Source organism: Heterodontus francisci, unplaced genomic scaffold, assembly GCF_036365525.1.
Source record: "Heterodontus francisci isolate sHetFra1 unplaced genomic scaffold, sHetFra1.hap1 HAP1_SCAFFOLD_62_2, whole genome shotgun sequence".
Taxonomy (NCBI): Eukaryota; Metazoa; Chordata; class Chondrichthyes; order Heterodontiformes; family Heterodontidae; genus Heterodontus; species Heterodontus francisci.
The window spans coordinates 2722966-2795054 of NW_027141112.1; the positions used below are offsets into that span (position 1 = coordinate 2722966).

The following is a 72089-nucleotide window of genomic DNA, read 5'->3' on the forward strand; positions in this document are numbered from 1 at the left end:
TTTCCTCCTCTCTCTCCCTCTGTCTCTCTGTCTCTGTCTCTCTCTCTGTCTCACTCTCTATTTCTCTGTATGTCTCTACATCTGCTTCTGCCTCATTGTAAAAACACACAAACACCAGTGACCCCATCCACTCTCCCGTAGAAGGATAGAGAGAGAAATCCACATTCCCATCCCTGAAAATCTGAATTCAAATGGCCCCCAGGTATTTCATTTCACTGTCAAATTCAGCCAACAGCCTAAAACAGCAGCAATATTCGGGAATGAGAACAAACCTTTACAAACCTTCACATTTCAGCCATTTAATTGTTCATTCACAGAAGTAGTTGACAATCAATGATTAATTTCTAAAGTGGTCATCACTGTTGCAATGTTGGAAATGCTATAGACCATTGTTGCACAGCAAGATCCCACAACCAACAATGTGATAACAGCCAGCTACCCCCTCTCCCCCTCTGATTCCCTCACTCTCCTGCATCTCTCTCCCTCCTGTTACTCTCATTCAGAGAGACAGATGGAGAGAGAGAGAGAGAGAGAGAGAGAGAAATCCACTCTCAGAACCTAACTCTGAATTCAAATGGCTGCTGCACATTTCATTACATCCGCAAATTCACGGCAGTGCCCAAAACATCAGTATTATTAGGGAATTATACCGGCTTCAAGCTCAAGACTTTAATTCCAGGCCTTCAGAAGAGCTTTACACACAATGAATTCACTTCTAAAATGCAGTCACTGTTACAATGCAGGGAATTCTGCCGACAAGCTGTGCACAGCAAGATTCCAGCAATGGTGGCACTTCAACAATCAGTTTACCAAGGTTTTGACTGTAGATTCTCTCTCTCTCTGCCTTTCTCCATCTTTCTCTGCCTTCCTTCCCTCCATCACCCACACTCGGCCTCTCTCTCTCTCTCTCTCTCTCTGTTTAACCTGCCACCTCTAGCTGTTTCTCCCTCTCCCTTTTTCCCTCCCATCTGTTGTAATGTAGGAATTGATGTCGGAAATGTCTGCACAATAGATTCCCACAATGTGATCATAGCCAGATATTCCATCACAGTCCTCAGAAAAATGCTAAACTCCATCTTTAAATTTATATAGCTTCACATTCAGCTCTTGTAATTATTGGCCCTCAGGAGTAGTTGACACTCAATGAATTAATTTTGAAAGTGGTCGTCACTCTTGCAATGCAGGAAACCTGCAGGCAGTCTGTGCACAGCAAGATCCTACAGGCAGCAATATGATAATATGCAGTTTTTTTAATGAAAGCAGTTTAGAGATCACTGAGAGAGGGACATTCCTTCAGTTTGAAAATCTCAAACACCCCTCTCCCTCTCTTTCTCCTGCTCCCTCCCCCGCACCCCATCCACATCTGTATATTTTACTCGCGATCTGGGATTTAATCTGGATTGAAACGTCCTCTGAAGTGTTTCTGTCACAGTTTAAAATAACCACACGTCATATTGTGGCTCCTATTGATTAATGGTTAAAATAAAGAAATTTTGGGGGGAGAGAAAAGCAGAGGAAGATGGAGACAAAACACAGAGAAATCCACTCTCAGACCCTCAGGAAGCTGAATTTTGATGTGTCCTCATTGTTGTCGTGCAGGAAATTCTGCAGGGCTCCAGATGCAGAGCAAAGTCCCACACGCAGCAATGTGATAACAGCCAAATTAAAATGCATTGTTGAATAATATAGCACAGCAAGAGCCCAGGAATTGCCATCGTTGCACAGGCGCTCTCTCAGCAACACCCACATACAAACAAATCATAGTTAACAAAGCAGAAGCTAAAAGTGTTCAGACAGTTCCCTCCACCAGTGTGTGTCTGTGTGTCTGTCTCTTTATCTCTCTCCCTGTCTGTGTGTGTGTGTGTCTCTCTCTCTCTCTGTTCCTATCTCAGTCACACCTCTGTCCCTCTCTCTTGCTCTCTCTCTTTGTCTTTATCGGGGATTTCCCCTCTAATTCATATCTAATCTTCATTGAAATGAGCTATGAAATATTTCTGTCTTACCATTTAAACAAAACAACAAATCATATTGCAATGTGTGGCATGTTTTTAACTATTAAAGGTTTAAATAGAGAGACAGAGGGAATGAAAGCTGGAGAGGGACAGAGAGAGAAATCGAAACTCAGAACCTCAGTAAAATGAATTGAAATGGTTTCCGTACATCTTATTTAACAGTAAAGCTTCCTAACATTGCCCGAAAGACACGGATTATTCTGGAATTATAACAAGTCTTCAGAAACTATCACATTTGTTACTTAATTCCTGGCTTTTGACACTAAATGAACTAATTTTTAAAGTGATTGTCACTGTTGCAATGTTGGAAATGCTGTCGGCCATTGGTGCACAGCAAGATGCCACAAGTAGTAATGTGATAACAGCCGGCTACCCCTCCTCTCCCGCTCTCCTTCCCTCCATGTTTCATTTACTCTCCTGCATCTCTCTCCCTCATATAGATCTCATTCTGAGAGACAGATGGAAAGAGAGAGAGACAGACAGACAGGCAGAGAAATCCACTCTCAGCACCTCAACCTCTCTATTCAAAAGGCTGCTGCACATTTAATTTCACCCTCAAATTCACACCACTGCCCAGAACACCAGCATTATTCGGGCATAATAACAAGCCTTTAGACAGCTACACCTTCCTGATGTTTAATTTAGTCTGGCGAGGTGGTCCCCAGAGAGGAAATTAAACATCGGCCTAATAAAACAGACACATCTCACGTGGGCCCTTTGGGTGCAGCCTTTGGACAAGGCCTCAGTCTGTCCCCTCGGGAGGAAGCTCCTGTCCAAGGATTCCTCGTCCCAAACTTTCCCTCTTTTACCTTCATGATGCAGTTTTCAGAATGAAAATTCCTCAGGAGAAAGAAGGAGAAAAAATTTTCATTAAAATACAAAGCGAGGACATTTTTAAACAAAATAGCACAGCAAGAGCCCAGGGTTTCCTCTTTCAGTTGCTCAGACAATCAGCAATATTCAAATACAATCAAATCACAGTTATAAGCCAGAATGAGACAGATTCAGCACACACACACACACACACACACACACACACACACACAGGCACACACGCACACACACACACACACAGACACACACACTGAACCAGACTGGGGAATGTGTCTACTCTCTCTGGAGATAGAGTGAAAGGTTGGTTTTGTGATTGGAACTGGGATCTTCCTACCCAGTTATATCCTGAGTGAGTTGTTTGCAAACTCCACCCTTTGAGCCTCTGACATGTTGGACTGTCTCTCAATCTCCTGCCTCGGGGGCCAGTCCATTGATATGTTAATCACAGGACAGCAATGCTTTCAGCCATTTCTTGGTTAATTTTAAACTTTTAATTCTTTCCCTGCAGTTTTAAATATCAAACATTGATCCAACACTCACCCCTAAAAGCTCACACTAAACCGACAATACAAGACTGGGCAGATTGAGGAGTTTTACTGACATCAGTGTGGATTGTAATGTGTCTCCCATTCCCTCACTTCTAAAGTCTCTCAGGGTTGTCGTTCGCTGACAGATTTTTCAGTGTCCAGTCCCTTTCAACCTTTAATAAAATCTGTGGAACACAAATGAATGTCAAGTTTCTCCTGCAAGCTGTTTTGTACTCCCTCTTCCACTATCTCTCTCCGTCACTCCCTATCTCTCTCTGTGTCTCTTTCAGGGCTGGGCAAACACTGGGGATTGTTACTGAGGTTCTGTTGGCCATTTCTATTGACATCAGTGTCGATTGAAAATCTGTGTTTGCGTGTGTGTGTGTGTGTAGGTCTGTGTGTGTAGGTCTGTGTGTGCGTGTGTGTGTGTGTTTGTCTGTGCGTCTGTTTGTTTCTATATCTGTGTGTTTCTGTGTCTGTGTGTGTGTCTGTTTGTCCGTGTGTTTGGCTGTGTGTGTCTGTGTCTGTGTGTTTCTGTGTCTGTGTCTGTGTGCTTCTGTGTGTGTGTCCGTCTGTGTGTGTCTGTGGCTGTGTATGCGTCTGTGTGTATCTATGTGTGTCTATGTGTGTGTGTTTGTCTCTGTCTGTGTGTGTGGGTTGGGGAGAGGGGGGTGTCTGTGTCTCTGTGTGTGTTCCTTTATGTGGATGTCTGTGTGTGTCTGCATGTTTATATGTATGAGTGAGAGAATCTCAGGGTCACCTTTCTCCATCTCTATCGCTCTTTCTCTCTCTGTTTCTCCCTCTTTCTCTGTCTGCCCCTCTCTCTGAATCGTCCTCTTTCATGGAAACATAGAAAATAGGAGAGGGAGTAGACCATTCGGCCCCTCGGGCCTGCTCTGCCGTTTAATAAAGATCACGACCGATGGTCCAATTCAGTACCTTGTTCCCACGTTTTCCCCACAGCCCTTGTTCACTTTGTCATTGAGAAATATATCTCTCTCCTCCTTGAATATATTTAATGACGGTCCCAACTGCCTTCTGTGGTAGAGACTTCCACAGGTTGACTACCCCCTTCCCCATCTCTCTCTCCCGCTCTGTCTCTCTCTCCCCCCTCTTTCCCCATCTACCCCATCTATCTCCCTCTCCCCCTCTATCTCCTTCGAATCCCTCTATCTCCCTCTCCCCCTCTATACACTCTCCCCCTCTATCTCACTCCCCTATTATCTCCCCCTCTCCCCCTCTATCTCTCTCTTCCCCTCTATCTCCGTTTCCCCCTCTATCTCCGTCTCCAGCTTTATCTATCTCCCCTCTATCTCTCTCTGCTGCTCTATATTCCCTTCCCCTATATCTCTCTCTCCCCTATATCTCTCTCTCTCCCCTCTACATATCTCTCCCCCATTTCTCTCTCTCCCCTCACTCTCCCTCTCCCCCTCTATCTCGCTCTCCCCTCGACCTCGCTCTCCCCTCTTCTTCTCTCGCGGCATCTATCTCCGTCTCCCCATCTATCGCTCTCTATCCCTCTATATCCGTCTCCCTCTCTATCTCTTCTTCCCCTCTATATCTCCCTCTCCACTCCTATCTCCTTCTCTCTCATCTCCCTTTCCCCCTCTATCGCTCTCTTCCCTCTATCTCTATTTTCCCCTCTATATTTCTCTCTCCCCCTCTTATCTTTCTCTCCCCTCTATCACTCTGTCCCCCTCTATCTCCCTCTCCCCCTGTACCTTCCACTCTCCCTGTATCTCCCTCTCCATCTCTATCTCTCACTCCCCCTCTATCCCCCTCTCCCCCTCTATCTCTCCCTCCCCCTCTATCTCTCTCTCTCCTCCTTTATCTCCTTTTCACCCTCTATCTCTCTCTCCCCCAATGTCTCTCTCTCCCCCACTATCTCCCTCTCCCCCTCTATCTCTCTCCTCCACTATCTCTATCTCCCAATCTATCTCTCTCCCCTCCCCTATCACCGACTCCCCATCTATCTATTTCTCCCCTCTATCTCCCTCTTCCCCTCTATCTCCCTCTCCCCCTCTATCTCTCTCTCACTCTCTCTCTCTCCCCCTCCAAACTCTCTCATTGTCTTTCGCTATCACTGTCTCTGTCCCTCTCTCTCTCACTCTGCCGCTCCCTCTCTCTCTGTCTTTCTCTCTACCTCTCTCTCCCTCTCTCTCTGTCACTCTATCTCTCTGTACCTCAGTCAATGACTCTGATTGTTTCTCTCTCAAACCATCTCTGCCTCTCTCTCCCATTCTCTCTCTCTCTCTATCTCCCTCTTTCATTGCCTCTGTACCTCCCTCTCTATATCTCCGTCTGCAACTCTATTTCTGCCTCTTCATCTTTGTAACTTCTTCTCCCTTTTCCTCTCTTTCTGTCTCTGTCTCCACCTCTCTCACTCGCTTTCTTTGCCTCTGTCCAGAACTCTGTCTGTTTCCCCATGACACCACTTCTCCCTGTCTCTTCCCCTCTCTCTTTTTTCATCTCTCCCTTCTACTCTCGCTCAAAGGACAGCAATGGTTTCAACCATGTCTCCTTCTATCTTTATCCCTCTCTCTCTGTACCTCTTTCTCCTTCTCTCTCTGTCTCACTCTCTGTCCCTCCATCTGTCTTTCCCTTTCTGTCACTCACTCTCTCTCCTTCTATCTCTGTCTCTCTCGCTGTCCCTCCTTCTGTCTTTCCCTCTCTGTCACTCCCTCTCTCTCTCCTATCTCTGTCTCCCTATCTGTCCCTCCATCTGTCTTTCCTTCGCTGTCATTCCCTATCTCTCCTTCCCTCCCTGTCTCTCTCTCTCTGTGCCTCCATCTGTCTTCCCCTATCTGCCACTCTCTCTCTCTCTATCTCTCTCTCCTGTCTCTGTCTCTCTCTATCTGCCCCTCCATCTGTCTTTCCCTCTCTGTCATTTCCTCATTTTCCTTCTATCTCTGTATCCCTCTCTATCCCTACATCTGTCTTTCTCTCTTTGTCACTCCCTTTCTCTCGTTGTGTGTCTCTCTCTCTCTGCGTCCCTCCATCTGTCGTTCCCTGCAAGTCACTCCCTCTCTCTTCTACTAACTCTGCCCCTCTCTCTGTCTCTCTCTCTGTCTCTCCATCTGTCTTTCCCTCTCTGTCACTCTATCCCTCTCATATCACTCTCTCCCTCTCACTCTCTGTCGCTTCATCAGTCTTTCCCTCGCTGTCACACGCTCTCTCCTTCTATCTTTGTTCCTGCCTATCTCTCTGTCCCTCCACCTGTCTTGCCCTTCCTGTCACTCCCACTCTCTCCTTTTATCTCTGTCTCTCCTTCAACCTCTGTCTCTCTCTCTCTGTCACTCCATCTGGCTTTCTCTCTCTGTCACTCGCTCTCTTTCCCTCTATTGCTGTCACGTTCTCTCTCCCACCATATGCCTTCCCCTACCTGTCACTCCCTCTCTTGCCTTCAATCTCTGCCTCTAATTCAGGCCCTCCATCTGTCTTTCCCACTCATTCGCTCCCTCCCTCTCCTCCTATATACATATATATATATGCACATAAATGATTTGGAGGAAAGTATAGGTGGTCTGATTAGCAAAATTGCAGGTGACACGAAGATTGGAGAAGTAGCAGATAGTGAAGGGGACTGTCAGAGAATGCAGCAGAATATAGATAGACTGGAGAGTTGGGCAGAGAAATGGCAGATGGAGTTCAATCAGGGCAAATGCGAGGTGATGCATTTTGGAAGATCCAATTCAAGAGTGAACTATACAGTAAATGGAAAAGTCCTGGGGAAAATTGATGGACAGAGAGATTTGGGTGTTCAGGTCCATTGTTCCCTGAAGGTGGCAACGCAGGTCAAAAGAGTGGTCAAGAAGGCATACGGCATGCTTTCCTTCATCGGAGGGGGTATTGAGTACAAGAGTTGGCAGGTCATGTCACAGTTGTATAGGACTTTGGTTCGGACACATTTGGAATACTGCGTGCAGTTCTGGTCGCCACATTACCAAAAGGATGTGGATGCTTTGGAGAGGGTGCAGAGGAGGTTCACCAGGATGTTGCCTGGTATGGAGGGCGCTAGCTATGAAGAGAGGTTGAGTAGATTAGGATTATTTTGAATAGAAAGACGGAGGTTGAGGGGGGACCTGACTGAGGTGTACAAAATCATGAGAGGTATAGACAGGGTGGATAGCAAGAAGCTTTTTCCAAGAGTGGGGGATTCAATTACAAGGGGACACGAGTTCAAAGTGAAAGGGGAAAAGTTTAGGGGGGATATGCGTGGAAAGTTCTTTACGCAGAGGGTGGTGGGTGCAAGGAACGTATTGCCAGCGGAGGTGGTAGACGCGGGCACGATAGCATCTTTTAAGATGTATCTAGACAGATACATGAATGGGCAGGAAGTAAAGAGATACAGACCCTTAGAAAATAGGCGACAGGTTTAAATAGGGTATTTGGATCGGCGAAGGCTTGGAGGGCCGAAGGGCCTGTTCCTGTGCTGTAATTTTCTTTGTTCTTTGTTCTTTGTTCTATCACTGTTTCGCTCTCTCTCTGTCCCTCCCTCTGTCTTTCCCTCTCTGTCACTCCCTCTCAATCCTTCTATCTCTGCCTCTCTCTCTGTCTCTCTCTGTCCCTCCATATGTCGTTCCCTCTCTGTCACACCCTCTCTCACCTTCTGTCTCGGTCTCACTCTCTGTCCCTCCATCTGTCTTTCCCTCTCTGTCACTCCCTCTCGCTCCTTTTATCTTTGCACCTGCCTCACTCTCTGTCCCTCCATCTGTCTTTCCCTCAATGTCACTCCGTCTCTCTCCTATCACTTTCTCTCTCACTCTGTCCCGGCACCCGTCTTTCACTCCCCGTCACTCCCAACATCTCCTTCTCGCTCTGTCTCTGCCACTTTCTCTGTCTGTCCCGCCATCTGTCTTTCCCTCGCAGTCACTCCCACTCTCTCAATCTATCTCTGTCTCTGCCCTTCTCTCTGTCTCTCTCTGTCCATCCATCTGTCATTCTATCTCTGACGCTCCTTCCCTCTCCTGATATCTCTGTCTCTTTCTCACTCTGTACCTTCATTTGACTTTCCCCCTCTGTCACTCCCTCTCCCTCCTTCTATCTCTGTATTTATCTCTATCCCTCCATCTGTCTTTCCCTCTCTGTCACTCCCTCTCGCTCCTTTTATCTTTGCCCCTGCCTCACTCTCTGTCCCTCTAACTGTCTCTCCCTCCCTGACTCCCCTCTCTCTCCTTCTCTCTCTGCTTCTCATTCTCTGTCCCTCCTTCTGTCTTTTCCTCCCTCTCTCTCCCTCTCTCTCTCTTCTTCTCTCTCTCTCTCTGTCTGTCCCTCCATCTCTCTTTCCCTCTTTGTTCCTCCCTCTCTCTCCTTCTCTCTCTGTCTCTCTCCCTCTCTGTCCCTCCATCTGTCTTTCTCTCTCTGTCAATCGCGCTCTCTCCTATCACTGTGTCTCTCTCTCTCTGTCACTCAATCTGTCTTTCCATCGCTGTCACTCCCTCTCTCTTTCACTCTCTCGCCCCCCTCTCTATCTCTCTCTCTGTCTATCTCTCTCTGTCTCTCTCTGTCGCTCCATCTGTCTTTCCCTCACTGCCACTCCCTCTCTCTCCTTCTATCTCACTCTCTCTCTCTGTGCCTGCGCCCGTCTTTCCCTCCCTATCACTCCCGCTCTCTCCTTCTATCCCTCTCTCTCTCTGTCCCTCCATCTGCCTTTCAATTCCTGTCTATCCCACTCTCTCCTTCTATCTCTGTCTCTCTCTCTCTCACTCTCTGTCCCTCCAATTCTCTTTCCATCTTTGTCACGCCCTCTCTCTCCCTCTATCTCTGTCTCAGTCTCTGTCCCTCCATCTGTATTTTCCTCTCTGTCACTCCCTCTCAATCCTTCTATCTCTGCCTCTCTCTCTGTCTCTCTCTGTCCCTCCATCTGTCGTTCCCTCTCTGTCACTGCCTCTCTCTCCTTCTATCTCAGTCTCACTCTCTGTCCCTCCATCTGTCTTTCCCTCTCTGCCACTCCCTCTCGCTCCTTTTATCTTTGCCCCTGCCTCACTCTCTGTCCCTCCATCTGTCTTTCCCTCAATGTCACTCCGTCTCTCTCCTTTCACTTTCTTCTCTCACTCTGCCCCGGCACCCGTCTTTCACTCCCTGTCACTCCCAACATCTCCTTCTATCTCTGTCTCTGCCACTTTCTCTGTCTGTCCCTCCATCTGTCTTTCCCTCGCAGTCCACTCCCACTCTCTCGTTCTATCTCTGTCTCTGCCCCTCTCCCTGTCTCTCTCTGTCCCCCCATCTGTCATTCTATCTCTGACGCTCCCTCCCTCTCCTGATATCTCTGTCTCTTTCTCGCTCTGTACCTTCATTTGTCTTTCCATCGCTGTCACTCCCTCTCTCTTTCACTCTCCCGCCCCCTCTCTATCTCTCTCTCTGTCTATCTCTCTATTTCTCTCTATGTCGCTCCATCTGTCTTTCGCTCACTGCCACTCCCTCTCTCTCTCCTTCTGTCTCTCTCTCTCTCTCTCTCTGTGCCTGCACCCGTCTTTCCATCCCTATCACTCCCGCTCTCTCCTTCTATCCCTCTCTCTCTCTGTCCCTCCATCTGCCTTTCCATTCCTGTCTATCCCACTCTCTCCTTCTATCTCTGTCTCTCTCTCACTCACTGTCACTCCAATTCTCTTTCCCTCTTTGTCACGCCCTCTCTCTCCTTCTATCTCTGTCTCAGTCTCTGTCCCTCCATCTGTCTTTCCCTCTCTGTCTCTCCCTCTCTCTCTCCCTCTCCCTCTGTCTCTCCCTCCATCTGTCTTTCCCTCATGTCACTCCCTCACTCTCCTATCTCTGTCTCTCTCTCTGTTCCTCCATCTCTCTTTCACTCTTTGTCACTCCCTCTCTCTCCTTCCATCTGTGTCTCACTATCCGTCCCTCCATCTGTCTTTCCCTCCTTGTCTCTCCCTCCCGTACTCTCTCTGTCTCTCTCCCTCTCTGTCATTCCATCTGCCTTTCCCTCTCAGTCACTCCTTCTCTCTGCTTCTATCTCTGCCTCTCTCTCTGTCCCTCCATCTGTCTTTCCCTTTCTGTCACACCCTCTCTCTCCTCTGTTCTCTGTCTCTGTCTCTCTGTCTCTCTCTGTCCCTCCATCTGTATCTCCCTCTCTGGAACTCCCTCTCTCTCTTTCTATCTGTCTATCTCTCCCTGTGTCCCTGCATCTGTCTTTGCCTCCCTGTCACTGCCTCTCTCTCCTATCGCTGTCTGTCTTTCTGTCCCTCCATCTGCCTTTCCCTCTCAGTCGCTCCCTCTCTTTCTTTGTATATCTACATCTCTCGCTCTCTGTCACTCCATCTGTCTTTCCATCCTAGTCTCCCCCACTCTCTCCTTCTATATCTGCCTCTGCCATTCTCTCTGTCTCTCTCTGTCCCTCCATCTTTCCCAACCTGTCATTCCCTCTCTCTCCTTCTATCTCTGTCTTTCTCTTTGTCCCTCCATCTGTCTTTCACTCTTTGTCACTCCCGATCTCTCCTTCTCTCTCTCTCTCTCTCTCTGTCCCTCCATCCGTCTTTCCCTCTTTGTTGCTCTCCCTCTCTCTTCTCTCTCTCTCTCTCTCTCTCTCTCTCTCTCTATCCCTCCATCTGTCCTTCCCGCTCTGTCACTCCAACTCATCCTTCTATCGTTGCCTCTCTCTCTTTCTAAATGTCTGTCCATCCATCTGTCTTTCCCTCCGTGTCACTCCATTTCTCCACTTCTATTTCTGTCTCTCTCTTTCGTTCCCTCCATTTGTCTTTGCCTCCCTGTCACTGCCTCTCTCTCCTATCGCTGTCTGTCTTTCTGTCCCTCCATCTGCCTTTCCCTCTCAGTCGCTCCCTCTCTTTCCTTGTATATCTACATCTCTCGCTCTCTGTCACTCCATCTGTCTTTCCATCCCAGTCTCCCCCACTCTCTCCTTCTATATCTGCCTCTGCCATTCTCTCTGTCTCTCTCTGTCCCTCCATCTTTCCCAACCTGTCATTCCCTCTCTCTCCTTCTATCTCTGTCTTTCTCTTTGTCCCTCCATCTGTCTTTCGCTCTTTGTCACTCCCGATCTCTCCTTCTCTCTCTCTCTCTCTCTTTGTCCCTCCATCCGTCTTTCCCTCTCTGTTGCTCTCCCTCTCTCTTCTCTCTCTCTCTCTCTCTCTCTCTCTCTCTCTATCCCTCCATCTGTCTTTCCCGCTCTGTCACTCCAACTCATCCTTCTATCTTTGCCTCTCTCTCTCTTTCTAAATGTCTGTCCATCCATCTGTCTTTCCCTCCGTGTCACTCCATTTCTCCACTTCTATTTCTGTCTCTCTCTTTCGTTCCCTCCATTTGTCTTTCCCTCCCTGTCACTGCCTCTCTCTCCTATCTCATTCACTCTCACTCTGTCCCTGCACCCGTCCTTCACCCACTGTCACTCCCTCCCTCTCCTTCTATCTCTGTATCTGCCTCTCTCTCTGTCTGTCCCTCCATTTGTCTTTCCCTCGCTGTCACTCACACTCTCTCGTTCTATCTCTGTCTCTGCCCCTCTCTATGTCTCTCTCTGTCCCTCCATTTGTCATTGCATCTCTGTCACTCCCTCTCTCTCCATATATCTCTGAACCTCCCTCTCTCTCTCCCTCCATTTATCTTTCCCTCTCTGTCACTCCCTCTCCCTCCTTCTATCTATGTCTCTCTCTCTATCCCTCCATCTGTCTTTCCCTCTCTGTCACTGCCTCTCTCTCCTTCTATCTCGGTCTCACTCTCTGTCCCTCGATCTGTCCTTCCCTCGCTGTCACTCCCGCTCTCTCCTTCTATCTATCTCTCTCTCTCTCTGTGTCCCTGCACCCGTCTTTCCCTCCCTAACATTCCTGCTCTCTCCTTCTATCTCTGTCTATGCCTCTCTCTCCCACTCTCCCTTCATTTGTCTTTCCCTCCCTGTCACTCCCCCTCTCTCCTTCTATCTCTCTCTCTCTCTCTCTCTGTCCCTCGATCTGTCTGTCCCTCTCTGTCACTGTTCACTCTCCTTCTATCTCTGCCTCTCTCTCTGTCTCTCTCTGTCCCAACATCTGTCTTTCCTTCTCTGTCACTCGCTCTCTCTCCTTTTGTCTCTACCTCGCTCTCTTCTCTGTCTCCCCCTCCATCTGTCTTTCCGCCTCTGTCACTCCCTTTCTCTTCTTTTATTTTTACCTCACTCTCTCTCTCTCTCCTTCCATCCATCTGACTTTCCCTCCCTGTCACTCCCTCTCCCTCCTTATATCTCAGCCGCACTCTCTGTCTCTCTCTGCTCCTGCAACAGTCTTTCCCTCTCTGTCACTCCCGATTTCTCCTAAACTCTCTGTCTTTCTATCAGTTCCTCCGTCCGTCTTACCCTCTCTGTCACTCTCTCTCTCTCTCCTATCTCTGTCTCTTTCTCTCTCTATCCCGCCATTTGTCTTTCCCTGTCTTTCCCTCTCTGTCACTCCCTTTCTCTTCTCTCTCTCTCCCTCTGCCTCTTCATCTGTCTTTCCCTCTCCGTCAATCCCGCTCTCTCCTTCTATCTTTGCCTCTCTCTCTTTCTCTCTCTCTGTCTATCCATCTGTCTTTCCCTCCCTGTCACACTCTCACTCCACTTCTATCTCTGTCTCTCTCTCTCCGCCCCTCCAACTGTCACTCCCTCCCTGTCACTACCTCTCTCTCCTATCTCTGCCTGTCTTTCTGTCCCTCCATCTGCCTTTCAATCTCTGTCACTCCCTCTCTCTCCTTCTATCTCTGTCTCACTATCTGTCTCTCCATCTGTCTTTCCATCTCTGTCACTCATTTTGTCTGCTTCTATCTCTGCCTCTCTCTCTGTCTCTCTCTGTCCCTCCATCTGTCTTTCCCTCTCTGTCACTCCCTCTCTCTCCTTTTCTCCCTCGCTCTCCTTCTATCTGTCTCTCCCTATCTGTCCCTCCATCCATCTTTCCCTCCCTGTCACTGCCTCTCTCTCCTATCTCTGTCTGGCTTTCTGTCCCTCCATCTGCCTTTCCCTCTCAGTCGCTCCCTCTCTCTCCTTTTATCTCTGACTCTCTCGCTCTATGTCCCTCTATCTGGCTTTCCATCCCTGTTTCCCCCAGTCTCTCCTTCTATATCTGTCTCTGCGATTCTCTCTGTCTCTTTCTGTCCCTCCATCAGTCTTTCCCTCCCTGTCACTCCCTCTGTCTCCTTCTATCTCTGACCTCCCTCTCTGTCTCTCTCTGCCCCTCGATCTCTCTTTCCCTCTCTGTCACTGCCTCACTCTCTTTCTAACTCTGTCTCTCTCTGTCCCTCCATCTCTCTTTCCCTCTCTGTCACTGCCTCTCTCTCCTTCTAACTCTATCTCTCTCCCTTTGTCCCTCCATCTGCCTTTCCTTCACTGTCACTACCTCTCTCTGCTATCTCTGTCACTGTCTCTGTCTCTCTCTCTCTCTCACTGTCCCTCCATGTTTCTTTCGGTCTTTGCCACTCCCTCTCTAGCCTTCTATCTCTGTCTCACTCTCTCTCTCTCTCTCTCTCTCTCTATCCCTCCATGTGTCTGTCCGTCTTTGTCTCTCCCTCTCTCTCCTTCCATCTTTGTCTCACTCTCTCACCCTCCATCTGTTCTCCCTTCCCTGTCACTCCCTATCTCTCCTCCTGTCTCTGTCTCTCTCTCTCTCCGTCCAACTGTCTTTCCCTCTCTGTCACTCCCCCTCTCTTCTCTCTCTGTCTCTCTGTCTCTACATCTGTCTTTCCCTCTCTGTCTCTACGTCTTACTCTTTCTTTTTTTGTCAGACTCGGAGAGCGGAGTTCCAGAGCAGGAGGTATAAAAAAACTTACCTCGGGGATTGTCGGAGCAGACATAGAGGGCAGAGTTCCGGAGCAGTAAGTATTAAAAAAACTTACCTCGGAGATTCTTGGAGCAGACTCGGAGAGCGAAGTTCCAGTGCGGCAAGTATAAAAAACATACCTCGGGGATTCTCGGAGCAGATTCGGAGGGCGGAGTTCCAGAGTAGTAAGAATAAAAAATATACCTCAGAGATTCTCGGAGCAGACTCGGAGGGCGGAGTTCCAGAGTGGTAAGTATAAAAAACATACCTCGGGGATTCTCGGAGCAGACTCGGAGGGCGGAGTTCCAGAGTGGTACGTATAAAAAAAACTTACCTCGCGGATTCTTGGAGCAGACTCAGAGGGCGGAGTTCCAGGGTAGTAAGTACAAAACACATACCTCAGAGATTCTCGGAGCAGACTCGGAGGGCGGAGTTCCAGTGCGGTAAGTACAAAAACATACCTCGGGTATTCTCAGAGCAGACTCGGAGGGCGGATTTCCAGACCAGTAAGTATAAAAAACGTACCTCGGGGATTCTTGGAGCAGACTCGGAGGGCGGAGTTCCAGACCGGTAAGTATAAAAAACGTACCTCGGGGATTCTTGGAGCAGACTCGGAGGACGGAGTTCCAGAGCGGTAAGTATAAAAAACTTACCTCGGGGATTCTCGAAGCAGACTCGGAGGATGGAGTTCCAGAGCGGTAAGTTACCTCGGGTAAAAACTGGAAAAGTGACGTCACATGAAAGCTGTGACCTGATTGGCTGGTAGGGAATTTGTACCGAATTTGAAAATAAAACTGATAAAAATTGGTTAAAACACTAATTAACTAATCAATAAGGAGAGTAACTAAACCAGAGGGAGGCGATTACTGTATTTAGACAGCATTTAATATTTAAAGTAGGAATCTAGCAGTCGGGACCATTTTGTTCAGTGTATCATAATTTAGGAAAGATTTAATAAGTATTTATTTATTTTATATTTATTTACTAATTAGTGTAGAAATTACAGTTAGAGGGGTGAAGTGCTTCACCTGTGAGATGTGGGAGATCCGTTCCGGGCGACTACATCTGCAGGAAGTGTACCCTGTTGCAGCTTCTCACAAAACGCATGGATCGGTTGGAGCGGCAACTGGATGAAGTTAGGAGTGTGCAGGTGGCAGGAGTTTTAGAGAAGTGGTTACACCCAATGTGCAGGCAGATAGATGGGTGACCGCTAGAAGGGGCAGCCAGTCAGTGCAGGAATCCCGTGTGGCTATCCCCCTCTCTAACAAGTACACCGTTTTGGATACTGTTGGGGAGAATGGCTTTATCAGGGGAAAACAGCAGCAGCCAGAGCAGTGGCACCACGGCTTTCACTGCTGTTCAGCAGGGAGGGACAAAGCGCAGAAGAGCAATAGTTCTAGGGGACTCTATAGTCAGGGGCACAGATAGGTGCCTCTGTGGACATGAACAGATTCCAGGATGGTATGTTGCCTCCCGAGTGCCAGGGTCAAGGATGTCCCTGAATGGACAGGGGATATTCAAAAGGGGGAGGGATGTGCAGCCAGAGGTTGTGGTACATATCGCCACCAATGACATCGGCAGTAAGAGTGATGAGGCCCTGCAGGGGGAGTTTAGGGAGTTCTGTAGAAAGTTAAAAAACAGGACCTCGAGGATTGTAATCTCGGGAGTACTCCCTGTGCCATGTGCCAGTGAGGCTACAAGTAGGAAGACAGTACAGCTAAACACGTGGCTGAGCAGCTGGTGTAGAAGGGAGTGTTTCAGATATCAGGACCATAGGGTTCTCTTCAGGGACAGATGGGACCTGTACAAAAAAGACGGGTTGCATCTAAACTGGAGGGACACTAATATCCTGGCTGCAAGGTTTGCTAGCGTCACTCGGGAGGGTTTAAACTAGTGTGGCAGGGGGGTGGGAACCAGAGCAGTAGGACAGCTAGTGAAATAAATGAGGAGGACAGAGTAAATGAGGCCAGTAGGACTAAGAGGAAGAGCAGGCAGGGGGATGTTGCTGAGCACAGCGGGACTGGTGGTCTGAGTGCATTTGTTTCAATGCCAGAAGTATAACAGGTAAGGCAGATGAGCTTGGATTAGTACTTGGAAACATGATAAAAGCAAAATACTGTGGATGCTGGAAATCTGAAATAAAAACAAGAAATGCTGGAACCACTCAGCAGGTCTGGCAGCATCTGTGGAAAGAGAAGCAGAGTTAACGTTTCGAGTCAGTTTCGAGACTGACCCGTCATGAAGGGTCACTGACTCAAAACGTTAACTCTGTTTCTCTTTCCACAGATGCTGCCAGACCTGCTGAGTGGTTCCAGCATTTCTTGTTTTTATGTTGGAAATGCGATGTTGTTGCGATTACAGTGACTTGGTTGAGGGAAGGGCAGGATTAGCAGCTAAATATTCCAGGCTTTCGAAGCTTCAGGCGGGATATAGTGGGATATAAAAGGGGTGGGGGCGTTGCATTACTGATTAAGGAGAATATCACAGAATTACTGCGGGAGGACACCTGAGAGGGGTCATGCAGCGAGGCAATGTGGGTGGAGCTCAGGAATAGGAAGGGTGCAGTCACGATATTGGGGTTGTACTACAGGCCTCCCAACAGCCAGCGGGAGGTAGAGGAGCAGATATGTCGACAGATTTTGGAAAGATGTAAAGGTAACAGGGTTGCAGTTGTGGGTGATTTTAACTTCCCCTATATTGACTGGGACTCACTTAGTGGTAGGGGCTTGGATGGGGCAGAATTTATGAGGAGCATCCAGGAGGGCTTCTTGAAACAGTATGCAGATAGTCCAACTAGCGATGGGGCCATTCTGGACCTGGTGCTGCGGAATGAGCCCGGCCATGGGGTCTAAGTTTCAGTGGGGGAGCATTTCGGGAACAGTGACCGTAATTCCATAAGTTTTAAGGTACTTGTGGATAAGGATAAGAGTAGTCCTCGGGCGAAGGTGCTAAATTGGGGGAACGATAATTATAACAATATTATGCAGGAACTGAATAATTTAGATTGGGGCGGCTGTTTAATGGCAAATCAACATCAGACATGTGGGAGCCTTTCAAACGTCAGTTGATTAGAATCCAGGACCAACATGTTCCTGTAAGAAAGACACGTTTGGCAAGTTTCAGGTAGCTTGGATAATGCGGGATATTGTGAGCTTATACAGAAAGAAAAAGGAAGCATTTTAAGGGCTGAAAGGCTCGGAACAGATGAAGCACTTGAAGAAGATAAAGACAGTAGGACAGAACTTAAGCAAGGAGTCACGAAGGCTAAAATTGGTCATGAAAAATCATTGGCAAACAGGATTAAGGAAAATCCCAAGGCTTTTTATCCGTATAAAAAGAGCAAGAGGCTAACCTGGGAAAGCGTTGGCCCACTCAAGGACAGAGATGGGAATCTATGTGTGGAGCCAGAGGAAATGGGTGAGGTGCTAAATGAGTACTTTGCATCAGTATTCACCAAATAGAAGGACTTGGTGTATGATGAGCCGAGGGAAGGGAGTGCAGATAGTCTCAGTCATCTCATTATCAAAATGGAGGAGGTGCTGGGTGTCTTGCAAAGCATTAAGGTGGATAAGTCTCCAGGGCCTGATGGGATCTACCCTAGAATGCTGAAGGAGGCAAGGGAAGAAATTGTTGGGGCCAGGACAGAAATCTTTGCATCCTCATTGGCGACAGGTGAGGTCCCAGAGGACTGGAGAATAGCCAATGTTGTTCCTTTGTTTAAGAAGTGTGGCAAGGATAATCGAGGAAATTATAGTCCGGTGAGCCTTACGTCAGTGGTAGGGAAATTATTAGAGAGGATTATTCGAGACAGGATTTACTCCCATTTGGAAACAAACTAACTTATTAGCGCGAGAGAGCATGGTTTTGTGAAGGGGAGTTCGTGTCTTCCTATGTTATCTATATGGACTTTAGTAAAGCCTTTGATAAGGACCCGCATGGGAGACTGGTTCAAAAGGTGAAGTCACACGGGATCAGAGATGAGCTGGAAAGATGTATCCAGAACTGGCTCGGTCATGGAAGACAGAGGGTATCGGTGATGGGTATTTTACTGAATGGATGGATGTGACTAGTGGTGTTCCGCAGAGATCAGTGCTGCGACCTTTGCTGTTTCTGGTTTATGTAAATGATTTTGAGGAAAATGTAGCTGGTCTGATTAGTAAGTTTGTGGACGACACAAAGGTTGGTGGAGTTGCGGATAATGATGAGGATTGTCAGAGGATACAGCAGGATACAGATCGGTTGGAGACTTGGGCGGAGAAATGGCAGATGGAGTTTAATCTGGACAAATGTGAGCGAATGCATGTTGGAAGGTCGAATGCAGGTGGGAGGTATACAGTAAATGGCAGGACCCTGAGGAGTATTGGCAGGCAGAGAGATCTGGGCGTACAGGTCCACGGGTCACTGAAAGTGGTAACGCAGGTGGAAAAGGCAGTCAAGAAGGCAGACGGCATGCTTGCCTTCATCGGTCGGGGCATAGAGTATAAAAATTGGCAAGTCATGTTGCAGCTCTGCAGGATCTTAGTTAGGCCACACTTAGAATATTGCGTGCAATTCTGTTCGCCACACTACCAAAAGGACCTGGAGGGTTTGGAGAGGGTACAGAGGAGGTTTACCAGGATGTTGCCTGGTCTGGAGGGCATTAGCTATGAGGAGAGGTTGGAAAAACTCGGATTGTTTTCACTGGAACGACGGAGGTGGAGGGGCAGCATGACAGAGGTTTACAAAGTTATGAGCGGCATGGACAGAGTGTATAGTTGGAAGGTTTTTCCCAGGGTGGAAGAGTCAGTTACTCGGGCGCATCGGCTTAAGGTGCGAGGGGCAAAGTTTAGAGGGGATGTGCGAGGCAATTCTTTTGAACAGAGGATGGTGATTGCCTGGAACTTGCTGCCAGGGGAGGTGGTGAAAGCAGATACGATAGCGACGTTTCAGAGACATCTTGACAAATACATGGATAGGAAGGGAATAGAAGGATATGGGCCCCTGAAGTGCAGAAGGTGTTAGTTTAGGCAGGCATCAAGATCGGCGCAGGTTTGGAGGGCCGAATGGCCTGTCCCTGTGCTGCACTGTTCTTTGTTCTTTGTTCTTTGACTGCTCGGCTCTCGGTCCGCTCACCAATATCAAGCTGTACCTTTTGCTCGTACCAGAAACAGATAGAGTTCTGCCCGTTGAATATCAATCCCTGTATTTATGAGGAATGAAGGACTATTTCATTCCGATGTTTTACGTATAGTAACCATGATAATTTAATTTAAATGAACTGTTGTTCTAATGTGTGAACTACATGTTTCCTCTCCAGATCTGTCCGAATGTAATTGTCCGGACAGCTGAAGCGCAGCTGGTCCAGATCACTGGGGGGATGGTGACGGACTCGTCTCGGAAATCGACAGTCTATAGTGGTTATGGATCTCACATTCGCCTCTCTGACTCGGCGAAGTCAATTTAAAATGTAAGATTCGCCCAATGACGAACCATTACTGTGAAAGGCGTTAAAGGGGATTAAATGCAGTCAATGGGTATCAGAGGGAACATTCTCCACTATTGGGGATCATACCTTGCACAAAGGAAGATGGCTGTGGGTATTGGAGGTCAATCATGTCAGCACCAGGACATCACTGCAGGCGTTCCATATGGTAGTGTTTTCGGCCCAACCATCTTCAGCTGTTTCATCAATGAGCTGCCCCCCATAAGGTCAGAAGTGGGGATGTTTGCAACAGAGGAGCAATATGTAGGTGGATTCAACGAGTGAATTTATTCAATAATCCATTCAGAAAATGAGGTGTTAAATAGCTTCGTGTTTATTATACACACCCAAAACGTGAGCACTAGATTGTAGAGTCATAGTTAACTATGAGGAGAGGTTGGAAAAACTCGGATTGTTTTCACTGGAACGACGCAGGTGGAGGGGCGACATGATAGAGGTTTACAAAGCTATGAGTGGCATGGACAGCGTGAATAGTCAGAAGCTTTTCCCAGGGTGGAAGAGTCAGTTACTAGGGGACATAGGTTTAAGGTGCGAGGGACAAAGATTAGAGGGGATGTGCGAGGCAAGGTTTTTACACAGAGGGTGGTGAATGCCTGTAACTTGCTGCCAGGGGAGGTGGTGGAAGGAGATCCGATAGCGACGTTGAAGAGACATCTTGACAAATACATGAATAGGAAGGGAAGAGAGGGACGTGGGCCCCGGAAGTGCAGAACGTGTTAGTTAAGGCAGGTATCAAGATCGGCGCATGCTTGGAGGGCCGAATGGCCCGTCCCTGTGCTGTACTGTTCTTTGTTCTTTGTTCTTTATTCTGTCAGAGAATTTTAGAAAATCATAAAAATGTTTAACCTTCAATGATAGACAATAGTAAAGAAAAGGGAGGAAAAGTAGATCAGCAACTTCTTATTTACGTAATGTCATTACGTAGTTAAACTGTCCACGTCATATTATCAAGCACAGTTTGGAAGCGAGCAGCGTTAACAGATATTATGGCAGATCAGCAAATGGTTCGTCAATGTAGTAATTTAAAGCAGCATCTTCAAGGAGGAGAGGTCTGGAGAGAGGCAGAGGTCTATAGAGGGAATTCCAGAATTTAGGATCTTGGCAGATGAAAACAAGACCACCAGTGGTAGAGCGATTACATATGGGAATGCTCAAGATTCCGGAATTATAGGAGCACAAATATCTCGTAAGGCTGAATGAGATTACAGATATATGGAGGGGAGAGGTCACAGAGAGATTAGAAAATAAGCGTGGGAATTTCAAATTAATTGCCAGTGAAAGGAAAAGAGAAACAAGAGATTCATTACAAAAGAAGAATATAATCTAAAACCTAATTGAAAACAGGATGTACATGCAGAAATAGAAAAAGAATACAAGAATACAAGAACGCCCTGCCTGCAACGAACATAACTTCTGACTTGAGCACAATAAATTACATCTACAATGGATATGCCGATGACAGCAGACTTTGTATGTCCTTCTGAAGTCTGCTATTGTCAGATTCACGATTTACTCCACAGCCATGTTTTTTACCATCCACGAATGTCAAAACTATACATTCTAAACCCAAATCTATGTCATTTGTACGTGGCAAGAAAAACAGTAGTCTTAAAATAAACTCCAGCCAACCCCCACTCTTTCCTCTTCGAAGAACATCCAGTCACAACTGCTCTCTGCCTCCGATCTCTTAGCCAATCGACGACTCAAGTTGACATCGTCCCTTCAATAATATGCATTTCTATTTTCTGAATAAGTCTGTTATGAGGGATTTCGACTGCATTGTATGTCCTCATTACAAAACAAGAATATAATCTAAAACCTAATTGAAAACTGGATGTACGTGCAGAAATAGAAAAAGCATACAAGAATACAAGAACGCCCTGCCTGCAACAGAAGTAGACTCGCCAACTTTAAGGGCATTTAAGTGGTCATTGGATAGATGTATGGATGAAAATGGAATAGTGTAGGTCAGATGGTTTCACAGGTCGGCGCAACATCGAGGGCCGAAGGGCCTGTACTGCGCTGTAATGTTCTACATTCTAAATTCTAAAGGGCAAAGAGAGAGTATAGAAAAGATAGCAGCTTAGAGAAAAGAGGATCACAAATCTTGTAAAACCTATAAAACTAAAAGAGATCGTTACAGGTGGGGTGGATTATGGAGAAACAGGTAAATATTCCTGTCGAGGCAGAGGGCCTGACTGAGGTACTGAATGAATAATTTGCAACTGCCTTCAAAAAAGAAGAGGCTGCAGTTAATGTTGCAGTCAAGGAGAGGGAAGTAGAGATCATGCATAGGTTAAGATAGATGGGATGGGTGTGCTAGAAAGTTTAGCGTCACTAATTGTCGACAGCTTCCTTGGTCCAGATGGGAAGCATCCTGGGTTGCTAAAGGAAGCTGGCTTAGAGATAGCAAAAGCTCTAACTACAATGTTCCAAATCTCCTTATAAGTTGCACTGGGGCCATAGGACTGGAATTAGCAAATGTTAGACACCTTTTCAAAACAAGGGAGGGTAAGCTTTGTGACTACAGGCTAATTTGTCCAACGACAGTGAAGGTTGAGAGAACTGTTTGAGGCCTTCATCAAGGACAACATTAATCCTCACTTGCAGAAGCATGGGTTAAGATGAGAAAACCATCTCGGATTTGTTAAAGTCCAATCGTGTGTAACTCACCTGATTCAGTTCTTTAATCACATAAGTGACTGAAGTAGGCCTTGTGTATGTGGGGATCCAATGTAGACAAAATCCCTCATAACAGACTTATTCAGAAAATAGAAATGCATATTATTAAAGCTACGATGTCAACTTGAGTCGTCGATTGGCTAAGAGATCGGAGGCAGAGGGCAGTGGTGACTGGATGTTCTTCTAAGAGGAGAGAGTGGCGGTTGGCTGGAGTTTATTTTAAGACTACTGTTTTTCTTGCCACGTACAAATGACATAGATTTGTGTGTAGAATTAGTTAGTTTTGACATTTGTGGATGGTAAAAAACATGGCTGTGGAGTAAATCGCGAATATTATAATAGCAGACTTCAGGAGGACAAACGCAGTCTGCTGTAATAGGCAGATCCATTGTAGATGTAATTTATTGTGCTCAAGTCAGAAGTTATGTTCGTTGGGAAAACATGATGTCAGTGCCATATAAATGGTACCATTTTAAGGAGATGCAAGAACAGTGGGGATCGGGGATTGCATGTCCATAAATCAGTGAGGATTGCAGGCAAGTATAGAAGCTGATTTGGAAAGTGTATGGGATAGTTGTTTTGAAAATAGAAGTATTGAATGTAAATATAAAATAAATCAAGCTAAGCCTTTACAAATCAATTGTTATGACTCAGCTGGCGTCTTGTGTACAATTCCGGGCATGAATACCTTGGAAGAATGTCAAGGCCCTGGAGAGGGTACAGAGGAGGGTGAGCAGGAAGACACCATGAATGAGGAAATACATTTACGTGGAGAGAATGGAAGCGCTCAGATTTTTCTCAGTAGATCGGAGAAGGTTCAGGGGTATCTAACCGAGTTCAAAATGATGAGGGGTTACAATACAGTAAGAATGGGGAAATTATTTCCCCTCAGGAATATGTTTGGCATCAGAGATCATGGCTGGGATTTCAGTGGCCCTTGGAAGCGTGATCGGAAGCCAGGAAGGCTGGGAGGAGGGGGGCACGGAGAAAAGCAGCATGTGCCATAGGATCTGGCAGGATGGAGATCTCATCGCCTTCCCATCGTCCAGTGATCCCCGGGTGGATGGACCAACAGCAGCTTTCTCTCCGAGATGCAGTTGAGGATCTTAAATGGCCTATTAAGGGCCAATTATGGGATCCTTGCACCGCAGCTGGGATCGTACCAGCGGCCAGGTCCTCCACCACATGGGCAGGAAACCTTCTAAAACGAAGCACTCTCCCTGTGGCCTTTTGTGTGGGCTGGGGCGTTGCCGCCCTCGTGGGTAATTTGGGGCCCACAAAGAAACCCACCAGGAACCAGTTCATTCCTCGGGACGTCCCTCCTCCTGGTCCACAAGTACACCGCCCAGACCCGCTCACCGGGCCTTTCCAACCAGCTCCGGTGACCCACCTCACTTCCCTCTTCTCAGGTGTTAAAGAGCTGGGCCTGGGTCCGAGGCCTTCTATACAACGGGCAGAATAACTAGAGGGGGAATTAGGAGACATTTATTCACTCAGAGTCTTGTTAAGGTCTGGAAAGCACGACCTGCAAGAATGATGACATCAGCTTCAAAAGGCACTTTTAAAGACAATTAAATAAGTATTTGAAGTGGAATAATTTGCAGGGTTACAAGAAAAATCTACATATGTGATAATAAATTAGACAGCTCTTTCAAAGGAACGACCCTGACTAAAGTAGCCGAATGGCCTTTCCTTTACATCTATGATTCCATGATCTAGTCGCCAGATCAGTGATTCATTTACTTTTCACATGGTGACACGTCATTGTCCTCGCAGGATAGGCTGGTGGTTGGAACCTGGGTTCATTTTATACTTCAATGATCACATTTCTTCTTATTGGTGTATTTTACCAGACTGTAATTCACAGTTCGCACAAGTCAAAATGTATTGGTTATTTGGAAGGAAACATTGGTTTCTTAGAAACTTCTGTCAAAGCATTAACGTCCACAACAGCCAGAGTTTCAGAAGCTGCTGGAAGGAGCTCTCAGTGTCTGAGGACAGCGTTCGGTCAGTGTACTGCTCACATCGATGTACCCGGTGCCAAAACGATGCTGAGGTCCTTCCTGACCCTGCTTCGACAGAAGCTTATGAACTGTGAGTTACCGATTGTTGAATGCATTATGATATTTACTGATACAGTGATTACTATTCAAAGATGATAATCATTAATCTAATTATCGTCTTTACTACAGAACACATTCAGGTGATGTAGAAAGTAAAAAATGCTATATACATTTTAATTTTTTTGTGTACAGTGTAATGAAATATCGGAAATAAAAACAAGAAATGCTGGAACCACTCAGCAGGTCTGGCAGCATCTGTGAAAAGAGAAGCAGAGTGAACGTTTCGCGTCAGTGACCCGTCTTCGGATTTCAGGTTCCAGCATCCGCAGTATTTTGCTTTTATTTTAATGAAATATCGAAACTTGTTTAATTCAATTTACTCGCTGCTCGTACAAACAGAGCAGACTGGAGTTGAAAATATAGTGGGTCGATTTACGCAGGGTCTGTTTGAAAAAGAGCCACTTCACTGTTAGAATAGAATCTGTCAGTGCCTGGGATCAATTTACAGAAAACGGATCTATTTTATGTACAGTTGTCATTCATTGGGATGGTATGAAATGGATACTGAAATGGTTTATATAATCTGTAGAAGTTTCATTTGAGACACAATTTGGATTGATTGTTTCCATTTTAAGTTCTACCAACTACAAATAGGAATAAACCTCCATCTATATAAAATGGCTTGCATTGATATAGCGCATTTCACGATGTCAGGACGTCCCAAAGAGCTTTACTGTCAATTAGGTACTGTTTTGTCGTGTTGTCCATACCATAATGTAGGAAACGCAGCAGACAATTTGCACACAGCAAGTTCTGGCAAACAGCAATGTGATAATAACCAGAGCACTTCTTTTTGTGTGTGATGTTGAAAGAGGGATCAACACAGGCCAGAGTACTGGGGATAATTCCCCTGCCCTTTCTCCAAATAGTGCACCTGAAAGGGCCGACGGGGCCTCGGTTTAACTTCTACTCCGATGGAAAGAACCTTGGACAGTGCAGCACACCCTCAGGAGTGCACTGAAGTGGCAACCCAGGTTTTGTGTTCAAGTCTCTGGAATTAGAATTGTTGGTTTCATTTTACATTCCATCACCTTTCAATAGGGAACCATTATCCATTCTGTACTGTCAGAAATTCGAAGCAAAGTAGTTAAACAAGAAATCTAGCAATAGAGCGTCATCACATTGGGAATGGAAGGTCTCGGGGTCTGGGGTCTCTGGTGACGCAGGGATTTTAGAACTACAGTCAAAGCTAAATCTACTGGCAACAGAACATACACGGGCATTTCTCTGTCCCCAGTATTTCTCAGTAGAAGTGCTGTCTAACCCTGTGTGACATATTGCATGAGATAACATATTTTAAATAGTTTGTTCAGCGTTAGAGCGTTGTACATGATCTAGCAATGTTGAATAATGTAGGAACTAGATTTGGCGCCAATAATATTACAATTAGCGTTAAGTATTACTGTAAGTGTGAAGTGACTCTTCAAAAGATGATGTTACTGAATATTGCAAAATCTCTGGAGGATTTTCTGTTTATTATTGCTTATTTAATGATGACCTTGAAAATTTAGAACTGTGTATTGTAAATTAATCACCTTATTTCACATTCAAGTAGTAATTAATGTGGCAAAGTCTCCTTCCACATGCTCCTTTTGTGTAAAGCATCGTGAAGTGTTTACTTAGATATCGTGAATAGTCTCCTTCCCTGCTCGATATTTTTGTGGAGTTTTTCCGGCGATGATCCGATTCAGTTTCTCATTGTTTCAAGTGCGGGTTTAGTTATATTTGTTAATGTTTATCAACAGCAAATGTTTGTTTACGGCAGGGAAGCCTTCCCTGAATGTTATTAGACATTTCTGTGATCAATGTTCTTTTCTTTTTTGTAAAAGGGATTTTATTCTAAAATCCTGAATTTGAAGGTAATTTAAAGAATATTTTCTGCTAGCCAGAGAACGGAGAGAAAGTATGAAATGCCTCTGACTCCCTGAATCGATTCTTTTAGCAATCGGCCACTGATCAAAATCAATTTATTGAAAATGTTCATATTTATTTAAAGTTGTCATTTATTGAGATTGTATAAAGTGAATATTGAAACAGTTTGTTTGTTTTATAAATTTATCACTTAATACGTTTTCTCCTGTTTGATTTTAACTTCATCAAATGCAAATAGGGAACTGACAGCAAAACTGTATCTAATATTTGTTATCTCATTAACATTTGATTGAATTTTCAGAGGAGTAAAATTTAGTTTTATTACCAAAATTGGACATAAATAATGCAACAGTTGGTTTTATTTTGTTTCCTGTGCCTCTCGTACAGATGCAGCAGACTGGAGTTAAAATTCTAATCAGGCGTTTAAGAAGGAGACTCCTGGAAGTAGAAAGTGCTCAGTGTTACAATCGAGTGTATGTGAGTCAGAACTGCAGAATACCAGGATCTGCATCTAGCCAACTGATCCCACATTGAGATTTCTGTCCCCAGAATTTCTCAGTGAAGCACCGTGTGTTACAAAGAATTAGATCAAATAGTTTGTACAGCATTTGGTATGTTTGGAAAGGACTATAAATATTGTGTAACCTATGGAGGTGGAACCAATATTGATTCATTTGAACTAATTATTAATGGAGTTATCAATTACAGTCTCCAAAAACGATGCTACTTATCTCAGGGGGATTGGCGACAATCTTCAAAACTGGGCATTTTTGCATTAAATCATGCTCTCCATTTCATACATTTATGTGCACGGTGTTGTGCAATAATTACTGTTTCTCAGTCTCTTGCGACGTGATTCATTAAGTTGATGTCGCATTGAATATCCGGACGTGTTTCTGAATCTCTTTCTGCATGTCCCATACTTTTTTATGTCGTTCGATGCAGTGTTTAATGAAAGGTCTGGAGTTGTTTCTGAATCTCTGGGGAAAGGCCGGGAAAGTGGATTTGGGGCATTAAATCAGCCATGCTCTTATTGAATGGCGGAGTCGTCTGGGAAGGCAGTATGGCCTGCTCCTATTCCTATTAAGTGCTTCAATGTCCTTCCACATGTCCCATACTCTGGTCACCTTGTGGAACAAATCCTGAATTCGTTTGCATATTTAAATTCAACAGACAGTGCCCGGACGATTTGTCTCAGTTATTGCATTGACTGTATTTCGTAATCTCTAAACCACCCAGTCCTTGGTTTTGTAACTCATTCAAGAGTTTAAATTCTGGGCTTTGAATACCCCACGTTTGTCTCGTGTCAGTTCACCTGCTTTGACTTTATTGCTATTTATAATTAATATTTCCATATTACTGTTTGCGGTAATACGATACAATAGCAAGTTAACTTCAGTATAAAATGTTAAAATGTTTGGCACCAAACCCATTAGGCTAAACATCAGAAAGGTAACGGTGCAGCCATTGAAATTTGAGGCGTTGGGAACCGGGAGTCGCCGCAGGTCAGTGAGAGCAGGGGAAATCGGTGAGTGGGACTGTCCGTATCAGGATAACAGCAGCAGCTGAGCTTTAGATGAGTTCATGTTTACCGAGAGTAGGAGGCCGACCAGAAACGTGTGGGTATATTCTTTGTATATATAGGCGATTCGAATAACGGTACACAAAGAAATGTATTCAAACTGTTTTGGAGAACAACAATGAGAGCAGATAGAAACTGTGAGGAAGGTTACGAGAGCAAAATGGAGGAATCGGCAGATAGAAGGAGTATTGTAGATAAATAAATGGGAAAATAGTAATGATCGAGAAAGGGGAGCGGCTGAACATTTCTCTGAGACAGTAAGAGATAAACTCGACGAACAGGCAAGTATGTGAGTCTCGGCTACAGATTCTTTAGATTCATTTTCACGATATGAGCGCGTTGGCCAGGTGGAATTTACTGAACAACCCGACTTAGCCAGAGAAGATGGCGGTTTTTTTCTTGAACCACTGTCGTCAAGTTGGCGATATTGTTCTGAACCCATGTATTGTCCATCCCTACTTTCCCTGAGAAGGTGTGAGTTGGTCTCAGTCCCACTCCAACTGTGATGAACACTGTCCTGTTTTGTCTTGGCCATTTCCTAGGTTGTGACTGTGGCTCAGTACCACAGTATCACTCCAACTGTGATTAACACAGGCGTGAATTGTACAGGACTTTTTCTGGTTTGTGAGTGGGAGTCAGTACCTCTCCGGCTGGGATTAGCACATACCTGCTTTGAAATGGTGCCTTCTTGGTTTGTGGGTGGAACGCTGTACCACTCCAGCCAGTAGTAAAGCACACCTGGTTTGAATTGCCCATTCCTGCTGTGTGAGTTGGACTCAGTACCCCTCCAACTGGGTTTTACATAGTCCTGTTTTGCATCGGCCATTTCCTGGTGTATGAGTGGGACACAGTAACACTCCATCCGGGATTAACACAGGCCTGTTTTGCATTGGACCTTTCCTGGAGTGTCAGTGGGATTCAGTATTACTCCAACTGAAATTAACATAATCTGGTTTGAATTGGTCCTTTTCTGCTGTGTGAGCTTGTCTCAGTACGACTCCAACTAGGATTAACACAGTCCTAGTTTGTATTTGCCCTTTCTTAGTTTAGTTTAGAGATACAGCACTGAAACAGGCCCTTCAGCCCACCGTGTCTGTGCCGACCATCAACCACCCATTTATGTACTAATCCTACACTAATTCCATATTCCTACCACATCCCCACCTATCCCTATATTTCCCTACCACCTACCTATACTAGGGACAATTTATAATGGCCAATTTACCTATCAACCCACAATTCTTTGGCATGTGAGAGGAAACCAGAGCACCCGGAGGAAACCCACGCAGACACAACCCACGCAGACACAGGGAGAACTTGCAAACCCCACACAGGAAGTACCCAGAATTGAACCCAGGTCGCTGGAGCTGTGAGGCTGCGGTGCTAACCACTGCGCCACTGTGCCGCCCTCTTGGGCTGAGAGTTGACTCAGTACCACTTCACCTGGGATAAGTATAGGCCTGATTGGAATTGATCCTTTTTTCTGTTGTGTGAGTGGGCCTCAGTAACACTCCGCATGTTTTCAGGCAGAGTTGAAATGAATTGGCCTTTTCATCTCGTGTGACTTGGACTCAGTAGCACTCAAACTGGGATGAAAACTGTCCTGTTTCGTCTTGGCCATTTTCTCGTTCGTGAGTCAGGCTCTGTATCACTGCAGCTGCGATGGACACAGGCCTGGTTTGAATTGGTCATTTCCTGGTGTGCGAGTGGGATTCAGTACCACTCCAACTGAGGTAAAACGAGGCCGCCATTGAATTGGCCTTTCCCCCTATGAGAGCCCGACTCAGTGCCACTCCAATTGGGATTAACAAAGGCCTCAATTGAATTGGCCCTTCCTGGTGATTGAGTGGGACTCAGTTCCCCTCCAGATGGTATTAACGCAGTCCTGGTTTGAACTGGCCCCTTCTTGGTTGCTGAGTGGTATTCTGTAGCATTGCTGCTGGTATTAACACAGACGTGGTTTGAAATTGCCTTTTCCTGGAGTATGATTTGGTCCCAGTACCACTCCAACTGGGATTAACACAATTCTTTTCGACTGGGAGATTGGGTCTCTGCAGCATTCCCTATTTGATTAACACAGGCCAGGCTTGAATTGTCCCTTTCCGACTGTGTGTTTGGGACTCAGTGCCACTCCTATCGGGATTAACACAGTCCTCGACAGAATTGGCCCTTTCCTGGAGTTAGAGTGGGATTCAGCACCACTCTGACTGGGATTAACATGGGCCTAGTTCGAATTGGCACGTTCCTGGTGTGTCTGTGGGACTCAGTACCACTCCAGATAGGATTAACACAGTCCTGGTTTGAATTGGCCCATTCTTGGTGTTTGGATGGAACTCAGTGACCCTCCAGATGGGATTGACACAGGCCTGGTATGTATTCGCCATTCTCTGGTGTCTAAGTGGGACTCAGTACCACCTCGGCTGTGATTAACACAGTGCTGATTTGAACCGGCCCCTTCCTGGTTTGAGAGTGGAACTCAGTACCACTCCAGGTGGTATTAACACAGTCCTGATTTGAATTGGCCATTTCCTGGAGTGTGAGTGTGTCTCAGTACCACTCCAACTGGGATTAACACAGTCCTGTTTGGTATTGGCCGGGCTCTTTTGTGTCAGTGGGACTCGGTACGACTCCAGATAGCATTCACACAGGTCTTGTTTGATTTGGGCCCCTCCTAGCTAGTGAGTGAAATTCAGTACTTTTACCATTGGCATTGACACAGACGTGGTTTGAATTGCATTTCCCTGCTGTGTAGAATGTTCTCAGTCCCACTCGAACTCGGATTAATACAGTCCTGGTATGTATTGGCCATTTTCGGCAATGTGAGTGGGAGTCCCTACCACACCAGATGGGATTAACATGGGCCTGGTTTGAATTGGCTCTTTCATGGTGTGTGAGAGGGACTCAGCAACAGTGCAACTAGGCTTAACATCGTTCTGGTTTGAATCAGCACTTTTCTGGTGTGCAAATAGAAGCTCTGTAACTGCGATTATCCCATGTCTCGATTGACTTGGCCTTTCCTGCTGTGACAGTGGGCCTTTGTACCACTAAAACTGAAATTAATACATGCCTTTTTTCACTGGCAATTTCCTGGTGTGTGAGTGATACAAAGTACGAATCCAGCCGTAATTAGCAACGCGTGTTGGTTGTGGTTGAGTTGGTAGTACACTCACCAATAAATCAGAAAGGCAGGGATTCCAATCCCACTCCAGGAATTGAGTATAGCAATCACGGCTGACGCTCCAGTGCAGTAGTAAGGACATATTGAAGGCTTTTTTATTGGGCGGCACAGTGGCGCAGTTCCCAGCACCGCAACCTCACAGATCCAGCGACCCGGGTTTGGTTCTGGGTACTGCCTGTGCGGAGTTTGCAGGTTGCCCCTGTGACTGCGTGGGTTTCGTCTGGGTGCTCCGGTTTCCTCTCACATGCCACAGACTTGTGGGTTGATAGGTAAATTGATCATTGTACATAAAATTGCCCCTTGTTTCGGTAGGTGGTAGGAGAATTGAGGGAAGATGGGGATGTCAGAGGGAAAACCTCGGATTAATATAGGATTAGTATAAATGGGTGGTTGATGGTCGGCACGGACTAGGTGGGTCGAAGGACCTGTTTCGGTGCTGTATCTCTCTGTGACCTGGTTTGAATTGACCTTTCCTGGAGTGTGAATGGGATGAAGTACCAGTCCGACTGGCATTAACAAAGACATGGCTTGTGTTGGCTGTTCCCTGGTGCGCGAGTGCGACTCAGCACCACTCCAGATGGGATTATCAAAGGCTTGGATTGAATTATCCCTTTCCTGCTGTACGAGTTGGGCTCAGTGCCACTCCAGCTGTGATAAGTACTGGCCTGGTTTGAAATGGCCCATTCCCGATGTGTGAGAGCTACTAAGTACCCCTCCAACTGGGATTAATACTGTGCTGGTTTGAATTGGCCCCTTCCTGAATGGTGAGTGCTTTCAGTAGCATTGAAGCTGGTATTAACACAGACGTGGTTTGAATTGGCCATTTCCTGCAGTGTAATTTGGTCTTTGTACCACTCCAACTGGGATTAACACAGTCTTGTAATGTATTGGTAATTTTCTGGTTTCTGTTTGGGAGTTTGTACCACTCCAGATGGGATTAAAATGGGCCTGGTTTGATTTGGCTCTTTCTTGGTGTGTGAGAGAGACTCGGTACCACTCCAACTGAGATTAACGCAGTTCTGGTTAGAATTGGCACTTTTATGGTATGTGAGTGGGGCCTCTAAAACTGGCATTATCCCATGCCTCGATTGAGTTCGTCATTCCTGCTGTGAGAGTGGTCCTTAGCACCACTAAAACTGAAAGCAAATACAAGCCTGTGTTGCCAGGCAATTTCCTAGCGTTTGATTGGGACTCAGTACCAATCCAGCTAAGATTAACAAGCACCTTGTTTGAACTGCACCTTTTCTGAAGTGTGAATGTGATTCAGCACCACTCCAACTTGGATTAACACAGACCTGGTTTGTAATGACTCCTTCCAGTTGTGTAACTGGGACTCAGTGTCAGTCCAGCTAGGGTTAACACCGTCAGGGTTTGTATTGGCCATTTCCTGGTGTGCGAGTGGGTCTCAGTACCACTCCAACTGGGCTTAAGACTGGCCTGTTTTTTAATTGGCACTTTCCTGGTGTGTGAACGGGACTTAATACCACTCCAGATTGTATTAACAACGTCTTGATTTGAATTGGCCCTATCCTGGTGTGTGTGTTGGGACTCAGTGCAAATCGAGCTGGGATCAACGCTGTCCTGGTTTGTCTTGGGCATGTTCTTGTTTGAGAGTGGGACTCAGCACCACTCCTGCTTGATTGACACATGCCTGGGTTGAAACTGCCCCTTCCCGGTGTGTGTGTGTGTGGAACTTAGTACCAGTCCAAGTGGGATTAACATAGGCCTGGTTTGAATTGTCCCTTTTCTGTTGTCTGAGTCAGGCTGAGTACTACTCCACCTGCTATTAATGCAGACCTGATTTTAATTGGTCCTTTCCTCCTGTGTGAGTTGGACTCTGTACCAGTCCAACTGGGGTGAACACCGTCTTGTTTTGTTTTGACCATTTCTTGGTTTGTGAGTCTAGCTCAGTACTACTCCAGCTGTGATTAACACAGGCCTGGTTTGTATAGGTATTTTTCTGCTTTGTGAGTGGGGCTTTTTACAACTGCGGCTGGGACAACCACGGGCTTGGTTTCAATTGGTCCCTTCCTGTTTTTTTTATGGTGAAAATCTGTACCATTCCAGCCGGGATAAACACAGGCCTGTTTTGACTTGGACCTTTCCTGGAGTGTCAGTGGGATTCAGTATGACCCCAGCTGAAATGAACACTGCCTGGTTTGAATTGGCCCTTTTCTGCTGAGTGTGTTTGTCTCAGTATCACTTCAACCAGGATTAACACGGTCCTGGTTTGTATTGGCCATTCCCTGGTGTGTGTACCACTCTAACTGGGCTTACCTCAGGCCTGATTTGAATCTGCATATTTCTGGCATGTGCGTGGGACTCAGTGTCACTCCACCTGGGATTAACATGGGCCCAGTTTGAATTGTTCCTTACCTGGTATGTGTGGGGCTCAGTACCATTCACTATTTGATTAACACAGGCCAGGTTTGAATTGGCACGATCCTCGCATGTGTGTGGGACTCAATACCACGCCACATGGGATGAACACAGTCCCGGTCTGAATTGGCCATTTTTTTGTGTTTAGGTGGGACGCAGTTCCTCTCCAACTGGGATTATCACCGCCTGGTTTGAAAGTGCCCTTTCCTGCGGTGTGAGTGGGATGCAGTACCACACCAACTGGGATTAACAGAGGCCTCGATTGAATAGTCCTTTCTTTCTGTGAGAGTATGACTCAGTATCACTCCAAATGGGATTAACACAGGCCTCGATTGAATTGTCCTTTCTTGCTGTGAGATTGAGACTCAGTACCACTCCCTATTTGATTATCATAGGACAGGTTTGAATTGGCCCTTTCCTACTTTGCGTTTGGCTCTCAGTGCCTCTCCTACTGGGATTATCACATACCAGGTGTGCACTGGCCATTTTCTGGTGTATGTGTTGGGACTCAGTACAACTCCAACTCGGATTCGTACAGTCTTGGTTTGTATTGGCCATTTTCTTATTTCTGAGTGGGACTCAGTACCACTCCAACTGGGAGTAACACAGAGCTGGTTTGAATTGGCATGTTCCTGTTATGTGTGTGGGACTCAGTATCAGACAGTGCTGGATTGACTTGCCCTATCCTGGAGTCTGACTTGTACTAAGTACTGCTCCAGCTGGGATTATAACAGGCCTGATTTGTAATGGCCCTTTCCTGGAGTGTACATTGTTCTCAGTGACATTCCTGATGGGTGTAAAACTGGCCTGGTTTTTATTGGCCCACTCCTGGTCTGTGAGTAGGGCTCAGTGCCACTCCAGCTGCGATTATCACTGGCCTGGTTTAAATGACGCCTTTCCTAGTGCGAGAGTGGGCCTCAGTACCACTCCAGATGGGATTAGCACAGCCCTCTTTTGAAATGGCCCTTTCCTGGTGTGTGGCTCGGCTCAGAACCACGACAGCTGGGATTAACATAGCCCTGGTTGAAATTTGCACTAAGGATATTTTCAGTGAGATGCTGTATGGCCAGTTTAGGTGACCTGCACTGCGGCCACTTTAAGTGCTATGCAGAGTGGCCATTTGAAGTGACGTGGACTGCAGCCATTTTATGTCTTATGTGCTGCAGCTATTTCAAATTATATGCAGGGAAACCATTTTTTTACTCATTCATGGGATGTGGGCGGCACAGGCAATGCCAACATTTATTGGCGATCCCTAATTTCCCTTGAGAAGGTGGTGGTGAGCTGCCTTCTTGAACAGCTGCAGTCCATGTGAGGTAGGTACACCCACAGTCCTGTTAGGTAGGAAGGGTGTTCCAGGATTTTGACCCAGCGACGATGAATGAAAGGCGATATAGTTCCAAGTCAGGTTGGTATGTGACTTGGATGGGAACTTGCAGGTGGTGATGTTCCATGCATCTGCTGCTCTTGTCCTTTGAGCTGGTCGAGATCGCGAGTTTGGAAGGTGCTGTCGAAGGAGCCTTGGTGCATTGCTGCAGTGCATCTTGTCGATGGTGCACACTGCTGCCACTGTGCGATGCACTGTGGCTATTTTAAGTGATATGTTCTACTGCCATTTTAACTGATATGTACTGCGGCTATTTCAAGTAGCAAGCACTGTGGCCATTGTAATGATATGCACTGAGGCCATTTTAACTGACATGTTGTACGCCCATTTTAAGCGATATGTACCTTGGCTATTTTATGTAACAGGCTCTGCGGCCATTTTAATGATATGCACAATGGCCTGTTTGAAATGAGAGCAATCCACGGCGATCATTTTCTGCGTTTTCTGTCAACGACAGCAAATGTATGAGATGTAACTGTGTATAAATAGGTATAAGGTCTCATAAAGGATTATAAACTGTTACTTAAGGATTATGGATGATTGGAAAGTTTTATGAAATATTATAAAGGTTACAAAGGATTAAGATGGGCTATGAGTGGTCAGGTATTATAAAGGTTATAAATGGGTGGGATGACGGGCTCCACCTCCGTTCTGTCTCCGTAGCGACAGGGCCCGATCTCCCTCAGTCTCCATCGAGAATTCCCCAACCCCACTCTGTTACCGTAGCGACATGCCCTCACCCGATAGCGACAGGCCATGCCCCGCTCTGTGACTATAGTGACAGGCCCGTCTCCCAATAAATGTAACGCCAGACCCGCCCCCGCTGTGTCACCATATTGACAGGCCTCGCCCCGCTGTGTCCCACAGTGACAGGCCCCACCCCCGCTTTGTGTCCATTGTGATTTGCGTCGCCTCCGCTCTGTCACGATAGCGACAGGCCCTTCCCCAGGGTGCTGGAAATCATCAGAGATTCGGTCCCTCTCATCATTGAATGAATTTAATAATTGGAGTAAAGGGATATTTCAGCACATACTTCAACTCCTCTCTGAACTGTGTCTGTGTCACGGCATAAATCGCAGTGTTTGTGCAACAACTCAGGAGCTGCAGCATGAAGCCTAATTCTTTTACAAAAGTATGTAAAAATACAGACTCATAATCCATCCAATACATCCGGAACCATATCGAATACACCATGAACACTGCCCATAACAGGATGAAATTCCCCGAGATAACTAACAGTAAAATAATGGATTTCTTTCGACTCTCCATCGCTGGGTCCCTGCGACTCTGCCCACTACTGTGAGTCCTGAGTCTTCTGCGTCCTCTGCTGCTCACTAAAATGTGTCTGACGGTGAGAGCGTTGAGCAGCAGAATCACCACAAATGGGACACCGGGTGTTAGAATGTTGTTGAGGAATTCGATTATTCCCCAGACCCGAGAACTCATAACATATTTTGGTACAAAACAAAACCAGGGTTGGTTCCACAGCCAATATTCATCTGTTAGCATAAAATACCAGAAGATGTTTTTTAAACAGCTCAGCACAGTCACTGTTCCCAGAACCACAGCCGCCGTTTTATCGGTACAATATTTACTTTTCAGATTCTGGCAACAAATGGCCACAAATCGATCAAAGGTGAAAGTGACGGTGAACCAGACAGAACAGTCTGTCGCTGCATAAAGCAGGACTGCGTGGATATTACACACGTGGATGTCATACAGGAATTTAAACTGTTCATCAAAAGCAATGGGAATCTGCCTTAATATCAGGTCCAGGATAATGACCAGTAGATCTGCCACTGCCATGGCCACCAGGTAACGAGTGACACATTTGGAGAGACCACACTTTCCCCGAGACAGGATCCCAATGGTTAGCAAGTTAACTGTGAGGAAGAGAAACACACAGGGAAATTATACATCAGGCTGGGAACAAAGTTACCAGTTTGATTGAGGACTTATTGAGATTTATAAACGTGTTCCTGTATCAGTGATGTATTGAAATGATTGGACCTGAAAGAACAAACGGAAAATGCTGTGATATGGTGGAAGGCAGGAGAAATTCAGTAACAATAGATTTATTCTGAAATTGTTACATTCAATGTTGATCATAATCCTCCCACTCCCTCCTTTCCCTGTCTCGTCAAAAAACTGTTCCATTTCAAATCACTCCCAGTTCTGATGAAGAGTCACCGACCTGAAACATTAACTCGGTTTCTCTCTCCACAGATTCTGCCAGACCTGCTGGATATTTCCAACATTTTCTGTTTTTATTTCAGATTTGCAGCATCTGCAGCACGTTGCTCTTGTATAGAAATTTAAATATTGGACTGACTGTAAGATTCTCTCACCTGTGACAGGCAGCTCGGAGTTCAGTTATTTCAAAGCTATAATTGGAAATGTGTCCACTGAAAGATCAATAAAACAAATAATCTCAATCGTCACTAAGTTAACTGTAAGCAAGGGAAATTGTCAAAGAATTTTACACCGGTAAAAACAACAGTTTGAGGGATTTCGTGTTAACATTTGAACATTTGTTACCACTTTCAGTATGTGTAGAATTATTGCTCCAGTGACAGGGCTTTCGGCTGGTGAATGGCCAGTCAATTTAGTGGAGCCTGCGGGCTTCCTGACGATGGATGAAAAGATGATGCAACAAAGCATCAGCAATTCGGAGCTCCCACCTGGTGCAATTCTCTGGCACCTGGAGAATTAACTGCCTGATGCCGTCGTCCATATCCCTTTAAGAATGGAGATCCCGCCTGCCAAAGCTGCTGAACAATCAGAGGGCCAGCAGCTCAGTAGTATCGGCAACGCCACCTGCAGCACTGGAACTGCCAGTACGACACCAGGCCTGGGTTCAGGGTCATCATTGGACCCCAGACCCGAGATCAGTGTGGCGAGGACATCAACACCAAAAAGCTAGTTGGTGTCATTGCTGGTGATTCACCAGGCGAAGGAGTCCTGGATTGCAGGTAAGTGTGGCGAGGACACAATGACCAGTCTTTGTATGTGTGTGTGTATGTGTGTGTATGTGTGTGTGTGTGTGTATGTTTTTGTGCTTCTCGTGTTTGTGGGTGTGTTTCTGGTTCAGTTTGCTTATGCGGGTGTGGGTTTGTGTGGGTGTGTGTGTCTGTGTGTGTGCATGTGTGTGTGTGTATATGGGTGCTTCATGGCTCAGGGCCTGGGTTCTTCTAAGCCTGTGCGTGTCTCAGTACTTATGTTACTCTGCGTGTGTGTGGCACAAAGTCTGGGTTGTGATGGGTGTTTGTTTGTGTGTGTGTGTGAATCAGGAACTGGACTGTGCCTGCGTGTGTGTGCACACAATAATGTGTGTGTGGATGTTTGTGTGTGTAGTTTCTTGTGAGTTTGTATGAAAGTGAGTGCTTGTGTATCCTTGTGGGTGCATGTGTGTGGTGTGTGTGTGTGTTTGTTGCGTGGATATGTGTACGTGTGTGCGTATTTATGTGTATCGATGTTCATGTGCGTGCGTGCGTGTGTTTGTGTGTATGTTTGTGCGTGTCTGTGTGTGTGTTTGTCTCAGGGACTGGGTTGTGCTGTCTGAGTGTGTCTCAATGTATGTATTTCAATGCTTGTGTTGTGCTGTGTGTGTGTGAATATTTCTGTGTGTTTGTGTGTGCGTGCGTGTGTGTTTGTGTGTGTGTGAGTTTTTGTGGCTGTATGTGAGTGTGTTTTTGTGTGCGTACGTGTGTTTTTCTGTGTATGTGTGTTTTTTGTGTGGGTGTGTTTGTGTTTGCTTCTGGACTTGGGTTGTGCTGTGTGTGTGCATGTGTCCGTGCGTGTGTGCATTTCTGTTTCTCAGACTTGTGCTGCTCTGTGGTGTGTTTGAATTTGTATCTTTTGAGTCTCAGGGCCTGGGTTGTGCTGTGCATCTTTGTATTTGTGCATGTGTGAGTGTGTGTGTGTGTGCAGTTTATAGCTCGGGGCTGGTTGTGCTCTGTCTGTGTGTGTCTCAGTGCTAATGTTGTTCTGTGTGCGTGTGCGTGTGTGTGTTTCAAGAACTCGGTTCTGCTTTGTGTCTTTGTGCATGTGTGCGTGAGTGTGCGTGTGTGTGCGTCTTTATGTGTATCTCAAGGTCTGGCTTGTGCTGGGCGCTGGGTGCTGATGTGTGAGTAAATGAGTCTGCGTGTGTGTGTCTGTGTATCTGTGTGTGCGTGTGTGTTTCAAGGAGTGGGTTGTGTTTTGTGTCTTTGTTTGCGTCCGTGCATGTGTGTCTGTGTGTTGTGTGTGTTTCAGGAACTGGGGTGTGTGTGTGTGTGCGTGTGTGTGTGTGTGTGTGTGTGCACGCGTGCATGTGTGTGTGTGGATGTTTGTCTGTGTAGATGTCTGTGTGTTTGTGTGCAAGTGCATGCTTGTGTATCTTTGTGGGTTCGTGTGTGTGTTTGTGTGCGTGGATATTTCTGTGTATTTGTGTGCGTGTATGTGTCTGCGTGTGCGTGTGTATGTGTGTGGGTATGCGTGTGTATGTGTGTGCACATTTGTGTGTTTGCCTCCGGACGTGGGTTATGCTGTGTGTGTGTGCGTGTGTCCATATGTATGTGCATTTCTGTTTCTCAGACTTGCGCTGTGCTGTGGTGAGTTAGTGTTTTTGTCTTTGGTGTGTCATTACCTGGGTTGTGCTGTGTGTCTTCGTATGCTTGTTTCAGTGTCTCAATGACTGGACTGCGCTTTGTGTGTGTGTGTGTGTGTATCAGTGCGTCTCTGTGTGTCTGTGTGTGTATCAGGAACTGGGTTGTGTGTGTGTGTGTGCACGCATGCATATGTGTGCGTGGATGTTTGTTTGTGCAGATGTTTGTGCGTTTATATGCAAGTGTGTGCTTGTGTTGCTTTGTGGGTGCACGTGAGTGTTTGTGTGCGTGGATATTTGTGTGTATGTGCGTCTAAGTTTGTGTGCGTGTGTGTTTGTGTGTTTGCGCGCGCCTGTGTGTCTGCTTGTCTCAGGGCCTGATTTGTGCTGTCTCAGTGTGTGTCTGTGTGTGTATATCTTAGTGCCTGTGTTGCGCTGTGTGTGTGTCTCAGGGACTGTGCTATGCGTGTTTGTCTGTATGTGTGTGCGTTCACACGCACATGTGTGTGTGTGCCGATGTTTGTGTGTGCATGCCTTTGTGTGCTTGTGTATTTTTGTGGTGCATAGGTGTGTACATCTAGGACCCTGTAGGTAGGGTCAAGGATGTCTCTGAGCTGTTGCAGGGCATTCTAATGGGGGTGGGCAAGCAGACAGTTGGTCCATATCGGTAACAATATCATAGGTAAAAAATAAAGGGGTGACGTCCTACAGGCTGAATTTAGGGAGTTAGGGTGAAAAAAGTAGAATCTCAAAGGTTCTAATCTCCGGATTACTACCAGTGCCACGTGCTTGCGAGAGCAGAAATAACAGGATCTATCAGATGAATACGTGACTACAGAAATTTTGTGGGGGGAGGGATTCAGATATCTGGGACATTGGGACCGGTTCAGGAGAAGGTGGGACCAGTACAAGATGGACGGATTGCATCTGGCCAGGACTGGGACCAATTTCCTCAGGGTGTGTGCGTGAGGTGGGGTGTTTGCTTTTGCTGTCAGGGAGGGCTTAAACTAGAATGACAGGATGTGTGGGATTCTGAGCGGGAAGATACAGGAGGGGGAAGCAATAATAGAAATAAAAATCAGAAATTGGCGGCACAGTGGCGCAATGGCGAGCACTGAAGCCTCACAGCTCCAGGGACCCGGGTTCAATTCTGGGTACTGCCTGTGCGGAGTTGGCAAGTTCTCCTTGTGACCATGTGCGTTTTCACCGCGTACTCCGGTTTACTCCCACAGCCGAAGAATTGCAGATGATAGGTAAATTGACCATCGTAAATTGCGCCTATTGTCGGTAGGTGGTAGGGAATATGGGATTACTGTGGGGTTAGTATAAATGGGTGGTTGTTGGTCGGCACAGACTCGGTGGGCCGAAGGGCCTGTTTCAGTGCTGCATCTCTAAATAAAATAAAACTTAAAGACGGAGAAAATAAGGGCGAGAAACAAATGGGGCCACAGTGCAAAATAAAGCTAAGATGACTAACAACGTTAAAAGAACGAGTCTAAAGGCATTGTGTCTTAATGTGCAGGGCATTTGCAATAATGTAGATGAATTAACAGTGCAAATAGATATAAAGTCTTATGATATAGTTGTAATTATAGAGGCATGCCTACAGTGTGCCAAAGGATAGGAAGTGAGCAAAGTGAATATGGGGAGTAATGCAGAAGGTTAAAAAGCAGGACCTCCAGGGTTATAATCTCAGGATTACTCCCTGTGTCGCGTGCTAGTGAGGGGAGAAACAGGTGGATTCGGCAAAAGAAATGCGTTGATGAAGAGCTGGTGTAGGCGGGAGGGTTTCAACTACTTAGAGCATTGGGATCTCTTCTGGGTCAGAGGTGACCTCTACAAGAAGAAAGGGTTGCATCTAAACTGGAGGGGGACCAATATCCTTGCGGGGAGGTTGGTTAGCACTACTCGGGAGGGTTTAAACTCGTCTTGCAGGGGGGTGGGACCCAAAATAGGAGAACTAACAAATTGGATACAAAATTGTCTTCGTGATAGGAGGCAGAGGGTGGTAGTGGAGGGTTGTTTTTCAGGTTGGAGGCCGGTGACCAGTGGTGTGCCACAGGGATCGGTGCTGGGGCCTCTGTTGTTTGTCATATATATTATTGACTTGGATGTGAATGTAAAGGGCATGATAAGTAAGTTTGCAGATGACACCAAAATTGGTGGTATAGTGAATAGTGAAGAAGTTCGTCTAGGGTTACAACAGGATATAGATCAACTGGGAATGTGGGCAACGGAGTGACAAATGGAATTTAACACAGACAAGTGTGAAGTGATGCATTTTGGGAAGTTAAACCAGGGCAGGGCATATACAGTGAATGGCAGGGCTCTGGGGAGTGTTGTTGAGCAGACAGACTTTGGGGTGCAAGTACATCGCTCCCTGAAAGTGGCAACACAGGTAGACAGGGTGGTGAAGAAGGTGTATGGCATGCTTGCCTTCATCGGCCGAAGCACTGACTGCAAGAGTTGGATCGTCATGTTCCAGTTGTACATAACGTTGGTTCGGCTGCATTTGGAGTACTGTGTGCAGTTCTGGTCGCCCCACTCCAGGAAAGCTGTGTTTAAGCTCCAGTGGGTGCAGAAAAGATTCACAAGGATGTGATCTGGTTTGGAGGGCTTGAGTTATAAACAGAGATTGGATAGGCTAGGTCTTTTTCCCTGGAGTGAAGGAGGCTGCGAGGGGCCATGATCGAGTTATATAAATTGATGAGAGGCATAGATAAAGTAAATAGCCGGTGTCTGTTTTCGATGGTAGGGGTGAGTAAAACTTTCCTTCTTTTGGGCCTCCTTATCTCGAGAGACAATGGATACGCGCTTGGAGGTGGTCAGTGGTTTGTGAAGCAGCGCCTGGAGTGGCTGTAAAGGCCAATTCTGGAGTGACAGGCTTTTCCACAGATGCTGCAGAGAAATTTGTTTGTCGGGGCTGTTGCACAGTTGGCTCTCCCCTTGCGCCTCTGTCTTTTTTCCTGCCAACTACTAAGTCTCGTCGACTCGCCACATTTTAGCCCCGTCTTTATGGCTGCCCGCCACCTCTGGTGAACGCTGGCAACTGACTCCCACGACTTGTGATCAATGTCACAGAATTTCATGTCGCGTTTGCAGACGTCTTTATAGCAGAGACATGGACGGCCGGTGGGTCTGATACCAGTGACAGCTCGCTGCACAATGTGTCCTTGGGGATCCTGCCATCTTCCATGCGGCTCACATGGCCAAGCCATCTCAAGCGCCGCTGACTCAGTGGTGTGTACAAGCTGGGAATGTTGGCCGCCTCGTGGACTTCGGTGTTGGAGATACGGTCCTGCCACCTGATGCCAATTATTCTCCGGAGGCAGCGAAGATGGAATGAATTGAGACGTCGCTTTTGGCTGACATACGTTGTCCAGACCTCACTGCCAGAGAGCAAGGTACTGAGGACACAGGCCTGATACATTCGGACTTTTGTGTTCCGTGTCAGTGCGCCATTTTCCCACACTCGCTTGGCCAGTCTGGACATAGCAGTGGAGGCCTTTCCCATGCGCTTGTTGACTTCTGCATCTGGAGACAGGTTACTGGTGATAGTTGAGCCTAGGTAGGTGAACTCTTGAACCACATCCAGAGCGTGGTCGCCAATATTGATGGATGGAGCATTTCTGACATCCTGCACAATGATGTTTGTTTTCTTGAGGCTGATGGTTAGGCCAAATTCATTTCAGGCAGCCGCAAACCTGTCGATGAGACTCTGCAGGCACTCTTCAGTGTGAGATGTTAAAGCAGCATCGTCAGCAAAGAGGAGTTCCCTGATGAGGACATTCTGTACTTTGGACTTCGCTCTTAGACGAGCAAGGTTGAACAACCTGCCTCCTGATCTTGTGTGGAGGAAAATTCCTTCTTCAGAGGACTTGAACACATGTGAAAGCAGCAGGGAGAAGAAAATCCCAAAAAGTGTGGGTGCGAGAACACAGCCCTGTTTCACACCACACAGGATAGGAAAGGGCTCTGAGGAGGAGCCACCATGTTGAATTGTGCCTTTCATATTGTCATGGAATGAGGTGATGATACTTAGTAGCTTTGGTGGGCAACCAATCTTTTCTAGTAGTCTGAAGAGACCACGTCGGCTGACGAGGTCAAAGGCTTTGGTGAGATCAATGAAAGCAATGTCGAGGGGCATCTGTTGTTCACGGCATTTCTCCTGTATCTGACGAAGGGAAAACAGCATGTCAACGGTCGATCTCTCTGCACGAAAGCCACACTGTGCCTCTGGGTAGACGCGCTCGGCCAGCTTCTGGAGCCTGTTCAGAGCGACTCGAGCAAAGACTTTCCCCACGATGCTGAGCAGGGAGATTCCACGGTAGTTGTTGCAGTCACTGCGGTCACCTTTGTTTTTATAGATGGTGATGATATTGGCATCGCGCATGTCCTGGGGAACTGCTCCCTCATCCCAGCACAGGCATAGCAGTTCATGTAGTGCTGAGAGTATAGCAGGCTTGGCACTCGTGATTATTTCAGGGGTAATGCTGTCCTTCCCAGGGGCTTTTCCACTGGCTAGAGAATCAATGGCATCACTGAGTTCTGATTTGGTTGGCTGATGTCCAGCTCATCCATGACTGGTAGAGGCTGGGCTGCATTGAGGGCAGTCTCAGTGACAGCATTCTCCCTGGAGTACAGTTCCAGGTGGTGCTCAACCCAGTGGTCCATTTGTTTGTGTTGGTCAGTGATTATGTCCCCTGATTTACATTTGAGGGGGGAGATCTTCTTAATGGTTGGCCCAAGAGCTCTCTTCATGCCATCATACATTCCTCTGATGTTTCCGGTGTCTGAGGCCAGCTGAATATGACTGCATAGGTGTTGCCAGTAGTCGTTTGCACAGCGCCTGGCTGTTCTTTGTGCAGTGCTTCTGGCTGCTTTCAGTGCTGCGGATGTTAAATCGCTGGGGGCTTTCTTGTAGTTCAACAGTGCAATGCGCTTAGCGGCTATGACAGGTTCCAGCTCTTCATTATGAGATTGAAACCAGTCTGCATTTCTCTTCGCACTTTTGCCGTAGGTGGTCAAAGCTGACTCATAGATGGCGTCTTTGATGTGGGCCCACTTGGTCTCAGCATGCCCTGTGGGAATGTTTTGAAGGGCTGTTACAAGTGAATTTAGAAATTTTTGCAACAGCTGTGGGTGAGAAATTCTGCTCGTGTTGATGCGCGGGTGGCCCTTCTGCTTGGAATGATGCAACTTCTTTGGTCTGAGTCTAACCTTGCTGAACACCAGGGAGTGGTCGGTGTCACAGTCTGCACTGTGGAAGCTGCGTGTGATTTGAACACTCTTTAAGGCGTCTCGCCTTGTGACATTGAGGTCTCACTGGTGCCAACGACGCGATCTTGGGTGCCTCCATGAAACCTGGTGACAGGGTTTCGTGTGAAAGAACGAGTTGGTGATGCAGAGGTTATGATAGGTACACAACTCAAGCAGTCTCTGCCCGTTCTCATTCATCCTTCCAACGGCACTTGGGACCTTATTACCTGCACCCGCTTCCCCCCTTTCCCCCCCTTTTCCCCCTTCCCCTTCCCTGCTCCACCCTCTCAGCTCACCCCCCAACAACCCCGTCCCAGCCCACCACCCCGCACCATCTTCCCCCCACACCCCCTTCCCCTGCACACCCCACCCCTTACAGCCCCCTTCCCAGCTCCCCCTAGCACCCCCCTCCCTCCACCCCTCCCCCTCGCATCTCCTCCTCCCACAGGCACCATCCTACACCTGTGTAGGGGCCCTAACAACCCCACTGCCTTGTGGGCGTCTCGGGAGAGACCAAGGCTAAGGGAGTAAACCCTAACAGATAATCCGGAGCGGAACCCCGTAGGCGGTCATGTGTCACCTTTGGCATGTTTCCGGCAGTTCCTGCAGCCATACCGGTGCCAAACGTCGTGCTCTGCACTCCTTTGGACCCCACCAGAAAGGCCGAGAGGGGGGTGTTGACGACTGGTCAACTCTCAACCTCCATAAACTTGCCCAGGCATGCGCCATGGAGAGGTCACTCCATAGTTGCCTCACAGCGACTGACACAACACGGAAGGCAGCAGTTCCGGGTTATAAGTCCAGATAAATTGGCGTAGAAACTGGGCGCCACGGGTTGCCTTTGTCGGTGGGAGAGGTCATTGCACCTCACTGGACAGCTACCGCCCACCTCAAACCGGGCAGCCCCCGGTCAACAAGGTTCTGTCCCGCCACAGTCTACCTGCTTCAATGGGTGCTTGGAGCTCAGGGTCATTGCCCGAAAGGTGGATTGATACACCGCACCAAACAACATGAAAAAAGGAAAGAAGGTACCAGCCCTTCGCTTTGCAAGCTGGAACGTCAGAACTATGTGTCCTGGCCTGTCGGAAGACCTTACACAAATCAACGATTCTCGGAAGACAGCCATCATTAACAACGAGCTCAGTAGACTCAATGTAGACATTGCAGCACTTCAGGAGACATGCCTCCCCGCGAGTGGATCTCTAACAGAGCAAGAGTGCACCTTCTTCTGGCAGGGCAGGGACCCTGAAGAACCAAGACAGCATGGAGTGGGCTTCGCCATCGGAAACTCCTTGCTCAGCATGATCGAGCCTCCCTCAAATGGCTCGGAACGCATACTGTCCATCCGACTGCTCACCACCTCTGGTCCAGTACACCTACTCAGCATCTATGCTACAACACTCTGCTCCCCTCCTGAAGCTAAAGACCAGTTCTACGAGCAACTCCATAACATCATTAGCAGCATCCCCAACACCGAACACCTATTCCTGCTGGGGGACTTTAATGCCAGGGTTGAGGCCGACCATGACTCATGGCCCTCCTGCCCGCGGCGCTATAGCGTTGGAAGTAAAACCAGAGGGCATGAATTTAAGGTGAGAGGGAGGAAGTTTCGAGGGGATCAAAGGGGTAAATCTTTCACACAAACAGAAATGAGTATCTGGAATGAGCTGCCTGAAGAGGTGGTGGAGGCAGGAACAAGAGCGACAATTAAGAGGCATCTGGACAGGTACTTGAATGAGCAGGCATAGAGGGATATGGAATTAATGCAGGAAGAGGGATGAGTATAGATCGGCATTATGGTAGGCATGAATGCGCTGGGCAGAACGGCCTGTTTCTTTGCTATACGACTCTCTGACTCTATGACTTTATGAACATCCAGGGGTATTCAATATTTAGGAAGGATAGGCAAAAAGGGAAAGGAGGTGGCATAGCGTTGTTAGTAACGGAGGAAATCAATGCAATAGTGAGGAAGGACTTTGGCGCGGAAAATCATAGTGTGGAATCTGGGTGGGGCTAAGAAACACCAATGGGGCAGAAAACGTTGATGCGGTTTGTGTATAGGCCCCCAGATAGTAGTGAAGGTGTTAGGGATGGCATTAAACATGACGTAGAGGCGTATACAATAAGGCTACAACTGTGACCATGGGTGAATTTAATCTACATATAGATTGGTCAAACCAAATTAGCAATAATACTGTGGAGGAAGATTTTTCTGGAGTGGGTTCGTGACGGTTTTTTAAACCAATACTTTGAGGCAATAACTGCAGAACAGATTCTCCTCGACTGGTTATTGGACAATGAGAAATCATTAATTAACAACCTTGCTGTGTGGGGCCCCTTGCCGAAGAGCTTCCAGAACATGATAGAATTCTTCATTAACATGGAGAGTGAAGTAGTTGAATTCGAAACCAGGGTGCTGAATATAAGTAAACCAAACTACAAATATATGACGTGCGAGTTAGCTATTGTAGAGTGGGGAACATTACTAAAAGCGTTGAGGGTTGAGAGACAATGGATAATATTTAAAGAACAACAATCATTCATTCCTGTCTGGCACAAAAATAATACCAGAAAGATGGCTCAACCGTGGCTTACAAAATAAATTAGGGATAGTATTAGATCCAAAGAGGAGGCATATAAAATTGCCAGAAAAAGCAGCAAGTCTGAGGATTGGGAACAGTTTAGAATTCAGCTAAGGAGGACGAACAGGATGATTAAGCGGTTAAAAATAGAATATGAGAGTAAACGTGCGTGGAACATCAAAACTAACATTAAAATCTTCTATTTGGGCCTCCTTATCTCGAGAGACAATGAATACGCGCCTGGAGGTGGTCAGTGGTTTTTGAAGCAGCGCCTGGAGTGGCTATAAAGTCCAATTCTCGAGTGACAGTCTCTTCCACAGGTGCTGCAGAGAAATATGTTTGTCGGGGCTGTTGCACAGTTGGCTCTCCCCTTGCGCCTCTGCCTTTTTTCGTGCCAACTACTAAGTCTCTTCGACTCGCCACATTTTAGCCCTGTCTTTATGTCTGCCCGCCAGCTCTGGCGAACGCTGGCAACTGACTATAAATAAATATGTGAAAAGTAAAAGATTACTTTAGACAACTGCAGATCCTTTACCGTCAGAAACGGAGGAAATTACAATGGAGAACAAAGAAATAGCAGAAAAATTAAAGACATACTTTTGTTCTGTCTTCACAAAGGAGGACGCGCATAACCTCACAGAAATGTTAGGGAACAAAGGGTCTGATGAAAGGGAGGAACTGGATAAAGTCAGTATTATTTAAAAAAAAGTTATAGGGAAATTAATGGGATTAAAGGCTGACAAATGCTCAGGGACTGGTAATTTAAGTCCCAGAGTAAGAAAGCAAGTGGCCCTGGAAATAATGGATCATTGGTGGTCATCTTCCAAAATGCTTTGGACTCTGGAGCAGTTCCTACAGATTGGAGGGTGGTAAATGTAGCCCACTATTTCAAAAAGCAGGGAGAGGAAAAGAAACCTGGCAATTACAGATCCAATCGCCTTACATCAGTAGTTGGGAAATGCTAGAATCTATTATAAAGGATATAATAGCAAAACACCTGGAAAGCATAAACAGGATTGTATAAAGGTAGCATGGGTTCCGAAAGGCAAATCACGCTTAATAAACCTACTGGAGTTTTTTTGAGGATGCAACTAGTAGAATAGATAAGGGAGAACCCGTGGATGTGGTGTACTTGGATTTTCAGAAGGTTTTTGATAAGGTCCCATATAAGAGGTTATTGTGCAAACTTAAAGCACATGGGATTGGGAGTAATATACTGGCATGGATTGAGAATTGATTGACTGACAGGAACCAATGAGTTGGAATAAACGGGTATTTTTTCAAGGTGGCAGGCAGCGACCAATGTGGTGCCACAGGGACCAGTGCTTGGACACCAACGATTCACAATATATACTCATGGCTTGGGTGAGGAAACTAAATCTTACATTTCAACATTTGCAGTTGACACAAAGCTGCGGAGGAAAGTGAGCTGTGAGGAGGATGTAAAGAGGCTCCAATTCGATTTGTACATTTTGGGTGAGTGGGAAAATGTGTGGCAGCTGCATTACAACGTGGATAAAAGTGAGGTCCCGGTTCTGTTCTCATATTCCTGCAAGTTTATTTCCCTCTCCTGTCCTTCCAAAATTCGTTTGAAATCGTTCATTGTCTCTGCTTCCATCACCCCTGTGGGCAGTGACTTCCAGGCCATTGCCACTGGTGCATAAAAACGTTCTTCCTCACATTCCCCTGGAATCACTTGCCCAGGCGTCATCTCTAGTCTTGTAGCATCGGCTAATCATCTACCTATCTAAACCTCTCATAATCTTGTCCACATCAATCTCCTTTCCTCCAGGCAAAACAATACCAGCTTTTTGAAGCTAACCCTGTAACTAAAATCCTTCATCCCTGGAACCATTCTGGTAAATCTCCTCTACATCCCGTCAAGGAACCTTACAACCTTCCTAAAGTGTGGTGAGCAGAACTGGATGCAGTACTCCAGTTGGAGCCTAACCAGAGCTTTATGAAGGTTCAGCATAACTTTCCTTCTTCTGTACTCACTGCCTCGATTTATGAAACCCAAGATCCCGTATGCGTTACTAATGACTCTCTCAATATGTCCTGTATCTTCAGGGATCTATGTGTATGAACACCCATGTCCCTCTGTCCCTGTACACTCTTCCACCTGTGATATTAAGTCTATATTGCCTTTCTTCATGCCTTCTGCCAAATTGCCCTGCAGAGCTCCCGACACCATCAGGAATTCGGCTATTCCGATAAAGCAACGGGACCTCTCATCCTGCGTCTCCCTACTGAGGGAGAATATGTTGACAGAGATGGCCTCCCTCACCTCCCAGAATTATCAATAGACAACACACAGGTCTAGCAACTACTGGTCAGTTACTTTAACATCAGTGGTGGGTAGTTTTTTAGAAACAATAATCAACGGGGGAATATCAAAACACACTTGCAGAGACCTGAGTTAATTTAAAATTGTCAGCATGGAATTTTACAAGGCAGATCATGCTTTACTAAACTTTTTTTGATGAAGTAACAGAGAAGGTTTCTGAAGGAAAGTGGTGGATGTTGTCGACATGGATTGCAAGAAAGCGTTTGATGAAGTACCACACAAAAGGTTAGTTAGAAAAATTGAAACTCATGGAATAGCATCAAATGGGATAAAAAATATTGTCTAAAGGACAGAAAAGAGCAAATTGTGGTAAACAGTTGTTTTTCATACTGGAGGATGATGTTCCACAAGGGTCAGTACTGGGACCACTGCTTTTTCTTTTTCTTTTGCTATATGTAAATGACTTGGATCTTGAAATACAAAGTAGAATTTTAAAATGTTCTGATGCTACCAATCTTGTAGGAGTGGGAAACCGTGAGGATGATGCAAACTGTCAGCAACAGGATATAGATAGGACTGAAAAGTGGCAGGTGGAATTTAATAGAACAGTATGACGTGAAGACTTCTGGCATAAAGGGGAGAAAGGCAATATAGAATTATAATGGTGCAGTTCTAAAGATTGTGCAGGAACAGAAGGACCTGGCCTCCATTTGCATTGATCTCTGAAGGTGGCAGAACATATTACGAGAGTGTTTGGCAAAGCATATCAGATCTTTGGCTTCATCATGAGAGGCAACGAGTATAAAAGCAGGGAGCTAATGCTGAAACTCTATAAAACTTTGCTCAGGCCCCCTGGAAGACTGTGTCCAGTTCTGCTTACCGCACTTTTGGAAGGATGTGAACGCCCTCGTGAGGGTTTCGACGAGATTTACCAGAATGGATCCAGGGTTGGGGGAGAGGTTTAGTTACAAGGTTAGTTTGTCGACTCCTGCAGTGCTCTCCCTGGAGTAAAGGAGATTGAGAAAGATTAAACAGAGGTGTACAAGATTATGATAGTCTTCGAAAAGACAAACAAGGAAAAACTGTTCCCATTAACTGATGAAACACGGACTAGGTGACACAGATGAAGGTTTTGGATAAGTGATGCAGGGGGAAAGTGAGGAAGAACATTGGTTTATGCAGTGGACAGTAATGACTTGGAACTCACTGCCCTGGAGGGTGGTGCAAGCCGAGACAATCAATGATTTATAAATGAATCCGGAGGGTCACCTGCATGAAATAACCATGCAGGGCTACATGGATTGAGCGGGGCAGTGGGACTGACTCAATTGTTCCATTGAGAGCTGCCATGGAGTGTCCGAATGGCCTCTTTATATGACTCTATGACTCAATCAATGTCGACAACTCGATGTTGTATGCAGCACACGCACTGCCTGCAAAGATCCAAATGCATAGAATTCAATGAAACTGTGACCTTAATGGTCACTGGCAGTTCAGTCTTCACCCTGGTGTGAGGCTCCAGATCATTTTGCAAGAGGTGACACATCCTTATTGAATCAGAGTCACCTCACATACTGCTCCTGGGATAGGAGTAGGTTGGAAAGGTGCTGTTGAAAAACCCGGCATGAGTAGGGCAGAGCCCCTGCTTCGACCCTCTTGACAGAGCTTCCCCGCTCTGCAGTCTCTGCCCCATTTGTTCGTCTTGTTACAGACGCAAATACAATGTAACTACAGTCACCAGACCTCGTGCAGGGTTTGGTCACCAAATCATCTGTCCTCCCTGAATGTTTGCAGCAGCTCACAACACAACCTCCAGAAAACCATCCACAACACCTCCACTAACTTTACAATAGCAGCAGTAGGTCAAAAGTCCCTCACCTGTAAGTTGGTGGCCTGGTCCTTTTAAATAACACTAGAACGCAGCCCTCGTGCTGCTGAATGCAAGACCAGATGAGAATGGCTAACACAGGTGGTCAGTGGACATGCACAGTGCAACTTTCAAAGACGTGCGTCAAAGCTGCTGGAATAGCTCATTGACATCAATTCAACCCCGCCCCCTCTCATACTGCCAGTACACGCACAGTACGCCCACAGCTATATTCCTGCCCAGCATGGGGCACTGTGCAGGCCACACTGGAAGATCCAGGATTTTGGAACACTGGCACCAGAGGCGCCACGGAGTAAAAATCACAGCCAGGGGAGATAGAAAGGGAAAGCAACTCACTTTATTAAGGGAATTGGCAAAAGACTCACAGGCATAAGTTTTGCAGGAAGAGTGAAATGGGCAGGGGAATGGGATAATCGGGCGGGGTGAGTCAATGGAGGAATTCAAACACAAGAATGAGAATATTAAAATTAAGGTGCTGTCAGACCGGCGAGCCAATGTCAATCAGTGAGCTGGGAGGTGATGGGAGATCGGGAATTGCTGTGAGTTAGGAGACAGACAGCAGAGGTCTGGATAGGCTGTGGTTTATGGAGCTATTTAACTGGGAGGGTGACCAGGATAGAATTGGAATAGTCAAATGTGCATTTAAACAAAGACACGGATGAGGGTTTATGAAACAGATGGGCTGAGGCAGAGGTGGAGACGGATGATTTTACAGAGGTGGTAGTCGGCAGGATTGGTGAAAGATAGAATATGGAGATGAAATCAGCTCAGAGATCAATAAAATACAGAGGCTGTAAAAAGTCCAGTCCAGCCTCAGACATTGATCAGTAAGGGTATGGTATTTCATGGATAAGGGACGGAGTTTTGATGGAGACCGATGACACTCTCTACAGTCTTCCCAAAATTTAAATTGCAAGAACAGTATTTCAGTGAGACAGGGTTTACAGATCTCCTCGCTGGAAATAGAGAATTAGGAGTGGCAGCAACAACAGTAAAGTCCAATAGCTATAATACAGTGAGGAATGATATATAGCGCAAACAGCTAGAAATATAGGTATACGAGGAATAACAACAGCAGCAAGGTTAGCAGGTAAATTACAGAAGCAGTAATGCAGTTGAACATGGTTAATAAGATGTATAGAGAGACTTGCCAGGGACATCAACAACAGCAAGAATTGGGTAATAAATGCATTGCATAATCAACAGTATGTGATAGATCCCAAGTGTTAACACATGTGAACCATACGTATGAAGCATGTAATGAGACCATGATAAACTCTTGCCCATTGTTGTAACTTTCCAGTCTAATGTTCTCAGATTCTGATCCATTGTTGTAACATTCCAATCTATTGTTCTCAGATTCTGAACTACACTTTCCCTCTCTCTGGAGCCACTGCTCCCAGTTGGTGCTGAGGCTGATGCTCTCACTGACACTATGGGATAACACATGTAAAGGAGCTCCTTATTAATGGAAGAGGGAAACCCTTCAGTGACACAATTAGTGTCCGAGGAGATTGGCATTAATTACAGTGACTGAACAAACAGATGCAGTTAACCCTTTTCAATCCAACACCTTTTGTACCACAATAAAGTGGAATATTCATCCAGTCTGGATGGAATGTTTAAGGGTTACTGAGGGAAGGGCTGGTGGAAATAGCAGAGGCAGAAGCCAGAATTTTCCAATCCTCCTTGGATATGAGAGTGATGACAGAAGACTGGAGGGTTGCAAATGTTATACACTGTCGAAAACAAAACAAAGGTTGGATAAACCCTGTATTTACTGAACAATCTAACATTGCTGGTGTCGAAGGTTCTAGAAGTCACTACCGGGAGAAAAGTAATCATTGTTCGAAAAGAAACATGGGATGATATGTGGCAAGTAGCATGGATATGCGAATGCCAAATCATATCTGGCAAACTTCAACAGCAACTTCTTTTACATAGCACCTTTAATGTAATTAAATATTCCAAGTCTCTTCACAGAGGCATTATAAAACAAAATATGTTACCGATCCATATATGGAGACATTAGGGCAGGCGACCAAAAGCTTGGTGAAAGAGGTAGATTTAATGGAGTGTCTTAAAGGAGCAAACAGCGGTAGAGAGGTAGAAAATTGACGGGAGGCTATTGCAGAGTTCAAGGCAGAGGCTGCTGAAGGCATGGTCATCAATCATCGAGCAATGATGATTGGGGATGCTAAGGAGAACGGAATTGGAGGAGTGAAGATAGTTCGGAGGGTTGTAGGCCTTAAGGAGTTTGCAGAGATAGGGAGGATCCAGGCCACAGAGGGATTTTCAAATAAGAACGAGCAGTTTAAAATCGAGAAGTCTTTTAACTGGGAGACAATGTGTAACAGCAAGCACAAAGGTGCTGGGTGAACGGCATTTCGAGCATGTTCGGACACTGGCAGCAGAGGTTTTGATGACCTAAAGTTTACAGAGGGCAGAATGTGGGAGGCCAACCAGGAAAGCGTTGGAATAACAAAGTCTAACGGTAACAAAGGTATGGATGAGAGTTTCAGCCCCAGAACAACTGAGACAGGGGCGGAATCGTGTGATGTTATGGAAGTGGAAACGTATCGTCTCAGTGATGGTGCAGATACCTGGTTGAAAGCTCATCTCGGAATCAGATGTGACACAAAAGTTACAAATATTCTGGTTCAGCCTCAGACTTTTGCCAAGGAGAGGGATGGAATCAATGGTGAGAGCGCACAGATTGTAACAGAGACAAAAGACAATGGTTTCAGTCTTTCCTATATTTTACAGGAGGAAATGTTTGCAAATCCAGTAGTGGATGTTGGATAATACACCTGATATTTTAGAGACAGTGGAGGGGTCGAGGGTGAGGTCGAACTCTGTGTCAGCAGTATATATGTGAAAAGTTATATTGTGCTCTCGGATGATGACACCAAGGGGCAGCATGTAGATGAGCAATAGGATGGGGTGACAAATAGATCCATGTGGAAAAACAGAGCTAACGGTACAGGAGCAGGAAGAGAAGTCATTGCAAGTGTTTCTCTCTATATGATTAAATAGATAAGACACGCTCCACAAATTTATTTCATACTTCGCTTATCCGACACTTTAACAAAAAGCTTTTCTTCCTGTCAAGGAAAGCAACCCCATCACTGCTTCTAATCTGACCGGTTGTAATGTATTCACAATAGCCCTGGTCTTCCCTCTCTGACGCTGAAAGATATGTACTTAACAAAAGACTCAGTTTCATCCTCTTACAACCCCACCTCAATGAATTTCACGGTCGCAATTACGTTGAGCGTTTCTTCCACCGTCTCCGGGCTCATTTCTTTGACCAGGAGCTCTCTCCCAATCAGTAGACCCATTCGCCCACCTCCAGCATTCTCCCTCCACCTGGACCCCTCCCTCTGGTCTCATAGCTGCTCTTGATCATTTCATTGCCATCGGTCAGCGCCTTAATTTCTCCGCTCCTCTGGGTAGCAAATGATGTCCTAGCCAGCAACGCCCGCATCCCATGAACGAGTAAAAAAAACATTGGGGAGATCAAATGCAGATTGGGTGATCGCTTAGCAGAAGCTGCCACTCAGTCCACAAACATGAACCTGAACTTCGGGTCATTTGCCATTTTAATTTACAGCCCTGCTCCCACTCCGACATTTCGAAACTCGGCCTACTGCAGTTTTCTAGTGAAGCTGAATGCTAGTTCGAGGAACAGCGCCTCATCTTCCAAGTTGACACTTTAGAGTCTCTGGACTCAACACTGAGTTCAACAATTTCAGACCGTCACCTGGTCTTAAACTTGTTTTTCATGTCTGTGCTTTCAGAAAGAGCAGTTCAGTATTCAACCGTTAACACTCTCTCTGGACAAATGATTTGTTTCTGACAACAAATGTTAGCACTCGCTTTGTCTTGTTTGATGTCATCTTTGTCATTTAATCTCCCTGCCGTCGGCCCTTTCACAGGACGTCCCTTTTCGTGTTCTTCCCCATCTTTCACTTTATCAAAACCTATTTTATTTCTAACCATTGTCAGTTCTAATGAAAGGTCATCAACATGAAACGTTAACTCTGCTTCTCCCTGCACTAATGTTGCCTGGCCAGTTGAATATCTCCAGCACTTTCTGTTGTGATTATAGATATGAATGGAAGCTAGCCAAACAGACGTCAACGGGTGTGAAGTGGAAAACTGTCCGCTGGTTGGAGTCGTACCTAGCATGAAGGAAGATGGCTGTGGTTGTTGGAGCTCAATCATCTCAGCTCCCAGACAATACAGGAATTCCTCAGGGTAGTTCTCGGCCCTCCGATCTTCAGCTGCTTTAACAATGGCGTTCCCTCCTTCATAAGGTCAGAAGCAGGGATGTTCACTGATGATTGTATAATGTTCAGCACCATTCGCAGCTCCTCAGATACTGAAGCACGTTATATGCATCAAGAGCTGGACAACATTCAGGCTTTAGCTGATAAGTGGCAAATAACTTAGTCGCCACATCTCCAACAAGACAGAATCTAACCATTTCCCTTCACATTCAACGGCATTCATACCAATGAATTCCCCAATATTAATATCCAGAGGTTGCTATTGACCAGAGGGACGAATTGGACAAGCCACAGAAATATTGTTGCTACAAGTGCAGGTCAGATGCTGAGAATTCTGCGGCGCGTAACTCACTTCCTGACTTCCCAAATCCTGTCCACCACATACAAGGCACAAGTCAGGAGTGTGATTTAATACTGTGCACTTGTCTGGATGGGTGCAGCTCCAACAGTACTCAGGAAGTTAGACATATTCCAGGACAACGCAGCCCGCTTGATCGACAGCCTATCCATAATCATTCCCTCCCTCCACCACTATCGCTCAGTAGCAGCAGTGTGTACCATCTACAAGATGCACTGCAGCAAATCACCAAGGCTCCTTAGACATCAGCTTCCACACCGGGACCTCTATCACCTTGTCCGAAAAGGGCAGCAGATGCATGGAAACAGCACCACCTGCAAGTTCCCCTCCAAATCACACAATATCCTGACTTGGAAATGTATCATCGCTCCTTCACTATCACAGGGTCAAAATCCTGAAATTCCCTTCCGAATAGCACTGTGGGTGTACCCGCAGCAGATGGACTGCCAGAAGGCTTCTCACCACCACCGACGCAAGGGCAGTTTAGTGATCGGCAATAAACGTTGAACTGGTCTGCAGTGCCCACATCCCATGAAATAATAAAAAGGTAACTGCATTTCCTTCCAGCTGGACGACAGTGGAGAGATAGTGGAGGAAAATGGTACCACCAACATTGTCACAGGGTGTAGTAAGTTTGTGAAGGGTAAGGAGCGATAGTCTGCCTTTGTGACAGTCACACAGCATGTCATTTTTAACAGTCTTATCCACATGTCGGACACCTTTGTCGAATTATGCACAGGCATCCACGCTGTTGCTGCAGCCCCGTTAAAATTACACCCTTTATTTTCCAGACTGTCCTCTCTGCCATGAGAAAATGTATCAATGTGTACTTCTCTTCATGTTCATCTGTCGCGTGCCTGTCTAATCCACCAGGCTGTCTATATCCAGTTGAAGTCTTTCACTATCCTCCTCACTGCGCAATGCACTTCTAAGTTTTGTGTCAACTGCAAATTTTGAAATTGTATAATTTTCACTCAAGTACAAGTGGCGAATAGAAATCACGATAAGTAGCAGTCCTGGTAATGACCTCTGGGTAAACGTCCTCCAGTTCTATAAACAACCTTTCACCACCTGTCTCTGCTTCCTGTCATGCAGTCAACGTTGTCCCTTTTATTCCATGGGCTTCACCTTTGCTGACAAGCCTGTTCAGTGACACTTTATCAAATGTTGTTTGGAAGTCCATGCACAACACATCAACTACATAACACTCATCAACCCGCTCTGTTAATTCACTGAAAGTACTCAATCAAATTAGTTAAACACAATTTGACTTCGACACATCCGTGCTGGATTTCCTTAATTCATCCACATTTGTCCCAGTCAGTTAATGTTATTGTTAATTGTTATTAAAGTTTTCCCAGCACCGAGTTTTAACTCGCTGGCCTCTATTCGATGGGCTTGTCCTTACACCCTTCTTAGTACAATGGTGTAAGATTTGCAATTCTCCAGACCCTTGACACCATCACTGTGTGTCAGAAAAGGTATGGCTGGTGCCTCTACAATGTACATCCTCACTTCACTCAGCAACTCGCATGCCTTTTGGCTGAGCATCTTTAAGTACAGACTGCCTTTCTAATAACTGTTGTCGAGAAAACATGGTTTACTGAATGAGGAATTTTGATTCATCGGTTGTATACCTACATTTAACTTTGAAAAAGGAAAGCTAGAAACCTGGATTTATCTTTTAAAAAGCTGGCATCCAAGATGGCCTCAACAATATTTTTTTATTCATTCATGAGATGTGGGCGACGCTGGCCAGGCCAGCATTTTTTGCCCATCATTAATTGCCCTTGTAGTGGTGAGCTGCCTTCTTGACCGCTGCAGTCCATTTGGGGTAGGTATGCCCACAGTGCTGTTCGGAAGGGAGTTCCAGGATTTTGACCCAGCGGCAATGAAGGAACGGTGATATAGTTACAAGTCAGGATGGGGTGTGACTTGCAGGGGAATTTGCAGGTGGCTGTGTTCCCATGTATTTGCTGCCCTTGTCCTTCTAGTTGGTCGAGGTCGCGGGTTTGGAGGGTGCTGTCGAAGGAGCCTTGGTACATTGCTGCAGTGCATCTTGTAGATGGTACACACTGCTGCCACTATACGTCGGTGGTGGAGGGAGTGAATGTTTGTAGATGGGGTGCCAATCAAGCGGGCTACTTTGTCCTGGATGGTGACGAGCTTCTTGAGTGTTACTGAAGCTGCACCCATCCAGGCAAGTGGAGAGTATTGCATCACACTCCTGACTTGTGCCTTGTAGATGTGGACAGGCTTTGGGGAGTCAGGAGGTGAGTTAGTCGCCGCAGGACTCCGAGCCTCTGATCTGCTCTTGCAGCCACGGTATTTATATGGCCACTCCAGTTTAGTTTCTGGCCGATGGTAGCCCCTAGGATGTTGATAGTGGGCGATTCAGCGATGGTAATGATGCAGAATGTCAAGGAGAGATGGTTAGATTCTCTCTTGTTGGAGATGGTCATTGCCTGGCACTTTTGTGATAGGAATACGGGATTAGTGTAGGATTATTATAAATGGGTTGTTGATGGTCGGCACAGACTCGGTGGGCCGATGGGCCTGTTTAAGTGCTGTATCTCTAAACTAAACTAACTGCTGACACCTAGTGTCACAGACACACAATGACACCCAGGAACACAAACAAACACAGACTGACACCCAGTCACACAGAGAAACACTGATACACAGTAACAAAGACATACACTGACACCAAGTAACACAGACACACACTGACACCCAGTAAAAAAGACATACACTGATACCAAGTCACAAAGACATACACTGATGCCCAGTAAAACAGACACACACTGACACCAAGTAACAAAGACAAACACTGACACCAAGTAACAAAGACATACACTTACACCAAGTAACAAAGACACACACTTACACCAAGTAACACAGACATACATTGACAACATTTAACAAAGACAGACAATTACACCAAGTAACAAAGACATACACTTACACCAAGTATTTTGACATACACTGACACCAAGTGACAAAGACATACACTGATACCCAGTAACACAGACACACACCTACACCAAGTAACACAGACATACAATGACACCAAGTAACAAAGACATGCACTGATACCCAGTAACAAAGACACGCACTTACACCAAGTAAAAAAGACAGACACTGATACCCAGTAACACAGACACACACTTACACCAAGTAAGAAAGACATACACTGACACCCAGTAACGCAGACACACAAGCACACCAAGTAACAAAGACACACACTTACACCAAGTAACACAGACACACACTGACACCCAGTAACACAGACAAACACACTGACACCAAGTAACACAGACATACACTGACACCAAGTAACAAAGACATACACTGATACCCAGTAACACAGGCACACACTGCGGGGGGGACATTGGCGCAGTGTTTAGCACCGCAGCATCACAGCTCCAGGGACCCGGGTTCGATTCTGGGTAGTGCCTTTGCGAAGTTTGCAAGTTCTCCCTGTGTCTGCGTGGGTTTCCTCCCGGTGCTCCGGTTTCCTCCCACATGCCAAAGACTTGCAGGTTGATAGGTTAATTGGCCATCATAAATTGCCCCTAGTATTGGTAGGTGGTAGAGAAATATATAGGGATAGGTGGGGAATTGATAGGAATACCGGATTCGTGTAGGATTAGTATAAATGGGTTGTTGATGGTCGGCACAGACACGGTGGGCCGAAGGGCCTGTTTCAGTGCTGTATCTCTAAACGAAACTAAATACTGACACCTAGTGTCACAGACACACACTGACACCCAGTAACACAAACAAACACACACTGACACCCAGGAACACAGACAGACACTGACATCAAGTCACAAAGACATACACTGATACCAAGTCACAAAGACATACACTGATGCCCAGTATCAAAGACACACACTTGCACCAAGTAGCACAGACATACACTGACACCAAGTAACAAAGACAGACAATTACACCAAGTAACAAAGAAATACACTTACACCAAGTATTTTGACATACACTGACACTCAGTAACAATGACATGCACTGATACCCAGTAACGCAGACACACACTTACACACAGTAAAAAACACATACACTGACACCAAGTCACAAAGACATACACTGATACCCAGTAACACAGACACACACTGACACCAAGTAACAAAGACATACACTGAGACCAATAAACAAAGACATACACTTACACCAAGTAACAAAGACACACACTTACACCAAGTAACACAGACATACACTGACACCAAGTAACAAAGACATACACTTACACCAAGTATTTTGACATACACTGACACCAAGTAACAAAGACATACGCTGATACCAAGTAACACAGACACACACTTACGCCAAGTAACAAAGACATACACTGACACCCAGTAACAAAGACAAGCACTGATACCCAGTAACAAAGACACACACTTACTCCAAGTAAAAAAGACAGACACTGATACCCATTAACACAGACACACACTTACACCAAGTAACAAAGACATACACTGTCACCCAGTAACAAAGACATACACTGACACCCAGTAACACAGACACACAAGCACACCAAGTAACAAAGACACACACTTACACCAAGTAACACAGACACACACTGACACCCAGTAACACAGACAAACACACTGACACCAAGTAACACAGACATACACTGACACCAAGTAACAAAGACATACACTGATACCCAGTAACACAGGCAGACACTGGGTTGGGGGTGCACAATGGCGCAGTGGTTAGCACCGCAGCCTCACAGCTCCAGGGACACGGGTTCGATTCTGGGTACTGCCTTTACCGCAGCCTCACAGCTCCAGGGACCCGGGTTCGATTCTGGGTACTGCCTTTGCGGAGTTTGCAAGTTCTCCCTGTGTCTGAGTGGGTTGCCTCCCGGTGCTCCGGTTTCCTCCCACATGCCAAAACCTTGCAGGTTGATAGGTTAATTGGCCATCATAAATTGCCCCTAGTATAGGTAGGTCGTAGGGAAATATATAGGGATAGGTGGGGATGTGATAGGAATACGGGATTAGTGTAGGATTAGTATAAATGGGTTGTTGATGGTCGGCGCAGACACAGTGGGCCGAAGGGCCTGTTTAAGTGCTGTATCTCTAAACTAAACTAAATACTGACACCTCGTGTCACAGACACACACTGACATCCAGTAACACCAACAAACACACACTGACACCTAGTAACACAGAGAAACACTGATACACAGTAACAAAGACATACACTGACACCAAGTAAAAAAGACATACACTGACATCAAGTCACAAAGACATATACTGATACCAAGTCACAAAGACATACACTGATGCCCAGTAACAAAGACACACACTTACACCAAGTAACACAGACATACACTGACAACACGTAACAAAGACATACACTTACACCAAGTAACAAAGACACACACTTACACCAAGTAACACAGACATACACTGACACCATTTAACAAAGACAGACAATTACACCAAGTAACAAAGACATACACTTACACCAAGTATTTTGACATACACTGACACCAAGTGACAAAGACAGACACTGATACCCAGTAACACAGACACACACCTACACCAAGTGACACAGACATACAATGACACCAAGTAACAAAGACATGCACTGATACCCAGTAACAAAGACACACACTTACACCAAGTAACAAAGACATACACTGACACCCAGTAACAAAGACATACACTGACACCCAGTAACGCAGACACACAAGCACACCAAGTAACAAAGACACACACTTACACCAAGTAACACAGACACACACTGACACCCAGTAACACAGACAAACACACTGACACCAAGTAACACAGACATACACTGACACCAAGTAACAAAGACATACACTGATACCCAGTAACACAGGCACACACTGCGGGGGGGACATTGGCGCAGTGTTTAACACCGCAGCATCACAGCTCCAGGGACCCGGGTTCGATTCTGGGTACTGCCTTTGCGAAGTTTGCAAGTTCTCCCTGTGTCTGCGTGGGTTTCCTCCCGGTGCTCCGGTTTCCTCCCACATGCCAAAGATTTGCAGGTTGATAGGTTAATTGGCCATCATAAATTTCCCCTAGTATAGGTAGGTGGTAGGGAAATATATAGGGATAGGTGGGGATGTGATAGGAATACGGGATTCGTGTAGGATTAGTATAAATGGGTTGTTGATGGTCGGCAAAGACTCGGTGGGCCGAAGGACCTGTTCAAGTGCTATATCTCTAAACTAAACTAAATACTGACACCTAGTGTCACAGACACACACTGACACCAAGTAACACAAACAAACACACACTGACACCCAGTAACACAGACATACACTGACATCAAGTCACAAAGACATACACTGATACCAAGTCACAAAGACATACACTGATGCCCAGTATCAAAGACACACACTTACACCAAGTAACACAGACATACACTGACACCAAGTAACAAAGACAGACAATTACACCAAGTAACAAAGAAATACACTTACACCAAGTATTTTGACATACACTGACACCCAGTAACAAAGACATGCACTGATACCCAGTAACGCAGACACACACTTACACACAGTAAAAAAACACATACACTGACACCAAGTCACAAAGACATACACTGATACCAAGTCACAAAGACATACACTGATACCCAGTAACACAGACACACACTGACACCAAGTAACAAAGACATACACTGAAACCAATAAACAAAGACATACACTTACACCAAGTAACAAAGACACACACTTACACCAAGTAACACAGACATACACTGACACCAAGTAACAAAGACAGACAATTACACCAAGTAACAAAGACATACACTTACACCAAGTATTTTGACATACACTGACACCAAGTAACAAAGACATACACTGATACCCAGTAACACAGGCACACACTGCGGGGGGGACATTGGCGCAGTGTTTAGCACCGCAGCATCACAGCTCCAGGGACCCGGGTTCGATTCTGGGTAGTGCCTTTGCGAAGTTTGCATGTTCTCCCTGTGTCTGCGTGGGTTTCCTCCCGGTGCTCCGGTTTCGTCCCACATGCCAAAGACTAGCAGGTTGATAGGTTAATTGGCCATCAGAAATTGCCCCTAGTATTGGTAGGTGGTAGAGAAATATATAGGGATAGGTGGGGATGTGATAGGAATACGGGATTCGTGTAGGATTAGTATAAATGGGTTGTAGATGGTCGGCACAGACACGGTGGGCCGAAGGGCCTGTTTCAGTGCTGTATCTCTAAACGAAACTAAATACTGACACCTAGTGTCACAGACACACACTGACACCCAGTAACACAAACAAACACACACTGACACCCAGGAACACAGACAGACACTGACATCAAGTCACAAAGACATACACTGATACCAAGTCACAAAGACATACACTGATGCCCAGTATCAAAGACACACACTTACACCAAGTAGCACAGACATACACTGACACCAAGTAACAAAGACAGACAATTACACCAAGTAACAAAGAAATACACTTACACCAAGTATTTTGACATGCACTGACACCCAGTAACAAAGACATGCACTGATACCCAGTAACGCAGACACACACTTACACACAGTAAAAAACACATACACTGACACCAAGTCACAAAGACATACACTGATACCCAGTAACACAGACACACACTGACACCAAGTAACAAATACATACACTGAGACCAATAAACAAAGACATACACTTACACCAAGTAACAAAGACACACACTTACACCAAGTAACACAGACATACACTGACACCAAGTAACAAAGACATACACTTACACCAAGTATTTTGACATACACTGACACCAAGTAACAAAGACATACGCTGATACCAAGTAACACAGACACACACTTACGCCAAGTAACAAAGACATACACTGACACCCAGTAACAAAGACAAGCACTGATACCCAGTAACAAAGACACACACTTACTCCAAGTAAAAAAGACAGACACTGATACCCAGTAACACAGACACACTCTTACACCAAGTAACAAAGACATACACTGTCACCCAGTAACAAAGACATACACTGACACCCAGTAACACAGACACACAAGCACACCAAGTAACAAAGACACACACTTACACCAAGTAACACAGACACACACTGACACCCAGTAACACAGACAAACACACTGACACCAAGTAACACAGACATACACTGACACCAAGTAACAAAGACATACACTGATACCCAGTAACACAGGCAGACACTGGGTTGGGGGTGCACAATGGCGCAGTGGTTAGCACCGCAGCCTCACAGCTCCAGGGACACGGGTTCGATTCTGGGTAATGCCTTTACCGCAGCCTCACAGCTCCAGGGACCCGGGTTCGATTCTGGGTACTGCCTTTGCGGAGTTTGCAAGTTCTCCCTGTGTCTGAGTGGGTTGCCTCCCGGTGCTCCGGTTTCCTCCCACATGCCAAAACCTTGCAGGTTGATAGGTTAATTGGCCATCATAAATTGCCCCTAGTATAGGTAGGTCGTAGGGAAATATATAGGGATAGGTGGGGATGTGATAGGAATACGGGATTAGTGCAGGATTAGTATAAATGGGTTGTTGATGGTCGGCACAGACACAGTGGGCCGAAGGGCCTGTTTAAGTGCTGTATCTCTGAACTAAACTAAATACTGACACCTCGTGTCACAGACACACACTGACATCCAGTAACACCAACAAACACACACTGACACCTAGTAACACAGAGAAACACTGATACACAGTAACAAAGACATACACTGACACCAAGTAAAAAAGACATACACTGACATCAAGTCACAAAGACAGACACTGATACCAAGTCACAAAGACATACACTGATGCCCAGTAACAAAGACACACACTTACACCAAGTAACACAGACATACACTGACAGCACGTAACAAAGACATACACTTACACCAAGTAACAAAGACACACACTTACACCAAGTAACACAGACATACACTGACACCTTTTAACAAAGACAGACAATTACAACAAAGTAACAAAGACATACACTTACACCAAGTATTTTGACATACACTGACACCAAGTGACAAAGACAGACACTGATACCCAGTAACACAGACACACACCTACACCAAGTGACACAGACATACAATGACACCAAGTAACAAAGACATGCACTGATACCCAGTAACAAAGACACACACTTACACCAAGTAACAAAGACATACACTGACACCCAGTAACAAAGACATACACTGACACCCAGTAACGCAGACACACAAGCACACCAAGTAACAAAGACACACACTTACACCAAGTAACACAGACACACACTGACAACCAGTAACACAGACAAACACACTGACACCAAGTAACACAGACATACACTGACACCAAGTAACAAAGACATACACTGATACCCAGTAACACAGGCACACACTGCGGGGGGGACATTGGCGCAGTGTTTAACACCGCAGCATCACAGCTCCAGGGACCCGGGTTCGATTCTGGGTACTGCCTTTGCGAAGTTTGCAAGTTCTCCCTGTGTCTGCGTGGGTTTCCTCCCGGTGCTCCGGTTTCCTCCCACATGCCAAAGACTTGCAGGTTGATAGGTTAATTGGCCATCATAAATTTCCCCTAGTATAGGTAGGTGGTAGGGAAATATATAGGGATAGGTGGGGATGTGATAGGAATACGGGATTCGTGTAGGATTAGTATAAATGGGTTGTTGATGGTCGGCACAGACTCGGTGGGCCGAAGGACCTGTTAAAGTGCTGTATCTCTAAACTAAACTAAATACTGACACCTAGTGTCACAGACACACACTGACACCCAGTAACACAAACAAACACACACTGACACCCAGTAACACAGACATACACTGACATCAAGTCACAAAGACATACACTGATACCAAGTCACAAAGACATACACTGATGCCCAGTATCAAAGACACACACTTACACCAAGTAACACAGACAAACACTGACACCAAGTAACAAAGACAGACAATTACACCAAGTAACAAAGAAATACACTTACACCAAGTATTTTGACATACACTGACACCCAGTAACAAAGACATGCACTGATACCCAGTAACGCAGACACACACTTACACACAGTAAAAAAACACATACACTGACACCAAGTCACAAAGACATACACTGATACCAAGTCACAAAGACATACACTGATACCCAGTAACACAGACACACACTGACACCAAGTAACAAAGACACACACTGACACCAAGTAACAAAGACATACACTGACACCAAGTAACAAAGACACACACTTACACCAAGTAACACAGACATACACTGACACCAAGTAACAAAGACATACACTTACACCAAGTAACAAAGAAACACACTTACACCAAGTAACACAGACATACACTGACACCAAGTAACAAAGACAGACAATTACACCAAATAACAAAGACATACACTTACACCAAGTAATTTGACATACACTGACACCAAGTAACAAAGACAAACACTGACACCCAGTAACAAAGACACACACTTACACCAAGTAACACAGACATACAATGACAACAAGTAACTAAGACGCACACTTACACCAAGTAACACAGACATACACTGACACCAAGTAACAAAGACAGACAATTACACCAAGTAACAAAGACATACACTTACACCAAGTATTTTGACAAACACTGACACCAAGTAACAAAGACATACACTGATACCCAGTAACACAAGACACACACTTACACCAAGTAACACAGATATACAATGACACCAAGTAACAAAGACATACATTGATACCCAGTAACACAGACACACATTTACACCAAGTAAAAAAGACAGACACTGATACCCAGTAACACAGACACACACTTACACCCAGTAACAAAGACATACTCTGACACCCAGTAACACAGACACACACTTACACCCAGTAACAAAGACATACACTTACACCAAGTAACAAAGACAGACAATTACACCAAGTAACAAAGACTTAGACTTACACCAAGTATTTTGACATACACAGACACCAAGTAACAAAGACATACACTGACACCCAGTAACACAGACACACACTTACACCATGTAACACAGACATACAATGACACCAAGTAACAAAGACATGCACTGATAACCAGTAACACAGACACACACTTACACCAAGTAAAAAAGACAGACACTGATACCCAGTAACACAGACAAACACTTACACCAAGTAACAAAGACATACACAGACACCCAGGAGCAAAGACATGCACTGACACCAAGTAACACAGACACACACTGACACCCAGTAAAAAAGACACACACTGACACCAAGTAACAAAGACATACACTGACACCAAGTAACAAAGACTGACAATTACACCAAATAACAAAGACATCCACTTACACCAAGTAATTTGACATACACTGACACCAAGTAACAAAGACATACACTGACACCCAGTAACACAGACACACACTTCCACCAAGTAACACAGACATACAATGACAACAAGTAACAAAGACATGCACTGATACCCAGTAGCACAGACACACACTTACACCAAGTACAAAAGACAGACACTGATACCCAGTAACAGAGACACACACTTAAACCAAGTAACAAAGAGATATACTGACACCCAGGAACAAAGACATACACTGACACCCAGTAACACAGACACACACGGACACCAAGTAACATAGACACACACTTACACCAGGTAACACAGACACACACGGACACCAAGTAACACAGACACACACTTACACCAAGTAACACAGACACACACTGACACCCAGTAACACAGAGAAACACTGATACGCAGTCACAAAGACATACACTGAAACCAAGTAAGACAGACACACACTGACACCCAGTAAAAAAGACATACACTGACACCAAGTCACAAAGACATACACGGATGCCCAGTAACACAGACACACACTGACACTAAGGAACAAAGACATACACTGACACCAAGTAACAAAGACATACACTGACACCCAGTAACTAAGACGCACACTTACACCAAGTAACACAGACATACACTGACACCAAGTAACAAAGACAGACAACTACACCAAGTAACAAAGACATACACTTACACCAAGTATTTTGACAAACACTGACACCAAGTAACAAAGACATACACTGATACCCAGTAACACAAGACACACACTTACACCAAGTAACACAGATATACAATGACACCAAGTAACAAAGACATACACTGATACCCAGTAACACAGACACACATTTACACCAAGTAAAAAAGACAGACACTGATACCCAGTAACACAGACACACACTTACACCCAGTAACAAAGACATACACTTACACCAAGTAACAAAGACAGACAATTACACCAAGTAACAAAGACTTAGACTTACACCAAGTATTTTGACATACACAGACACCAAGTAACAAAGACATACACTGATACCCAGTAACACAGACACACACTTACACCATGTAACACAGACATACAATGACACCAAGTAACAAAGACATGCACTGATAACCAGTAACACAGACACACACTTACACCAAGTAAAAAAGACAGACACTGATACCCAGTAACACAGACACACACTTACACCAAGTAACAAAGACATACACTGACACCCAGGAACAAAGACATGCACTGACACCAAGTAACACAGACACACACTGACACCCAGTAAAAAAGACACACACTGACACCAAGTAACAAAGACATACACTGACACCAAGTAACAAAGACAGACAATTACACCAAATAACAAAGACATACACTTACACCAAGTAATTTGACATACACTGACACCAAGTAACAAAGACATACACTGACACGCAGTAACACAGACACACACTTACACCAAGTAACACAGACATACAATGACAACAAGTAACAAAGACATGCACTGATACCCAGTAGCACAGACACACACTTACACCAAGTACAAAAGACAGACACTGATACCCAGTAACACAGACACACACTTAAAACAAGTAACAAAGACATATACTGACACCCAGGAACAAAGACATACACTGACACCCAGTAACACAGACACACACGGACACCAAGTAACATAGACAAACACTAACACCAGGTAACACAGACACACACGGACACCAAGTAACACAGACACACACTTACACCAAGTAACAAAGACATACACTGACACCCAGGAACAAAGACATGCACTGACACCAAGTAACACAGACACACACTGACACCCAGTAAAAAAGACACACACTGACACCAAGTAACACAGAGAAACACTGATACACAGTCACAAAGACAAACACTGAAACCAAGTAAGACAGACACACACTGACACCCAGTAAAAAAGACATACACTGACACCAAGTCACAAAGACATACACTGATACCACGCCACAAAGACATACACGGATGCCCAGTAACACAGACACACACTGACACTAAGGAACAAAGACATACACTGACACCAAGTAACAAAGACATACACTTACACCATGTAACTAAGACGCACACTTACACCAAGTAACACAGACATACACTGACACCAAGTAACAAAGACAGACAATTACACCAAGTAACAAAGACATACACTTACACCAAGTATTTTGACAAACACTGACACCAAGTAACAAAGACATACACTGATACCCAGTAACACAAGACACACACTTACACCAAGTAACACAGATATACAATGACACCAAGTAACAAAGACATACACTGATACCCAGTAACACAGACACACATTTACACCAAGTAAAAAAGACAGACACTGATACCCAGTAACACAGACACACACTTACACCCAGTAACAAAGACATACTCTGACACCCAGTAACACAGACACACACTTACACCCAGTAACAAAGACATACACTTACACCAAGTAACAAAGACATACACTTACACCAAGTATTTTGACATACACTGACACCAAGTGACAAAGACAGACACTGATACCCAGTAACACAGACACACACCTACACCAAGTGACACAGACATACAATGACACCAAGTAACACAGACACACACTGACAACCAGTAACACAGACAAACACACTGACACCAAGTAACACAGACATACACTGACACCAAGTAACAAAGACATACACTGATACCCAGTAACACAGGCACACACTGCGGGGGGGACATTGGCGCAGTGTTTAACACCGCAGCATCACAGCTCCAGGGACCCGGGTTCGATTCTGGGTACTGCCTTTGCGAAGTTTGCAAGTTCTCCCTGTGTCTGCGTGGGTTTCCTCCCGGTGCTCCGGTTTCCTCCCACATGCCAAAGACTTGCAGGTTGATAGGTTAATTGGCCATCATAAATTTCCCCTAGTATAGGTAGGTGGTAGGGAAATATATAGGGATAGGTGGGGATGTGATAGGAATACGGGATTCGTGTAGGATTAGTATAAATGGGTTGTTGATGGTCGGCACAGACTCGGTGGGCCGAAGGACCTGTTAAAGTGCTGTATCTCTAAACTAAACTAAATACTGACACCTAGTGTCACAGACACACACTGACACCCAGTAACACAAACAAACACACACTGACACCCAGTAACACAGACATACACTGACATCAAGTCACAAAGACATACACTGATACCAAGTCACAAAGACATACACTGATGCCCAGTATCAAAGACACACACTTACACCAAGTAACACAGACAAACACTGACACCAAGTAACAAAGACAGACAATTACACCAAGTAACAAAGAAATACACTTACACCAAGTATTTTGACATACACTGACACCCAGTAACAAAGACATGCACTGATACCCAGTAACGCAGACACACACTTACACACAGTAAAAAAACACATACACTGACACCAAGTCACAAAGACATACACTGATACCAAGTCACAAAGACATACACTGATACCCAGTAACACAGACACACACTGACACCAAGTAACAAAGACACACACTGACACCAAGTAACAAAGACATACACTGACACCAAGTAACAAAGACACACACTTACACCAAGTAACACAGACATACACTGACACCAAGTAACAAAGACATACACTTACACCAAGTAACAAAGAAACACACTTACACCAAGTAACACAGACATACACTGACACCAAGTAACAAAGACAGACAATTACACCAAATAACAAAGACATACACTTACACCAAGTAATTTGACATACACTGACACCAAGTAACAAAGACAAACACTGACACCCAGTAACAAAGACACACACTTACACCAAGTAACACAGACATACAATGACAACAAGTAACTAAGACGCACACTTACACCAAGTAACACAGACATACACTGACACCAAGTAACAAAGACAGACAATTACACCAAGTAACAAAGACATACACTTACACCAAGTATTTTGACAAACACTGACACCAAGTAACAAAGACATACACTGATACCCAGTAACACAAGACACACACTTACACCAAGTAACACAGATATACAATGACACCAAGTAACAAAGACATACATTGATACCCAGTAACACAGACACACATTTACACCAAGTAAAAAAGACAGACACTGATACCCAGTAACACAGACACACACTTACACCCAGTAACAAAGACATACTCTGACACCCAGTAACACAGACACACACTTACACCCAGTAACAAAGACATACACTTACACCAAGTAACAAAGACAGACAATTACACCAAGTAACAAAGACTTAGACTTACACCAAGTATTTTGACATACACAGACACCAAGTAACAAAGACATACACTGACACCCAGTAACACAGACACACACTTACACCATGTAACACAGACATACAATGACACCAAGTAACAAAGACATGCACTGATAACCAGTAACACAGACACACACTTACACCAAGTAAAAAAGACAGACACTGATACCCAGTAACACAGACAAACACTTACACCAAGTAACAAAGACATACACAGACACCCAGGAGCAAAGACATGCACTGACACCAAGTAACACAGACACACACTGACACCCAGTAAAAAAGACACACACTGACACCAAGTAACAAAGACATACACTGACACCAAGTAACAAAGACTGACAATTACACCAAATAACAAAGACATCCACTTACACCAAGTAATTTGACATACACTGACACCAAGTAACAAAGA

At 45.6% G+C, this 72089-nt stretch overlaps 1 protein-coding gene across 1 annotated transcript; it reads right to left on the minus strand.

Moving 5' to 3' along the window:
* Positions 1–35760: 35760 nt before the first annotated feature.
* LOC137362130 (probable G-protein coupled receptor 139) lies at positions 35761–52826 on the minus strand. Its single transcript, XM_068026636.1, has 2 exons — positions 52529–52826; positions 35761–36659 (listed from the first exon to the last, which is right to left on the minus strand). The coding sequence occupies exons 1-2, from the start codon at positions 52824–52826 to the stop codon at positions 35761–35763; spliced, it is 1197 nt and encodes a 398-aa protein (XP_067882737.1).
* Between the last annotated feature and the right edge of the window lie 19263 nt (positions 52827–72089).

Excerpts from the sequence above, each read along its gene's own strand:
- LOC137362130 (XM_068026636.1), bottom strand. The coding sequence starts at position 52,826 with ATGTGTTATCCCATAGTGTCAGTGAGAGCATCAGCCTCAGCACCAACT. Across the intron at positions 36,660-52,528 it reads TGCTGTTGTTGATGTCCCTG|TTAACTTGCTAACCATTGGG; the intron begins GCAAGTCTCTCT and ends TCTTCCTCACAG.